This window comes from Tiliqua scincoides, chromosome 11, assembly GCF_035046505.1.
Source record: "Tiliqua scincoides isolate rTilSci1 chromosome 11, rTilSci1.hap2, whole genome shotgun sequence".
Taxonomy (NCBI): Eukaryota; Metazoa; Chordata; class Lepidosauria; order Squamata; family Scincidae; genus Tiliqua; species Tiliqua scincoides.
The window spans coordinates 24,756,255-24,824,701 of record NC_089831.1 but is presented as its reverse complement, the minus strand read 5'-3'; the positions used below and the strand labels follow the sequence as shown (position 1 = coordinate 24,824,701).

The following is a 68,447-nucleotide window of genomic DNA, read 5'->3' as shown; positions in this document are numbered from 1 at the left end:
GGAACAGCGTCTAGTGTGGCTGAAAAGGCCAATCTGGGAGTGACAATCCCTTCCACACCGGGAGCAAGTGCAGTCTGTCCCCGGTCTGTCTCCCTGGCTATGGGCCTTCCTTCTTTGCCTCTTTGCCTCAGACTGTTGGCAAAGTGTCTCTTCAAACTGGGAAAGACCATGCTGCACAGCCTGCCTCCAAGCGGGCCGCTCAGAGGCCAGGGTTTCCCACCTGTTGAGGTCCACTCCTAAGGCCTTCAGATCCCTCTTGCAGATGTCCTTGTATCGCAGCTGTGGTCTACCTGTAGGGCGCTTTCCTTGCACGAGTTCTCCATAGAGGAGATCCTTTGGGATCTGGAGAATGGACAGATACGCACACACAATTTACACCCAACTTCTTTCCCAGGTGCACCGTCTTATGACTGGGCTACTACTGCAGCCTCCAGCTCCTTTACATTGGCCCAGTGTACTTTCACAGGCAATGTTCTAAACTCCATTGTAGGGACAGTTGGAAAAATTAGGAGCAGAGCCAGGGCCAGGGAGAGGAATTTTAGCAAGGGGTACAAAGTTTCTTTTGGGGCCCTTTGCAAAGGGGGAGGGGTGAAACAGAACAGGGGAGGGTGGTGGTGAGCAAGCAGAATAGGGGCAAGGAGGGGCAAAACAGGGTGGAGGGGAGGTAGAGACAGCTGGAATAGTCTTTGGAGCCCAGGTCTACCAACCCATGTGGCATCAGTAGGGTCCCCAGCATTCCGAGCTGTGGTAGTGTCACCAGCACCGCATGCGGGTGACAAATCTGAGTAGATAGGAAGTTGTAAGACCCCAGGAAATTTCTGGGCCCCCTCTTTTGGCTCCTGGGCCCCCTTTTGGAGGTCTGGTCTGGGCAGGAGGTCTGGTCTAGAGGGTAGAGCCTCCGTTAGCCCGAAGATAAAATCAGAAGGCTGCCAGTTCAAGGACATCGAATGGCGAGACCTTGAAGCAGCTGACAAGCGGAGCTGAGTTATTCCACCTGCTCTTAGTGTGAGCAAGAAGCGACTTGGCTGCCCTCTATGTGAGAGATGGAGCTGCTTGCCAGCCTGCGTGGGAGAACTGGAGGCCAGAAGTGAGACCAAACCAGGAAGATCTATCTGAGATGTGGTTGGTTCTTGAAAGAGAGAACCTCTATGATTGTAAAAAATCCCCTTGAGGGATTTAGAAACGCCTGCCTATGTAAACCGCCTTGAATAAAGTCAGAGGAGTCATCCGATGACCAGAAAAGCTGTATATAAATACCTAGTTATTAGTTAGTTTTATTATTATTTTGACCCTGGGCCCGGGTACAAATTACCCCCTTTACCCCCCTCTCCCAGGCCCTGGTCAGAGCCTTCCTGGACTGTACCTCTTCTAAGCCTAACCTCACTTTCCTGGGAGTAAGTCCCATTGAACACAATAGGTCTTACTTCTGAGTGGACCTGGTTAGAATTGTGCCCTTAGGGGGCAAGGGGAGGGATTTGCATGTTGGAACATTCCCCTACACACCAGTTCCTGGTCTGTCGAAAGGTAGACCAGGTGCTCTCTCCTTGCAGCCCAAGAAGGCTTTAGCATAGCATAATATGTTGTGGGGAGGCAGAGAGGAAGGAATCCTCCCTTGCACATCTTACTGCCCTCATTCAGCCTGACCAGCAAGAATAAAGAGGAGGATCTTCTTGTACCAAAAAGCCAGGTGCCTACATGTGGGACCACCACCACTTGGATCATAGTCCTTGGGGAGGTCTCCCTCTTTTACACACCACTTTAGTGCCTCAGATTCCTCTAGACTAAAGGGGCTGAATCGTCTTGACCCCCAGGGCAGTTTCAGAGACTCCATGCAGTAATCGCACCCATCTTCATCATCACCAGCACACCCTCAATTGTGCTCTACTTCCCTGCACTTCGTGTCTCTTAGCTGCCCTGGTGGCTGGAGAGGGGCAGGGAGAAAAAACCTTGTTCCCCGCAAGGAGGCTTTGCCTGAGGAGGCCGGACTCACTCACTGGGTCCTGCTGCAGCTCCCACAGTGTCCCTCCAGCCATCTGGGGGTAATCGCCTCCATGAGACAGGAGATGTGCCAAGCTGAGTTGGCAGGGGGCCAGCCCCAAACAATTGTGATGTCTATTACATGGAAGCCCACAAGTTAGACTACTGTGTTGCACTGTGTGCAGGACTGCCCTTGGAGGCTGTTTGGGGGTTGCAGTTCTTGCAGATCACAGTGGCAAGGCAACAATGCAGGCCAGGTGACTGGATCATCTCTTGCCATTCAGAGTGCTGGTGCTTCTCTTTCAAGGACTACATAGACTAGGCTTGAGGATTCAAGGATCACAGCATGTCTTATTCCAAGATATCTGGTTCAGGGTGGAGGGCTTGGGTTTCTGCCTCTTACATGATGCTACCTGCGATCTGCAGTTTTCTAAGGGCTGAATTTAACAATAATTTTTAATGATGGGGAGGAGGAGCGCTATCTGATTAATTAGGGGTGATGAAAAAAGCATCTGATGGCTTCATTTAACCCATCAATTGACCTACAGTTACAGCCCTGTGTTAAATGCGTGTTGGGAGATCCACAAGTCCCTCAGACATCACTGCTAAGAACAGTAGTGGAGTGGGGAGAAAGACCCTTTTCAAACATGAACCACTGAAATGAAAAGTCACACACACACAATATCTGGAGACAACATTAGTTGGAAATAACCAAACTTTCTCCACTAGATGATGCTGTTTCTCTTTTGCAGCACGAGCTGTCAACATTGTGGTGGAACAGCAAATCAGGACTTCTGTTTCGTCCTTTTGTATTTTGCTTCTGGACTTAGCTCCTCAAAGCAGCCTTTCAGAGACACACACACAGGCACACACTCAGGCACTCTCTGCTGTGCCAGGAGATATCTGTCCGCTTGACAGGAGGCCGGTCAAATGAGAATGGGATCAAGGAGATTCCATCTCCTCCTCCTCCCCCTCCCCCCCAAAATCAGCCCACTCTGCTCCCATTTAGGATGCGTCAATCTGGGACAGAAGGGGATGGGGTGACACCCCAAATATAGGCAGAACCAACTTCCTACAGCATGAAGCAAATGGAATCACCTTCTACTGTTTGCAGAACAAAACTTAAAAGCACAGGAGCAGAGATCAGCAAAAAAGTTGGCACCCCCATTCCAGTGACTAGAGAAGTCCTGTTTCTGGGTTTAGCCAGTCAACTGTTACCCTGCACGTGCCTGATCTCGGAAGCTAAGCAGGGTCAGGCCTGGTTAGTACTTGGATGGGAGACCGCCTGGGAATACTGGGTGCTGTAGGCTTATACCATGATCTCGGAAGCTAAGCAGGGTCAGGCCTGGTTAGTACTTGGATGGGAGACCGCCTGGGAATACCGGGTGCTGTAGGCTTATACCATGATCTCGGAAGCTAAGCAGGGCCAGGCCTGGTTAGTACTTGGATGGGAGACCGCCTGGGAATACCGGGTGCTGTAGGCTTATACCATGATCTCGGAAGCTAAGCAGGGTCAGGCCTGGTTAGTACTTGGATGGGAGACCGCCTGGGAATACCGGGTGCTGTAGGCTTATACCATAGTCTTTCGAGACTGAAGGTTGCCAACCATTTGTTTCTCTAGCCCTTTGATGAGTGGCTCACTTCTAGAATGGGAGGTTCTGGAGCTTCCTTGAAGAGCCCTGCACTCCTCCTAGACTAGTAGTGTCTCTCACCGATGTGGGCCATGCACTCTGTGCCTGCTCAGAGACACACTTGCCTTGAATATATACATTTGGCCTTAGAATAGGCTCTAGAGCTGAGTTCCTGGGGAACCAGGCTCAGATTCAGCCCTGCCACCCAAAACACTCTGTTCTCTCTGGATCCCAGGACTGCAGGGGATCCCCAAGTGTTTCTTGGTTCAGCATTTGCTCCTTGCCCCCAAGTGCACGGCTATGTGGAGGTGGGAGAGCTTTGGTGTGCTCTTCCTGGGGTTGCCTATGCCTTGACAACAGGCTGATCACTGAAAGCCACACACACCTGGAACCTGTTGCCCTGTTGCTGGAGGAGCAGCAGTCTGTCTCCCAGCCAGGTAAAAGACACCTGTGCTCCTCAGACCTGGGGCTGAGGGGAACCCCAGGATCAGCTGGGGAAAATCCTGTCCTGGGTCTCGGATCTGGGGAGAGCATTTGTCCCCCTGGCAAAGTCGCTATCTACTTTGTTCTCAGACTCCCTGCCTGCCTCCCTCCCTTGGGCAAAGTTTCCTTGCTAGCAGCCAGCCACACTCACCAGCCTCCGGCACAGCAGCAGCGGTTGCCCATCTCGACCCTCCTTGGAGCAGCAGGACCCTGTTCTTTCTGGAGTGGCAGAGAACCTCACAGGACCGCAGCTCCCTGGCATTTCCTGGTTCCCTGTTCAGCCCCTGGCAGATCCAGTCCCAGGGAGTGTCTGGCCGTGTCAGGTTTCTCTCCGTCAAGAAAGGGGAGCCTATGTGTGCCATCTACTGGACAGAACTCCTCTTGAGACTGCTGCTGCTGCTGCTGTTCTGCTCCCTCTTGCCTTGGCCCTGCTGGAGCTTGGAGGCTGCTGGGTTGGGTTAGCTGCCCAGATGATGCCTGGGGGCCAGTGGCACCTCTCTCCTCTTGGGATCCATCTGGCCCATCACATCCAGGACAATCACCTCTCAATGTTACCAGCAAAATAAAGAGATTTTCATTTTGGATTTTGCATGCTTGTTGGAGCATGTGAAGCAGGGTGAGCCCCACCGCCCCACCCCCCCATGCCTCACATGCCAAAGAATGCCCCCTCACCCTGAGATGCCCCAGCTCCCATCTCTGGAGACTCTCTTTCTCCTTCTCCTGGATCCAAGGGCAGAAGAGGAAGTGTGGAGGAATGGTGAGCTACAGCAGTATTTCTTAAGTGGTACTCGTACCACTAGTGGTGCTTGAGGTGGGTTCTCATGGTACGTGCCAGACCCCAGAACCTGGACCCCCATCACCTGGCAGTGGGACCAGCAATGCAATGCAACAAGCAGCAGTAGGAGGCTTGGTTCAGTGGGCAGAGCTCCAGCGTGTGCTTTTTTTGTGCTCAAAAATCTTCCCATCTGCCCTGAGCCTCTTACCAGTGTTTGTTGCCTTGTGTCCCTCGCTGTGTCATCAGCCTTGCAATGACATCATCGCCATTTGCTTCCGGTGGTACTTCCAGTAGGTGGACCATGCAAAGTGGTATGGTGCACTAGCAACTCTGGCCTCTGTGCCACCCAGGGCAAGGACTGCAAAATGCCCCTCCCACTGAGGATCCTCAGAAGGCCTTCTGAGGCCTCCAGAAATCTTTGCTGCCTGGCACACTAACCCAGCCATTTTCAACCAATGTGGTCCACAGGTGTGCCACAGGAATTTGGGGGAAGGTCATTTATTAATACGGCCAATGGGGGATGTGAGTCCCCACTGGCAGCATGGTGTGCCTTGTCAATTGTCAAAAACCTGGTGGTGTGCCTTGACCATTTTAGTGCCTTGTCAGTGTGCCGTGAGATGGAAAAGGTTGAAAATCACTGCACTAACCTAACAGCCTCTGGATAAGCTGGCTCGGATCCAAAGACCGTGAACCAGGTTTGGACCCTGCACTCCACAAGGGCCAAACAAGTTGTGAGTGTGACATCCACAACCCCACACTGGCATTTCCAAAAGGCAAGAACAGGGCTGGAAAGCAGGGACCGTCCTTCAGAAACAGGCACTGCCCATGGGACAGTTTCTACTAGGCAGCCATAACTGGCACAGAGCCCCTGCCCAGTCAAAATGCAAGAGGCATGTTCACATTCAAACATTCCTATATTCTTGGCCACTAGCAGTGCCAACAGGACAGGAGAACAGCTCAGGCCCCTGAACAAGCTGCCAGGAAGGCACTGAAGGCCTGTGCTTCTGCGAACACAGCTCAGATGTGTTTTTGTTGCAGAGATCTCTCTGAGCCTCCTTTGCTCAAGGCTGAAAAGAAAATAAACTCTGAGCCTGCCAACCTGGTCCTTTAAGCCCCTCTCGGCACATGTGCCGGGTTCACTCATTTGGGGAAACAGAAAGGCACTGAAAACACAGTTCGTGCCAGCCAGTTTTTGGCTGCCAGTCCGCATTCCCGCTTAATAACGTGTCTGCAGGCACAAAAGAGAGTCTGGATCCCAGCACCCGGGCTTAGCGATGCAGCCGCCGTGTGGGGTTTTGTGCTTAGCTGGCAAAAGTCTGGGCTGCGCATGGAGCCCAAAACAGCTCCTGATTCCTTGGGAAATATAGATTTTTGGGGGGTGGGGTGGGGGGGAAATACAGATTTTTATTTAAAAAGTTTCATACTACAATAAATAATACAAAGGAAAGAAATCACATTTTACATTTTCAACTATAGTCACATTACATCAACTGTTTAACTAGAACACAGATACATCACGTTATAGGTGGATTCACCCCATCTAATCACTCCCACCATTTTTTCCACCTGTCTCTACCGGTTCTCACCCTTTCATAAGCCACGATGCCGTATACTCTGGAGACCACAAAGCGGACCCATCCCTGAGAGTTGGTGGACTTTTTCTCCTTTATTTCTTTGCCCCTTTGGATGCCCAGCGCAAAAAGGACATACAGATTTATCAATCTTACCGTAGACCACGGCACCTCCCACCTATCGTCTCCTCCCCTCCGTTGTCCCGCATTACTCGTCCTCTTGGGTCCCCTCATACCTCCCGCCGGCTCCTTCCCAGAGACGATAGTCTCCCAGGCCTGTTGGGCCAGTTCGGGCCACTTAAAGGCCCTCGCTACGCCCCTCCACAACTCCTTCGCCGGCATACACTCTTGGACGAAATGGGCTACCGTTTCTATCAGCGGTGGGGCACCTACCAATCTAGAGAGTCCCGACCCCAAAGTACATCTCCTCTGTCTCTTCCTCCTCTTGTGTCTGGAGTATCTGGAACCTGTTGGTCCCCACGGGTGCCTGGGACGGGGTTTCTTGGCACTGCGTTCTAGATCTCAGTTGAGATCCTCCACCGGGATAACAGTGGTTCTAAAGAACACTGTTAAGACCTTTATTTCTCCTGTGAAGAGTGGGATGACGTTGTACTCTTGCAGAAAGCTCGCGTTACACTTCGAAGCGGCTCTACAGAGCTCCCAGAAGTGCAGATAGGACCTTTCAGAGAAGAAACAAAGGTCTGTCTCCTTCATTCCTGGTGGGATGATAATGGCCAGGATTTCTTCTTTTAGGAAATTCAGATATCTTCCCAAGAAATCTATTTCTACATAATCCCTAGACAGTTTCTGCTCCACCTCCTGCCCTTTATATTGCATACGGACTACAAAACACTGCCGTGGGTCTTTTTCCTTGGCATGGATTCGTAAAAACTTTCCAAAAAAGTATCATCCTCAAACAATTCCATCTCAGGGACCCAGTGGGCCCCTGTTTGAGGCATTCCCACGTCCGGTGCCCATGCGTGCCCCTCCAGATGCAACCCTTGTGTAGGAAATACCTCCGGATGCGGCCTTCGCCTTTGGGTCTCTTGTGCTGGTCTGTTGTCTTTTCGAGGGGTTCTCTTCCCTCCCCGTCACCGGGGCCGGGAAGAGAACGATCCCCGATGTGTGGTGCGTCAGAGTTACTCACGGCGTCTCTCAGTCTGCTAGCAGAGGCTTCAGGGCAAGGTTGCTTTCTCCTGGCTCCGGGGTCCGTAGTCCGAGCTAACTTCCCTGCAGTCCCAGCTCCAACATTGTCCTTGTCCATAGCAGTTTGTCCACTCTCAGACGTGTGTGTTGGTCTCACCAATGGATCTCTGTCCTTCAATGTCTCTGAAACATCTTTCTGTGTCTCTGGAACGTGACTAAATTCCTCGGGTTTGCATCCTACTTCCTCGGAGGTTAAAGGTAAAACAGAGACAACCAAAATATGCTGCCCTTTGGATGTTTGGTTCAGCCTCTTTTCCATCTCCTCCACCCTTTCCACTACCTTCTTCCCTTCCTCCACTCTTTCCAGTTCCATCTCTTCCTTCTCCTTTTCCATTTCCGATTCCTTTCCCAGTTCCATCTCCTCTTCTTCCCTCATCTCACCCTCTGACGCCCAGTTGAGGGCCAGAGGGGGCAGGGACTCTGGATCTGAAGTTGCAGTGACACTACTCATTCTAGATTCTCCATCCCCTCCTCCCTTCTCCCACTGCAATATCATGTGAGAGCCGCTTTTGCCCCCCCTTCCCTTTGCCAGGGTCGATCGCTTTCCCTTACGACCTTCCTCACCCATTTGTGGCGATACCTCCGCAGACGCGGTCCCCTGGATGCCAAAAGGGCTCCTCCACTCATCTCCATCGCCATCATCTCCGTTGCTGTTGTCCATGTTCTCGTCGCCGGCCTTGCGTCTGGTCGCACCTCGAGATTTCCTCTTACCACCTGTCGATCTGGACCTGGTCTCCCGGTCCTGTCGTTCCTCCTCTTGTCTCAGTTTCCTCCTCTGTTTCAGGTACGTGATGAGCCTAGCCAACCAGTCCACGAAGTCATCGATTGGCATGAGAGAGCTCTCATCTGTGGCGTCCTTCCAGAAGGGTGGTGCTGGTAAGTTAGCAGCATCCCCCAATGAGGCTTGTGCCTTTTGTCCGTCCTCCCAGTGTCTCAAAACACCTTGGAACAGTTTGATGAGTCCATCTTCCTTCACTCACTCCGGGCACAGGGTTTTTGTCTTCTTAAGTCTACGCATCAACAAAATCTTCTCCGTCACGGCCAGAGTCATGGCCTTCATCCAGCTAGCGTCGGCAGGCAAGACGGGTGGCGATTCTCTCAGAACCCCCACCAGGAGATCCTTTGCTTTTGTGAGGAACTGGAAAGACTTTTGTTGTCCGTATTTGTTGAAGTCCTTAGTCCCGGGACCGGTTGGGCAGCTCAAATGGGCTACCACGTAGGCCCAGATCCTCACCAGGTCATTATCGTCAAACGATGGGTCAGCAGCCACCTGTGCACCTCTTCAAGCAGCCTTTGAGCTGATGCCTCCATCTGATCAGTCTCTCTTTGTCCCTGGGATTGGGTACGGCTTTGTCCGCCTGGTCTCGAAGTCTTCCGACTCCCCGTTGTCAGTGCGTTCCAGTTCGCTCGCAGGGGGTGTCTGTCAATAGGCACTGCCGGCTCAGGGGTATCTTGTGGTGCGCGTGGGGGTTCCAGCGGCTGTGAAAACTCGGCCAGTCTCACAGTATTCCTTTCCTCAGTTTCCCTTTTCTCCCCTTTCTTCCCTTGGTACATCTTGTGCCCTGGTAGAGGCTTTTCCTCCCTTGCCATTCCAGTTCGGGAGAGCTCATTTCTGAGCCTGCTTCTTTCAAAGGGGAGCAATCCCTGTTCTTTACCGGTGTTACCACCGGGGCCTTGTGCCTCCTGTTCCTCATGGCCATTTCGGAATCGCTATAGCCCTCGCGCTTGTGTAGGACAATTTTGGTTGTCTGGTTCCCTTCCTCCTTTCTAGCCGACTGTCTGTTTGGCAGGACGTGGAAGCCTCCTGCCACGCTTGGGCAGAGACTGCCGGCTCACACGGTCTTTCTTCTGCGATCGGGGGTCCCCCCGGTTGGTTCAGAAGTCGCTCCCCTGCCGTGCAACCCTGCAGAGCCACAGAAGCCTCTTCACCGTCGCTTTCTGTGTCGGGGCCTAGCGGATCCTCCCGAGCCTGGGCCTGGGGCCTTCCACAGTTCCCCCCTCCTGAGTGAACAGCTGCGGCAAAGACTGGGAGTCTCCTATAGCCGCAGAGTCACTTTCCTGGAAGCTCTCTGCACTGCTTTCCACTTTAAACAATTGTTGCCCAGTTCGGCCTGTAAAGGCCTGAGAAGCCTGGGACTTGCTTAGAGCATCCTCCCCATTGAGGCCTATGAGTTCAAAAGACACTTCTGGGGTTGCTTGGGGCTGGAGCTTTCAGAGTGGGCAAAGCTGAGAGGCTTGGGGGGGGGATAATTTGCTCTGTAAGAAAGGGAAAAAACAACAACAACATTGCAGAGTCTTGTGACCCGTTAATGACTAGCAGGTTTTGTGTGGCTGAAGCTTTCATAGATGGCATCTTGCTTTATTCCTTTGGCCTGTGTGTTTGTGCGCGCAGAGAACAAAACTGCAAGCAAAGAGCCACGGAATGGAAGCCAAGCAGCCTGTTCTATGCAAAGTCTAAAATTTGTATAAGATCAGCACAGCGATAAGCCCCAACACAGCCTCTGAAGTTGTAAGAAAGAAGAGCCCGGAGGAAGGGGCTGGTGCTCAGTATTGGAAGAACCTCATCCCAAGAAGGGGGGAACCCCAGCTAGTGGTGCAGCCCCTGCTTTTCAGACACATGAGAACAAGTCCCAGGTCCAATCCCTGGCAACAGCCCCATGTAGGGTCAAGAAAGACCCCTGGAGAGCTACTGCCGGTCAGTGGCGGTTACCGGAATTTCATTTGCGGCACCTGGGATCAAATCGTCCCCACTCAACAATCTTGGACCAGTCAGATGCTCCACCAGCCTAATTTGCTTCATGAGCTGTTGGGAAGATAAAAAAAAAAGGAAGGGGAGGCACCATGTAGAACACAAGTTGTAGACAAAGGGTAAGTAAGTTCTTTAGAAACTTGTGGGTAAGACCCAGTGAAAGCCTGAATGGTCCAGAGGTTAAATGGTTCGACTTGAGTTGCCCTTCGGCTAGGGACTCCTATGATGACCTTGGCCAAGTCACTCTCTCTGATCGTAGATCGTTGGGTGCATAGTAGGGGTGGCGGTGGTGTAGATAGAGGGGGTGCAAAGCACTCATTTTTACAGGGAGCCTCACCACAGCATGCAAGCGGCCCTTCCTACTCCCCTTCGGAGCCATTGTGGGCAGTGGGAACAAAAAGTGCCTCCATTTTGTTCCCACTGCCCAGAATTGCTGCAGAAAGGATTCCTCCCACTTCCTGGCCAGGCGGTGCAAGAGAACAGAGAAGGTCGACAAGCACTTGGAATGTTTTTTTTTTTTTTCAGAATGATTAAACATTAACATTAATACAAATAATTAAATCCTTTGGCAGGAAGCCCTCATCCCACGTATGTTTTTTAGCTACCTTTACCCCGTCTTCCTCCCCTCCCTTCCCTCCGTCTGTCCTCTCTTCTGTCAAAATGTAGGTTGTTAGCAGAGACTTTTTTATGTGTAATTCCTGAATGCACCATGTAGGCTGCTGGTGCTCTATTATGAGTTCATTGCAACACCCAGCTGTGGACATGCAAAACCCAGAAAAATGCTTGTTGCGGTATTTGTGTACACAGCTGTAGAGGTGCAGATGCGGAGGTCGGCCGTGTTCGCAGCAGTCGAAGACCAGCTATGATTGCAACACACCTGTCTGTGAAAGCAGGCCATTTCCAGGATTCTTTACTTTTGAAAACAAATTGATACAATAAAAGCAGGAAACTTGATCATTCAGAAAGTAGTGGAGTAAGAGGAGGGAAAGACCTATATTAAATGTGCAGGTATATACACAGCCAACATCATTTGAGTTCCTTTGCTTGCCGGGAATGTGGCAGAGGTTTAGAACATGACACTTTGCATGAAGACAGCATGCAGAGAGACATTTTTTTCCCCTCTCTCACCATACTAGGACTTGAGGGTCACCCAGTGGCATAGCTAAGGGAGGCTGGGTACCATGCCTTGAAGGGGTACCTTAGGTTCATATTGAACCTATGAAATTCGCTGGCACAAGTTGTGGTGAGGGCTCCTTGCTTAGGTGGTTCTGAAAAGGGGGTTAGACAAACTCACGGAGGAAGAGAGACGTAGCAATAAGTATAATAAGTCACAAAGGCTTTGTGGAACCTTCACGTTCAACGATGGTATAACTGAATACAGTACTAATCACTGAAGCGTTCCTAGGGCTTTTGAATAGCAAGAGATCAAGGTCAGGCAAGACAACTGATAGGGCAGCACAACTAGATTGTGGTTTGCCCCACAGCAGTGGTTTGAGGGGGAAGAGCAGGGTGGAGACCTTGGGGGCATATTCTTGCTACAGACTGAAAAAGAACAATCCTGACCTCTTCCTCGGGAATTCTTCTATTGTGTGTAAGGTAGGACTTTCTGGTATTCACGGCACCTGACCAAATTACGATTCCCTGGATTCTTTGTGGGAAGCCATACAATGGCTGTATATGTGTATGTGTCCCCCAAGCTGGCAGTTAACAGGAAATGACATCACTAGCATGCCTCTAGCATGCTTCTATTTTGATTCATCAACAGACAACGAAATGGCATCAAGTCATTAGATCTCAAATGCATGGAGGTCACCATGTTTAATAGCTTCAAGCTCAAAGGAAAGGTTGCAAGTATGGCAAGTGTGCTAGAAGTTGAAAAACATATACAAGCAGAGTGTGCTCGGAGGGGATATACATACACATCACATGTGCTACTAGTGCTGCTAACTGAAAAACATATGCAGTCAATAATTAAACTGATATGAACCCAAAGTAAGTTTTCAGTATAGACAAGGCCACCTAAGCTAAAGAAACTGTCATTCCCTTGGTGGACATGAAGAAGTGTCTCCAGACCTTCCTTCTCTGGCCCAGTTGTGGGGATCTGGGCACTGGGGGATCTTTTAGGGTTGTGAGTTCTCTGAACTTCCTTCTTTTCCTGCTGGCTGTTCCTGGTATGCGATTTTCACCTCATTGATTTTGGCCTTCACCTCCTTCCCCGTCCGTGGAGCCTCAATGCTCAGGATGCCATCATGGCTCAAGGTGGCCTTGACCAGGAGGGCATTGACATCCAGAGGGAGGATGTAGGTCCTGGTGAACTCCCGGGAGATGAAGCCATGGCGGTCAGCCTTCTGCGGGTGCTGAGCTGTCACCTCCAGGAGGTTGTCCACAGTGCGGACACTGATCTCGTCTGGCGTGAAATGGCAGACATCAAGGAACGCCTGGAACTTGTGCTCATTGAGGTTGACCTCTGAGGAACCGCGGTCCAGCTGCTTGTTAATTCGAGGCCTGATATAGTAGCCATGGTAGAGTGTAGGGGTGAGGATATCTCCAGGAGAAATGCCTGAAAGAGAGAAGGGAGGAGGAAGAGGTGATGATCCACAGGTGCCATCAAAGGTAGCTTACAGCCTCCCTGAGCCTCGGGACTCCTCCCTAGTCCCTCAAGACATGGTACCTGGGGCAATGTACCCCTATGTCCCCCTTAGCTACACCACTCTGTGAGCCCTGAGCTACCTTGGGTGACTTAAAGGCCTGTGGAAAGAAAGCAGTTTTTTCTGCCTCTCTCCTGAACCTCATACATCTACCCCACAGAAGCACGTCATACAACGCACAATTAACCTATTGAATTTGCTGCCTTTCGCCTGATCCAGTGGGGCTCTTCTTAGGTTCTTATCCCCACACCCTGCGGCAGTGACTTGCACAACCTAATTTGGTGTTGAGTAAAGGAGGACCTGCTTGTGACAGTCCTGAATTCACTGCTCATCAGTTGCTCTCCTAATGCCGCTGCTCTGCTGCCCCACCCCTGCTGCCATCACTCCCTGGTCTTGGCACTGGCAGGCTCCAGCCTAGTCTGGCTAGGCCCGGAGCGAGGAGGAGGATGGGGCAGTTGCCCAGCAATGGCTAGTTATGACCTGGCATGAAGAATGAGGGGCCTTTCATACAATGTGCTTCTCCCCAGAGGCTCTTTGCTATCCACGCTGCTCCAGAGGGGCTTGAAGCCTACTGAATGGGATCCCTGCTGCCTGCCACATTCGTCCCCCTCCTGCAGGGCTTTGTACAGGATGACCCACCAACTCAGCCTTTCAGTGCTTAGCCTCCCGGTGGTGGTAGCTTCTTGCCAGGGCCAACTCTCTTCCACAAACTGCCCTGGTTGGATCAGCAGGGAGGAAGAGAGAAGGGATCTCATTCCCCACAACTAGCAGCTTGAAAAGACCAGATCACACTCCAGTCAGCTTCCTTTTAGCTTCTTAAAAGAGAAATAAAACCAAGGGAGCCTCCAGTTCTCCTCTTCTACGAATTCTCTGAATGCCACGCCTGGACCCCTCTGTCATATGCTCCATTGACCATCCCTATTTATCAGGAACAGTCTTGCTTTTCTGGTAACTCCTCCTGGGCACTCACTGTCCTCTCGGCCTTTTGGGGATGCCTTGTTAAACATGTTGCTCATGTGAATTGCTGTTGCCATTCTCCAAGGTTCAGCACTGTCTCCCCAGGATCTCTGAAAGTTACACCTTCATCTCTCCTCCAATGCACATGAACAGACGTGCGTGCGGGTGAAGGCTACCTTGCCATGCACAGCTGGTCATTTAACATACTGCAGCCACTGAGGGATGAGCAAGATGGTGACAAAAGCTCCTTACAGTCAGTCCTGTTTTTCTAACACACCTTGGACCAAGAGAACAAGCGCCCTCTGGGCTGCTTGAATGGACAGAGGACCGGACCTTGTGCAGCGCACCAATACAGCATCCAGCAGATGGAGCAGAGCCTTCTTCAGCAATGTGCAACAGTGGAGGAGAGAAAAGTGTGCAGAGGGGGACCTGATTTGAGGAGGAGGAGAGGGGCCTGACCAGCATGAAATGCTGGAGGACCTGCTACCTGGTACTCGATTCTTTCTCTCCTTCAAGATCCTTCCTCCACATCCACCCCTTCCATAAAGGCTTTGACTTAACCAAAGGTTCTCAGTCTTGGTCTCTGTGATGAACCCTCTAAGGGGAGGCAGGACACCTGAAGGGAGAAATTTCAGAGATGGGGCAGGATCCTGAGGCAGTAGCTTCACTTTCTCCATCCAATCAGCAGTGAGATTGTGTAGATACTCCCTGGCAAGAGAATCTCACTGATATGCACCCCAGTGTCACCCCTCCCCTGCATCATCCCAACCTGATTTGAGAAGCTCTGGGAATGTTCTAGTTTTCTTCTCTTGATAGTTCCCTGTGTGTGATTTGAGGAAAGTGTCAGAGATCCAAGGCTGCAAGTTCCCAGGTGCTCTGCCGCATAAACAGCCTGATGGCACAAAGGCATCTCATTGAAGAAAGTTATCCAGAAGTGTGTCCTGTGGGGTAGCCTAAGGCTTATTTGGGGGTACATATGCAGCTCTCCCAGTTTCCCATTGTTAAGTGTGGCTGAAGGCAGCACATGTAATGTGCGGTGTACACACAACATCCCCTAAAGTGCAGAAAAAGTGCACTTCAGAGTGCATCAAAAATGTTGACAAGAACATGCAGCAGTCGTGCCCCTTTGTCCCATGAACCAAAGTTGCTTTTGCACCAAATGTGGCCACACCTAATTAAGACTATAACAGTTCCTCCATCCTCTCTTAAATAATTGCAAACTGCAGGCTTGAGTTTGCCAATAGGTCCAGCAACTGCTGTTCTCTCCCCCTCTGTTTTCATTTGTTTGGGCTTCTGGGATGATTGCACCCCTGTGGCCCCCTTCTTCTCCACACGTTTCCCTTAAACTCAGTATAAGGCCCAGTCAGAGAGATGGCAACAGCAGGGAGAAATGATGGCTTCTTCTCTCTCCACATATCTTTAATCCAGATTAACTACCAATTGCAGATTTGCAATCACAGAATCAGAACCTTTCGAATTTGTCTCCAACCCACAGCCGCCCTGCTTGTGCGAATGGAAAGGAAAAGGCAGCAAAGTCTGCCCACCTCTTTCTTACCTTCTCCAAAGTTCTGGTCGTAGATCTTGCTGGGGTTGGCAAACTCGTACTCCACGCTCATAGGGTGGGCGTGAGGGACCGTGCGCTCGGCCATGCTCTCTGTGGAGGAATGAACCTCTCGGAGTACCTATGTTGATGTCCCACAGCAAAGGCAGCAGCTGGATGGCCAACCTCGTCATCGTTGGGTGAATTCCACGGGGAGGAGCAAGTGATAAAATATCGACCAAAATAGACAGGCTGGCCCTGGAGCAGCGAGCCTCAGTGATGATCAAAATGCTCCTTGCTGCATTCCAGAAGAGGCGTCTTTTTGCTGTGTGGAGGAAAGAGGAGGCAGCCGCAGATGATGTGGTTGCAGCTGTTGGTCATGGCAGCAACACCATCCCCCAGGCTCGCAGCATCTTGAGACAACTGGACAATCAAATCAAGCCAGTGGTGTCACTATGGGGTTCCAAGGGGGTGCAGACCACACTGGGTGACACCCTTGGGTGGGTGGGGGGGGTCACATCACTAGTGGTCAAAATTTTGGAAAGCTACTGGAAATTTACATTTATGAATAATACCATCATGTTATATATCATTGTAAAGAATGCAGAATGCAATTTTTAAAAGCCCATGTTGAATTAGCTGTATTCTACCCAAGTGAATGACCAAATAACTTCAAAAGGAAAACACAACTGCCTTATGTAACAAATAGAGGATTTTTTAAACTCAAAACTGACCAATGAGACTGATTGTACCAAGAGCCAATGATGTGCTATTATGACTCGGCAAGGAACCAATAAGGTGTTGATATGAGTCAGTTCTTATTTCCATGCATCAGAGCTGATACTAGGACTCTTAGGGTGTAGTCCTAACCCACTTTCCAGCACTGACTTAAGGGCAATGCAGCTCCGAGGTAAGGGAATGTTTGTTCCCTTACCTTGAGGAGGCCTCTGTGACTGCCCCCAACTGCAGGATGCAGCACATGCCCCATTGGCAGAGCTATGCCCAAACTGGAAAGTTGGTTAGGATTTGGGCCTTAGGCTGCACTTTCTTACTTTCCTGAGAGTAAGCCCCATTGAGCAAAATAGGACTTACTTCTGAGTAGACCTGGTTAGGATTGGGCGCTTAGTTTGTGAGTGACATTAAGTTGTCCACTGTTTTTTGTTGTTGGTGGTGACTGATTTATTGGGTAACCCGTACTGTTGTAGATTAAAATAAATTAATCAATAAAGTGAACAGGGCAGCAACCCCAGTGATACCACTGTATTTTGGCTGTGCATATGATCTTGTAATTTATTCTGCGTGGTCTGGTATGGGAGGACGTCCACCTTGAAGCTGATGCAATGACACAAACCCTTGATCCCTCTGAATCAAGCAGATGGAATGGAAATCGTATGGCAGCCACAGTCCTTGCCCTCTCTTCCTGTCCTGTTGAGGTTTCCACAACTACTTCAGCTAATGCCCTCAGTAGCACCATCTAGTCTGCGCTCCATCTGCAGATACGAAGGACGAACAGAGATGAATGCTGAGTGGCTGCTCCACAGACGCCTGCCAACACCTGAGTATCTTTCTGAATAGGCGCCAGAAGCCGGGTAAAAAGCCAGTGCAGTCTGGTTTTTGATTGTATTTGCTGCAACCCTTATGTTCTCGGGTCTTATAATTGGGTTGGAATTGTTTGGTTTCAATTTATGATGTTTCAACCAGAGCTGCAAACTGCAATCAATTTTCATCTGCTGGATTACTCTGTAAAAATCCTTTTGAATCAACTAAAAAAAACCTTAAGTAATTGGACCGCATTTTTGGTCAGTTTATTAAAAATGTAAGTCCTGATAAGACTGTAAGACTGACAATCAGCCTGAAGAAAACACAGGTCATGGTTCAGGATGTGGACTCACCTCCCTGCATTACAATCTCTGAGCATGAACTGGAGGTTGTCCATGACTTTGTGTACCTTGGCTCAACAATCTCCGACACTCATTCTCTCGATACCGAGCTAAACAAGCGCATCGGTAAAGCAGCTACCACGTTTTCCAGACTCACAAAGGGAGTCTGGTCCAACAAGAAGCTGACGGAACATACCAAGATCCAGGTCTACAGAGCTTGCGTCCTGAGTACACTTCTGTACTGCAGCGAGTCATGGACTCTTCGCTCACAACAGGAGAGGAAACTGAGCGCTTTCCACATGCGCTGCCTCCGACGCATCCTCGGCATCACCTGGCAGGACAAAGTTCCAAACAATACAGTCCTGGAACGTGCTGGAATACCTAGCATGTATTCACTGCTGAAACAGAGACGCCTGCGTTGGCTTGGTCATGTCGTGAGAATGGATGATGGCCGGATCCCAAAGGATCTCCTCTATGGAGAACTCGTGCAAGGAAAGCGCCCTACAGGTAGACCACAGCTGCGATACAAGGACATCTGCAAGAGGGATCTGAAGGCCTTAGGGATGGACCTCAACAAGTGGGAAACCCTGGCCTCTGAGCGGCCCGCTTGGAGGCAGGCTGTGCAGCATGGCCTTTCCCAGTTTGAAGAGACACTTTGCCAACAGTCTGAGGCTAAGAGGCAAAGAAGGAAGGCCCATAGCCAAGGAGACAGACCAGGGACAGACTGCACTTGCTCCCGGTGTGGAAGGGATTGTCACTCCCGGATTGGCCTTTTCAGCCACACTAGACGCTGTGCCAGAACCACCTTTCAGAGTGCGATACCATAGTCTTTCGAGACTGAAGGTTGCCAATACAAGTCCTGATAGAAACTGTCAACAGCAGATATCAGCTTAGAAGAGGCATTCCTGTCTCTCCCATGGGAGAAGATGCCTCTTCGAAGATGACACCTACAACATCTCAAAACAAAGTGCTTTTTTTCCCTTCAAAATTATTGTTTGTCATTTGTAATTCTAATCAATCCAACTGGATTGTTGGGACCTGTCAGTACCCACTACTGAATGTGACCGGCATCCAGTAAGAATCTCTGGGCTGAATCTTCGATATGTGTGGCACACTTGTTATCACCACACTTTGCTGTGTAGACATAATGAATGGAGTGGAACAGAAGGGGGAAAGGGCTTCCCATCTTTGGCAGGATGTAAAAATATAGCACAGTCTACTATGCATATAGCACTATGCATATAGTCTACTAGCATATAGTCTACTATGCATATAGCACAGTCTACTAATATGCATATCTACTCAGAAGTAAGTTCCATTGCGTTCAATGGGGCTTACTCCTAGGATTGCAGCCGTAAAAAATTACATTGAAGGACTTCATAAACAGTCACTGATTCGTTTTCAAAGGTTCTCATGCGATGTAACCAGAGAGTCCTTGAATCTCCTCTGGGGCGGCAGGTGCAATGGCGCCTGGTCTGTCTTGCAGATGAAACTGGAGACGGGGGGCCACCCACCTCAGCCTTGGCCATGGCAGCCCTCCTTGTTCAGTGCCTCAGGCTACAAGGCAGAGGGCAGCCTCTCCCCCTTCCACAGCTCACAGTCACTCCATCCATCTTGCCTCTGTGGCATCTGATCTGTCCTTGCCATCAGTGATGGCTCACCGGAGAGCTCAGGCCCCATTCAAAGCACAAAGGACTTCTCCTTTCTCCATTGACAACCTGCAGCTCTCTTAATCTGAGATCAGAGGGCTGTGATCCACCAAGGAGTTTTCCTGCACAGCCCCCACCGGAACGACAAGGACCACCACAGTAGCACAGCTTTTACTGGAAAAGAAAAACAGGGGGGGGGGAGGAACGGGGGGGATGACACTGGGGGACAGGAGACTGTCTGGCAGGGTATGAATTCAGCTTCATCTGGCCAGTGCTCATTTATTTGGTCATCTATTGGGCTTCTGAGAGTTCATCAGGCACTGCCTTACCATCAAGCAATCAGAACCAATGAACCATAAGAACTAGAAACTTGGCTATAAAAAGAAGAAAACTGAGACTGTTGAATGTTGAACACTGTTCCTAGTACCAAATCCTGTGCTTTATTTCCTGGTATTTGCACAGAATTGCAGTGTGCCTTCCTCCCCCCCCCCCCCCAGCTGCCTTTGCCTTTGGTAACAGACTTTATTTAGGGGGCTGGCCTACCAGTAGCTGCTGTTACCCAGGGATCAGGAAAGGGAAGTGGAGCAGAACGGCAACCACTTGTGCTAGAGCTCTGATTCACCAGTTCTGCTGTGTGTGTGTTTGGTTAAGGTGTGCACGTTGGTCTGATGGCCCAGAGTCCCAGAAGCGCAGCTTTGAGACCTGTCAAGGGGAAATTTCCAGCTGCAGATGCCACCAACGCATTAAAGTGTTTACACCCTTGGAGAGATGGGGGTGAAAAGGAGCAGGGAAAGTGGAAACAGGTTGGGCAGCATTCATGCCATGCTTGGCTTGGGGTGCTGCTGCCTTGGCCCTGCTTCTGCCAATTCATTCTCATGCCCAGTGGCTTGGGTGAGTCAGTCCTACTTATTCTTAGCTGCCTTGCAAATCAGAAGGGAAAAGCAGTGGGGGCAAAAGCAGGGGGAGCAAGGGGATGGGAAGAAGTAAACATTCAAAAGCTTAACTCTAAATATGGCACAAACAACAACAGGAAAACAGGCATCTTTGCTTGAACATCCTTTTACCCTGTAAGTAAAGATGGAGTAACGAATGCACGAGGTGTCATCAAGTCCATCTTGGCCAGCATTGGCTTCCAACAGTAACCAGCTTAAGTCCAAGGACCTTAAACTATACCTAAAACTATGCCTGAGATGGATAGAATGGATAGAGGAATGTTCTTTTCCTTCTCACACAACACCAAAACCAGGGGACAGCCACTAAAATGGAGGGCTGGAAGAGTTAGAACAGACAAAAGAAAATATTTCTTCACCTACAGCCCAATCCTATCCACACTTTCCTGGGAGTAAGCCCCATTGACTCTGATGGGACTTACTTCTGAGTAGATATGCATAGGATTGGGCTGCTAATCATTAATTTGTGGAACTCTTTGCCACCGGAGGTGGTGATGGCATCTGACCGAGATGCCTCGAAAAGGGGATTGGACCGATTTCTGGAAGAAAATTCCTTCACAGGTTGCAAGCCATGATGGGCACATGCAACCTCCTAGTTTTAGAAGTAGGCTACCTCAGAATGCCAGGTACAAGCGAGTGGCAATAGGATGTAGGTAACTTGTTGTCTTGTATGGTCCCTGAGGCAGCTGGTGGGCCACTATGAGATACAGGAAGCTGGACTAGATGGACCTTTGGCTTGCCCCAGCAGGGCTCTTATGCCCTTATGGATATGAAGGTGAGGGTTATCCTCTATTTGTCTGCAGTATCTGGCATACAGAGATATACTGTCTGTGCACATGGAGGTTCTATGTTCAGTTATCCTAGTTGATACCTGTCAATGCACATCTCTTCTACAAATCTATCTATCAATGGCCATCCTCACCTCTTGTTGTTGGTGCCTTTCATAAGTGAGTTATACATCACAGGGGATAGTATTTCTTTTCATGAAACAGAGCACAAACCAACTTTGTCAGGTGGCCACAAGCTCTAGTTTTAGAAGAGATGGGAAAAAAGTGTTTCTGTTTTGCTTGAACTCAACGCAGCTCAAAGGATAGAGGTGGAAAAGGAGGAAGGCAGGCAGCATTGCACACTGGATTCCGAGCAATGGAGACAAAGGTTCCTTGTTTCTCTGTGGGAGAGACAAAGATAGTAACGGCTTGATTTCCACTGGCATCTGAAGTAGCTGGGAGTGAATGCCAGACTGGCCTGACTGGGCTTTTTTTGTTACAGAAAGGAGGGGCTGGGGCAGGAGGAGGAGGAGGGGGTTTCATGCTGACCAGCTCAAATTTAGCTCTGTTCTTTTCTTCCTCAGCAATGTGGGTGCAGAGCGGAGCGGAAAAAATCTCCAGCTAATCTGCCGGCCAGCATTGAATGGTGGAGACGGGGGAGCAGGGATAATGAAACTCCTGACATCACTCTTCCAGAGAGTTCCGCCAGGGCACGGCCTGGCACCGGGGGCTATATAAAACCCTGGCACTGGGCTGGCTGGAGCAGACTGCTGCGCACTGCTTCCTCCGGGACCAAACCAGATGGATATCCCTGTTCATCACCCCTTCTTCCGTAGGCCCCTGTTGTCTTCTTTCTTGCCGAGTCGCATCTTCAACCAGACTTTTGGAGAACACCTGGTGGAATCCGAGCTGTTCCCCAGTTCCTTGGCTCTCAGCTCTTTCTTCTTGAGACCCTCCATCCTAAGGACACCCGGCTGGTTAGAGAGCAGATTCTCGGAGGTAATATTTTGTTACACTCATTTTCATCCTCATAGTGACCCTTGACACAGGTGTGGGTGCACCTGTCCAACTGCACAGCCCTCTCCTTTGTGGGTTGATTTGTTGGTTGGATATTCATAGGAGGCTTCAGGTAATCACCGGAGAGAGGAGCATTAAATCATGACTATGACTCTGTATTAAATCAGAACTGAAACCATTTCAGAACCAAATCAGACAGCAGCATTAAATCAGAACCATGTGCAAGGCCAGCCATGAAAACTCACTAACCACACAGGCAGAGAGTCAGCCTTCCCTGGTCCACTAAAAGCAGCTGTTTTCTGGAGCAATGCTAGGAACACCTCAGAGGTGATTGGGCACCAACACAGGAGGGAGATTCAAAGAGAGGCCCCCTTTCCAAATTGAAATGTGGGTTCTACATATGAGTGATAGAGACAGGACATGGAAGAAGCAGAATTGGTTGTGAAATGACCTGTACTCAGGCACCTGGGACCTCTTCCTGTGCAACACGTCTGGAATGACTAGGAGACTGGCCAGAGAGAGAGACCATTTGCTCAGTGGCAGAGACAGTCCCAGGTTCAGCCCCAGGTGAAAGGATCAGGTAGAAGGTGGTGGAAAAGGCCTCTGTCCAAGTCCTTGGGGAGCAGTCACAGATCAGTGGTCTGACTCGAGGCCTATTGGAATGCTCCTCTCCACCACTGAGAAGATTCCAAGACGGTGCTGCCTTTGGAGGAGATCACAGGAGGCTTATGGTGTCTTTGTAATTTATAAATATGCAAGCTGAGCGCAGGTAAAGCCGAGAGACAGGTACGCTCCCATGAGCAGCAGTAGCTTGCACCTGATCTCCAGAGGGAGGCTCTCAGTTCTGGGCTCTCTTATTCAGCCTGCCTCCGTCTCCTCCAGAAGCTCTAAACTGCAGTTTCTCTACATTCACACATCGCAGCAGTCCCTCTCTTTAACTGGCAGGAAGTGTCACCACCCAGGCTCTGCGGGGCTACACACATTATTGCTGTTAAAAATATTTGAGTACCACTTTTCAAGAAAGATGTTTTGCAGAGAAAGTCAGACGAGACTCCAACCGTTTCTGCACATCTCTCAACCGTTAAACCCCCCCCCCCCCCGAAGGAACATCAACATCAGCACCCTGGCTGCACAGGAATAGCAAAGCAGCAGCCCTTGGCCGTGTTCTGGAGGACAGGAGGAGTTTTTCATGGATGGTGGCCACCACCTCTGATCGACAGCAAGGTCTAGGCTCCAGCCAAGTCCCACAGGCTGGGAAGGGCACCTGAATAACAGGGCTGTTGACAAAAATTTGGCAAGCCACAGAGTGATGACTGTGGGGGGCTGGATGTTTGGGAACAACTGGAACTCTTATGGTGTTCATGACTGATTTTTATTGTGTCTACTAGTCACTCTGTGTTTGAGCCTTTCTTCGGAATGGACTCTTGGTTTTTTGACACTTAGGGTAATTGCATATTATCCAAGGAAAGTTGATTGGGTGTGTGTGTGTGCGGGTGTGTGCGCGCGCGCGCGTGTGTGTGCGTGCGTGTGTGTTAGGAACACCCTGATGCATTTGTGTGTTGGATAATTTGGTCTTGCATCCCTTTGCACACCTGTAAACCTGGTTTTAAAGTGTTTGCTCACAGAAGTGGTAGTTAAGTGGTGGATCTTTTCAGTTCCTGTGCCACTGTAACACATTCCTACAGTTGTGGCACTGGGGTGGAGAATCTGTCACATAGAGGCTATTGCTCTCTCAGGACCAAATCCTAACCATCTTTCCAGCACTGGCATAGCTGTGCAAAGGGGACGTGTGCTGCATCCTGCAGTTGGGTGGCACTCACAGAGCCTTTTAAAGTAAGGGAAAGTTTGTTCCCTTATCTTGGAGCTGCATTGCCCTTATGCCGGTGCTGGGAAGTAGGTTAGGATTGCACCCACAGTGGCTAACCAGAAACCTGCAGAAAGCCCATAGGGGCTTGAAGGCCATCACATCCCCCCACTGCTTGCTTCCCCAGTAATCAGTACTCTGTGATAGACTGGCCCTGAACATGGAGGTTCTGTATCACTATCATGGCTATCCAGGTTTGTCCATGAGATTGTTCAACCCTCTTTTAAGCCATATAAGCTACTGATCATCACTATGTCTGGCAGGGAAATGCATTCTGCGTTGTGTGAAGGAATGTCTTTCACTTGCCATCATCCTTGAATGGCCTAGTATTATGAAACAGGAGGAAAACCTTTTCTCTATCCACTTTCTCAACATCATTAATAAATCTCCATCACATTTTCTCCTTCCCCATATTTGACTTTTTCTTTGCTGAAAAGCCCCAAGTCTCTCATTTTTCCTATTGCAGTTCCTTTTCCGCAGCTTTTCTAGCTACATGTGTTTGTGAAATTAGCAGATTAGCAGCCCCTCATTAGGGGGAAAGTGGAAAGCAAAGCAAGCAACATAATTTGTAAGCCTTCAGGCAAGGCCCATGTCTAATATATTGTTATATGCACAGCACCTAACACTGGAAAAATACAAAATATTAGTTTCACCGTGACCAGACTTTTTGCCCTCAGATGCGACTGGACAAGGACAAGTTCTCCGTCAACCTCGATGTGAAGCACTTCTCTCCTGAGGAGCTAAAAGTCAAGGTTTTGGGGGATGTGATTGAAGTTCAGGGGAAGCACGAGGAGCGCCAGGTTGGTATTGCTGGCCTGAGTGAGTTGGGTGGGGAGGTGGGAGGCAGAGCTAAAATGACGCTTTCTAAACAAGGGTGTATCAAGCATGGTGTAACACCGCCTAATTAGCTATTTTCTGTCACATGGAAGAGCCTCAAAGATGTCAGTGGGGGAAAAAAGAAGTAGATAGGCCCACCCTGTTGTACCTTATCTTTTACCCAGGACAAGAAAGTCACAGCTTAAATACATGGACCGTGATCCCCAGGCTCTGTATGACCCAGTCTACAGCTTGCATATGAGGCTGCCACTGATCTTTGGATCTTTGATCCAGCCAGTTCATCGTTGCTGATAATGACTGGCAGTAGCTCTCCCTGAGGTTGCAGGCTGGGGTCTTTCTCAGTCCTACTTGGAGATGCTGTCAAAGACTGAACTGGGAACCTTCTGCATGCCAAGGATGCGTTTTCACTCTCAAACTCAGGGCTCTCCCCATAACAAAGAGTCATAACAAGGCAGAGTGTTTGATCATGCTGTTTTGCTTTTCTCCCCCTCCCCCCCTTTTGGTAAGGACGAACACGGCTTCATTGCCAGGGAGTTCAGCAGGAAATACAGGATCCCGGCAGACGTGGACCCCCTCTCCATCACCTCCTCCCTCTCTTCGGATGGTGTCCTGACAGTGAACGGACCAAGGAAACCAACAGAAGTGCCAGAGCGCACCATCCCCATTGCCCGCGAAGAGAAACCTACCCTACCCCTGGGGCAGAGGAAGTAGAGGCTCCTTCAATCCTACCCTTTTACATTGAAGGCAACCTCTCCATTGGACGCGAGCAGCAGGGGAGGGTCACTGACTGGCTGTTCTTATTTATTTGTGTCAAGATAAGCCAATGAGCATCTTTACTAACCAATAAACCAAAGAGTATGCACCCATTGGTTTCTTCTGTCAGTCTTAGGGGCAGACATATTTTTGGCCTGGCCTCAGAATGCTTCTTCAGTGTTGCAGCTCAGTTCTAGAGTTATCAATGTGAATTGGCAAAGCGAGTGGCTCTGAGCATGTGTAGAGTTTTCTTCTGTTATCACTGAGCAACCATAACTATTTTTTTAAACAAAATCATGACTAGCTCTTTCATTGCTGGCTGCACACTTAAACATATTTAGTAGCCCGCAAGTCCAAATGCTGGACAGCTCCTCACATACTATGTCAAGAAAAAACAGAAGCACCCAGAACACACACAGAGATGTCAAGCCACAAGAATCAAGAATTTCATGGTCACTTTGGTGCACATTCATTTATTTACAGACATGGCTTGTGATGGGCCAGGCGGCAGCCTTGCTACTAAGAGTATCTGGAGAGAGGAGCGGGGCCATACTGACAGGGCCCTTCACGCTGCCCAGTTTGTCCTGAAGTGGAGGAGAGCCCCTCTCCAATCCTACTGCTTCACCTGTTCCCCTTCTGGTTCCTTGGGCTTTCCAGCAGCCAGCAGGCAAGGTCCACTGCTATATGGAGGTTCGTAGTCTATCATGTAGCATGATCGAGCTGTTCGCTTGACTGGAGGAGGCTCCAGCTCTGGCTGGTGTCCAGGGAACCAATGCGGTTCTCGTATAACTCCTACAAGCAGAGAGAGGACAAGTCTGAGGATGTAAAAGCCACACAGGAAGCAGAAGCAGGGCTTTTCCAGGCCAGCAAAGTAGTACATGTGCGTGCACCCCCACAACAATGAACTAACCAGTAGAACCCAAAGGCAAAGTTGGTAGCATCCCCCAAATCAAGAGGCTCCATGTAGCCTTCATGGCGACAGCTGATGACAAGGTCATTTTCCTCTGGGTTTTGTCTAATCCAGTGGTTCCCAAACATTTTAGAGACCCTAGGCTGCTGCCTGCTTTATAAATGCCAAGGGGTATAGCTATAATGGTGATTGGGCAGCAGTGCCCCCCCCCGCAAATAGCAACTTGTTTAACCCTTGATGGACATAGCCTAATCTGCCATATCAGTTTCACAACCCACCAAAAATTGAGTCCTGACCCACTAGTGGGTTCCAGACCCAAAATTTGGGAACCACTGGTCTACCCTTTTGAAGCCACCTAAACTAGTGGCCATTACCAGGCCCCATGATAGCAAATGACAACCATGAAAATAAAGGGAAAGCAGGGGAAACAGCACTGGCACCCATCCATTCAAACTGCTTATACAGCAGGGTGCATTTCATGTGTTTTAATCCTATGGATTAATTGGGTTTGATGCACCTTCCAGCCCTTTAAGGACCATTATTTCTAATTTTTTTCCTTTCTTATCGCATTTCTACTCTGCCCTTTAGGGACCCAACTCATGCCAGATTCTAGCCTGTTACCCAGATTGTGATCTCGCATTCTTCTCTTTGCAGAACCATTCTGCTGTTGAGGATTCAGCCCCATCCATCCTGCCACAGTCCTTAAGTTCCTGAACCCAGTTTTGTAAAAAAACAAAAACACCTTTTGTGGTGCAATCTGGTGTACCTACTTCTTGTACTGTGAGGCATTTCCTTGGTGTAGTCCGCCGAGTGAGTGGACTCAAAGTAGTGACCGTACTGAAAGGGAAAGCTGAGATTTAGTGTATGCTTGGCTGAGAAGCCCACTTAATTCAATCACGTAACACCCTTAATGGAAAGAACCTTATTGTCAGTTGTATAAATCCCTTTGCACACACCGACTCAGCTTGCCAGAAGGGTTGGGTACAATCAGCCAGTGGGAAAACATTAAATGGCTAGGAGTGAAAAAAAAAAGAGCTGCATCGAGACAAAGCAAACAGGAAGCACCACATACAGAAGAAGGCTGCCTAACATACATTCCTGTCCTGTTTCCTCCAAAGAGCTCTGAACAGCACACAAGTTCCAGTGACTTCTCTCCCAGGTCCTGGGCCAGCTCAGACCCAGGCCTGCTTACCTTCAATGATAAATTTCATTACAACAATTATTTTGTCTGTGAATTAAGTCATTTCTGCCCAATGTTGCATATATGCAACAGGGATCAAATGTATACACCTGTGGGCTAGGCAGAAATGGGTTAAATCTGTTTCGCACCCATCCTCCAAGATGCTCATAGTGATAGCTGCAGACCCTGCATTTCTCCCATGAACAAACCCATGAGACCAGCAATTTTCAGACTGTGTGCTACTGACATTCTTCGAATGATCTGTAGGTGTGCCACAGGAGTTTGGCGAAGGGCAATTACCACTGGGTGGTAGGACCACTGGGTGATGTGAGCCCTCTGCTGACAGTGCAGTGGTGCCCTGTCAATTGTAAACAACAACAAAATTTTTTAAAAAAACAACTGATGGTGTGCCCTGGAAATTTCAGTGCCTTGTCAGTGTGCTGAGACGAAAAACGTTGAAAATTGTTGGGCTAGACAGAGACAGAGTGCCGTGACCATGGTCATGTCATGAGCTTCATGGCTGGGCTGAGAGCTGAACTATGCACCTTTGTAGCCCAAGAATCATATCTACACAGCGTTTCTTCTCAAGGCTGGACTCAGACCAACCATTCAGCACACAGCAAAAGGAATAACTTGACCAGCTAACAGATGGGAGGTGATGCTCTGACCTGGGAGGGGAGAGGTCTGGGCTGCAGCACTTTCCGAACGTCGTAGCGTTCCTGGTTCCAGTTACCCAAGAGTGTTTTGTTGGAGTAAGAGTCCTCGTTGGTGGTGCACCTCCAACCGTACTGGAAGAACTTGGACGTGCTGTTCCAGTCAGCCCACACTTCCCCGTGGCCATTGGCTTGTAGCAGACAGCCGTGGTGAGGATTAAAGAAACAAGACAGGGACATGGCCTGGGAAGAGAAAGAAACAGGGGCTGAAGACAGGAACACATTCTGATCACAGAGGACAGAGCTATGGTGCGGCTTGTCCTGGTTCTATCTGAATGGTCATCTCTACCCACAAAGAATTATGTTTGGAGACGTACAGAGGGTCCTGTTAGAAGTCCCAAGCTGTCCCCTTGCAGAACTTCAATTCCCAGGTCACCTGAGAGGGAATACTGTAGCTCAGCCTATCAAACCCTAAGGGGTTAACTTCATGTTTGTCTAATACTGTTAGTCAAGATTTCATTAGTACCACAAAATGTCAGATGTTCTTCCACTGGCGTAAATACCTGCTATATATATAGATAGATTTCCAGTTCAACCCCTGCTCAGAAAAGCCTTGTGCCTGAAACCCTAGAAGTCTTTGCCAAGCAACAATCTGGGTTTTCAGGCAAGGGTCTTATAACAGCCTGCCCAGGGAAAAGACAATACCAACTTGAGGCAAGGCGGCTTCATATATTCCTATGAGAGTACTAAGTTTTCTGCAACCTAATCTTAGTCCACAAGTCCCACTATTCAGTGGGATTTACTTCCTCACAGGTATGCTCAAGATTCCTGCCCAAGACTGTTTTTACATGTTACAATTCAGACAGTAACTTCATGTTATTTTTCCTTTCTGTCACATATTTATGTTGCTCTAATTCTTCTCCAAAATTGGTTTTTGGACTACTAGGCATCTCCCATCCAAGATGCCAACCACGTTAACACTCAAAATATATTGCTTTAACCAAAAGGAGCATGAGATAGCACTGGCCAGCAGGAAAAACAGAAAGGCATTGGGGACTGTTGCGATGTGCACATCAAATGCAAGCCAAATACAATAGTTGTCCTGGGCATTGCAATAAAACTCATGCTCTTATTCCAAGGGAGAGGGACATCTGATCACACCCTACAATGGACTGGGTTGACATTTGGCACTGGAGATTAGCAAGGGAATACCTCCGATTCCGAAGTAGTATTTGTACTGTATGAACTAGTGCTGTCCTCAAAATTCCACATCTTCAATCTGCTTTGTCCTTAACTCTGGATTTTAGCCTCAGGGTCTCTGACAACATGGAGTCTCAGTGGGCTGCAAATGATGTTAAAAGGACCGGTGGCCCTGCCTGCTCTGAGAGATGGTAGGAGGAACTGGACTAGGCAACCAGAAAACAGATCACTTCTGTTTGTGATGTAATTTACTGATCATCAGCTAAGTCTGATGTCAAGGGCCTCAGATAATGCATGGGGGTGAGAGGTTTCTACCTGAATTGACTGAGGGCCCAATTCTAAAGTGGCCCAGTGCTAGCGCTGGGTGCCATAAACGTGCCATAAAGCACATTTACGACATCCTCAGAGTAGAGAGTGCCAGCGCTGAGCCTACACCAGTCAGGCGCTGGCAGAAAATGGGCTAAAAATGTGGGTCATTAACTTTCAAGGGAAAATGGGAGAAATTATGAACAAAGCACATGACATCATTTTTGCTATATTCTATTTTTCTGGCTTATTCTCAGGAAATACACAAAAAGGATTGTGTGAGTGAGGGGCAAGTGCTAGGAACACAACTCTTCCTTGTGATCAGCCTGTGTAAGGAAAATGGGGAGGTTCCCCCCCCCCCATGTCTGGTGCATGTCACCATACATGGTATCTTGGTGGTTTTTCACCACCAAAGACCTTGCTGCCAGGCTTGTCACTTCCCATTTCTACAGCTCTATTAATTGCACTTGTTGCAATGAATACTGCTGTTGTTTGAATCTATTTATTACTTGTAAGCTGCCCTGGAAATGCTTTACACTGAAAAGAAGGATGTTGAATTATAAAACAGACAGAGCAGTGTTTCTCAAACTGTGGGTTGGGACCCATTAGGTGGGTCGTGTGCCAATTTCAGGTGGGTTGTATAGCACCTAGTGCAGCCACCATTAAAAATACTGAAAATACACGGCAGAGCTGCTGGACAGGGCAGGCTCTGATTGCGGCTGAGGTTGGAAGCCTAAATCGATGACGTCACTTCAGGTTATGACATCACTTCCAGGTTAATGACATCACTTCTGGTGGGTCCCAACAGACTGTCATTCTAAAAAGTGGGTTCTGAAGATAGAAGGTTTGAGAATCACCGCTTGATAGAGAAGAACAGCCTCCCCTCCTGCCCCCAATTTCAATGCAGGTGTTGGCTACTCTCAAGAGAAAATGAAGCACACTCTGCGTATGTTCCAGAAGGTCTGCCTGTGCCCTGGAATGACTCCGAGGGGAGGGGCTGCTTGCATGCCGTGGTGAGGCACCGTGCAAACCTCAGTGCTTTGCTCCTCCTCTGGCTACGCCACTGTTCAGAGGTAGACTGCTCCCAGCCCTGGAGGCTCCACAAGGGTTGCTGTCATGTCCTGGCTGCTCCCCCCATTCCACTACTGGCATCCAGGTAGACTGCCCCCAGCCCTGGAGCCTCCACGAGGACTGCCGCCCACCGTCCCAGGCACACCCCCGCCGAGGGCGGCCCCTGGGGAGGCAGAGGCTGCTGCCCTCCGCGCCTGGGCTCCCGCGGGTAGACTGCCAGCGTCCATGGAGGCTCCACCTCGGCCCCCAGTGGGGCGGGCGCTGTGGGCGGCCACCTGCCCCGCTCGCCCCCCCCCCCGCTTGCCTTCTCTCCAGCCCGCCAGGTGCGCTGGTGCCGCGGAGGCGGAGCCAGCGGCGCCTCCGTCTCCATGGCAACAACCCAGGCGCCCGCACCGGAAGCGCAGGCCCATCGCGGGCGGAAGTGACGCAGGCGGAGGCGCGACACCGGCTTCTGTGGTGAGCGGGGGAGAGACGCGTCGTCGAGGCTTCGAGGCCCTCGATGGAGCCCGCGATGCGGCACCGGAGGGGTTAAGAGCGCAGGTCTTTGAAAGCAGGAGGGCGTGGCTAAAACAATGCCCCGCCCCTGTGGGTGGGGCAAGCGTGGCGAGGCTTCCCGCCCTTGGCTTTGCAGAAGGGGCGTGGCTAAAGTTAGGTCACGCCCTTTGGGTGCAGCGGACGTGGCAAGGCTTCCTGCCCCTCTGACCTTTGCAGAACGGGCGTGGCTAACGTTAGACCACGCCCCCTTTGGGTGGGGTGGAAGGCGTGGAAAGACTTCCGGTCAGTCTTTGCAGGAAGAGGCGTGGCTAAAGTTAAACCACACCCTTTTGGGAAACCCCCTCCCTTTCAACCTTTTCAGACCCAGGGCTTGCAGAAGCAGAAGGGGGAGTGGCTCAAATTATGCCACGCCCCTTTGGGGATTGGGGTAGACCAGGGGTCTCCAAACTTTTTGGCCAGAGGGCTGCATTAAATATCTGGCATGGTGCTGAGGGCCGGAAAAAAAATTTAAATATAAAATTAGAGATGGAATTAGAGATGGAACTTAGATGAGTGAATAAATGAACGAATGGGCTCATTCATTCAACCTCTCTGGCCCTCAGAACACCCTCCAGACACAACCAGAGCACAGCTTGGTCATGTAGAGTTGAGTGGGCCAGAGGCTTTCAGGGGACAAGAGGCTGGCTGCGGGCCAGATAGAGGCCTCATCTGGCCCCCGGGCCGGGGTTTGGAGACCCCTGGGGTAGATGGTGGGGGCCCTACCTGCCCTTTCAGCACATCAAGGACTATAACACCTATCTAACACCTATATAGCGCCTATTTAACACCTATCTAACACCTATATAGCACCTATCTAACACCTATGTAGCACCTATATAGCGCCTATCTAACACCTATAAACCGCCTATATAGCACCTATGTAACACCTATCTAGTGCGTATCTCGCACCTATCTACTATATAACGCCTATCTTGCACCTATCTAGCACCTATCCAACACCTTATCTAGCACCTATATAGCACCTATCTAGCACCTATCTAACACCTATATAGCACCTATCTAACACCTATTTAACAGCTCTATAGCACCTATCTATCACCTAACACCTCTATAGCACCTATCTAGCACGTAACACCTAATTAGCACCTATCTAGCACCTATATAGCGCCTATCTCGCACCTAACAGCTTTCCAGCACCTATATAGCACCTATCTAGTGCCTATTTAACACCTATCTAGCAGCTATATAGCGTCTAACCTATATAGCACCTATCTAGCACCTACCTATCTAGCACGTATATAGCGTCTATCTAGCACCTATATAACACCTATAAAGTGCCTATCTAGCACCTATATAACACCTAACACCTATCTAGCACCTATCTAACACCTATATAGCGCCTTAGTGCCTATTTAACACCTATTTAACGCCGATCTAACACCTATTTAGCACCTATCTAGCAATATAGTGCCTATCTTGCACCTATCTAACGCCTATATAGTGCCTAACACCTATATAGCGCCTGTCTAGTGCCTTTTTAACACCTATATACCACCTATATAGCACCTATATAGTGCCTATCTAACACCTAAATAGCACCTATCTAGCACCTATATACCACCTATCTAACATCTATATAGCGCCTGTCTAACATCTATATAGCACCTATCTAGCGCCTATATAGTGCCTATCTAGCACCTATATAACACCTATCACACCTATATAGCGCCTATCTAGTGCCTATTTAACACCTAACACCTATCTAGTACCTATATAGCGCCTATCTAACATCTATCCAACACCTATTTAGCACCTATCTAGCACCTACATAGCGCCTATCTCGCAACTATCTAGTCCCTATCTAGCACCTATCTAGCTCCTATTTAACTTGGAGCCCAGGTCTACCTCTTGGGTAGACCTGGGCTCCTGATTGAGCGTAAAGCCTCTGTGGCTGTTTGCTGGGTGGGTAGACCTGGGCTCCCGTTCTAGCCAATCTCCTTGACACCCTCCCAGTGGGTGTTCCCCTGACACCTGATTTTGCTCTCCATCCTGGCAGGCGCCCTTCCCTGCTGACAGGACAGTTGGGGGGGATATGTACCCATGGTCTCCCCCGATCTGCCCTGCTTAGACCCTTTCCCACACTTAAGTTCTTCGTTCTCTTTAGCTCAAATGCTTCCATGTTTCCTTCCACCAGAAAAGGGGTCTACCCACATCCCAAGCAGCAGCCATTAATTTTAAAAGTATATCTGAAAGGCAAGAACCTGCCCCCATGATTTCTCCAAACAGAAACATTTCTCCCTGACCCCCCACAGCAGTACCATTATAGTAATTAGCATGTTCCGCAGTAGAAGAAATAGCACCCTCCCTTCCCTCAGCCAGTACAAGTCGAAATCTCTCCCAACCTTCTTGTAGCTGCTCTTGACCAGCCCCGCTCTCCATGTGCTCTGGATGGGGGCAGGGTGACCAGAGGTCATAACTTCCAAGGAGCCCCCCCCCCCCCGGACACTGTTCTACTCACTCCACACAGATGCACTCTCTCTCTCCTCCCCAATCCTTGCCAGAAGCACTGAGCCGTCTTCCTGTGCACAAAAAATGTTGCAAAAAGGGCTTCAAATCACCCCCAACTGACGCCAGATTAGATAAAGAGGATGGGTTTGGAAAAATTGCTGGGGGGGGCAAACCGCTGGTTCGGGGGGGCAAAGCCCCCCGGCCCCCCTAGCTACCAGGAGTGGGGGGTGCATGGAACCTCCAGCTGCAGGTGCAGTATACCCCTGAGTGTCTGGGGGGTAGCAATAGGAATGGGTTGTGGCTCTCCTGCCCTGGTTGTGGCCTTCCAAGAGGCACCTGGTGCCCTTTCTGGGGAGCAGGAGGCTGGGCTGGACTGGCTGCATCTCTGGGCTGGTCTAGCAGGGTGCTCTTCTTAAATACAGGTGGCACCTCTGGATCCACTGATTTGGCATCCACTGATGCTGGGCTCCACCTTTACATGCCTTGCAGCCAGGGAAAAAGCATCAGAATCCCATTCCCCACCTTTGGGCTGTTAAATAATTATAACTTCATTCCATTAGATTCCATTATTCATCCCATCTAGTAGCTGAGTATGGTATAGCATCTTTACTAGTGGTTCTCAATCCGTGAGTTGTGAGCCCATTACAGGTGGGTCCCCATTCATTTCAATATTTAATTTTTAATCTATCATACTTGATGCTACCATGGTATGCGACTGCATTTGGGGAAATGTTACACATTCTGTACTTTGAACAGGCTACTATGTATAGGCTTTTCACAATGATAGTAAACAGTATACAGACAAAATCCAGCAAACTGCATGGCCCTAAGAAGGGCTCACAAGCTGGAAAGATGCAGAAGAATCACCAGCAAAGAGCCCCTGGAAAAAAAGACACTGTGGTGGAATGACGAGGGAGTTACTCTCCCCTTGCTTAAATATAAGATAAGCACCACTTGAAGAAAGCACCTCTTTGCCCATACACCAGGGGTTCTTTTCGTTTCTGGTCACTTTTGTATGGTGCTGTCCTGTTAGCCATGTCAGCCTCAGTGATATTGTCAAAACCTTTGCAGCCCTTTTGTAACGCTTCTTGAAAGAATTCTTCACCTCCTCTTTCTCTCCACTTAAAGCTGTGCTGCAACTATGAGGTCTGTGCATCATCCACACCACCTCCTCCTGATTGGGGAAGGAAACTTCTCCTTTGCCGCTGGTTTGTGCAAAGCGGCAGGCTGCGAGACCCACATCACTGCCACCTGCCTTGAGAGCGAAGACACTGTTTCCAGACAAGCACTTGCCAAAGACAACATACAGTATTTGAGGGATAGAGGTAATTATAGAAAATTCAGAATACTCTAAAAAGGCAGAGCTTTAGCAATGAAAATTGCTTGTCACGTCACTTCTGATTGCTGCATTGGAAAACTGGTAGATTTCAACTCTGTGATCCTGCATGTCTGTAAAGCTGCTGAAGAAATTATTATAGCTTATTCTACCGCAGTTCCTTCATTTATCCTTCAAGTTGGATTCCAGTTTTGCCCTAGAGCAGGGCAGATAAAGGCATTGGGGAAGAAGACAACCATATTATGTCCTGCTTCCTTGCCACTCTTCAAGGCATATAAAGGATTTCCAGGTTATGATCTGGTACCCTTACCTAGGCCTTGTTTTGCATTGCCTGTAGTATTTGGCTTGATCTGCTTCCTTCGGCTTCCTTCCAGCATTTTCCTTCAGAAATGTAACTGTATTCTGTTGGATCAGACTAAAGGCTGCCCATTAGGTGCTGAATCAAGACTGCTGTACTGATGTGGAAAATTTGTGGTTGAGGTGGTTGGAGGGATGCTTTGAGCCCTAAAAGATGACAGATTTGCTTCCAGTCTTCACTTTTTTAAGACTGTTAGGAATGCTTTGCCAGAGTCCTATCTCAAAAAGCTGAGTCAATCTTTATGCTTCTCAAGTGCTCTTATTATTATTATTATTAATAATATTTTACGTACCGCTTTTCAACAGGAGTAGTTCAAAAAGCGATTTACATAGTAAAATAAATCAGCAAATGAATGTGGTGCACCTGAATGAGCTTCCTTTGCTCTGGAGTCATTTGTCTTTTTCTACTTTCCAGGGGCTGAAGTTCGCTTTTGTGTTGACTGCGCAAAACTGAAAGAGCACTTTTGGCCAGCCGAGAGGAATTTTGATCGCATTTATTTCAACTTCCCCCATTGCGGGAGAAAAGCTGGAGTAAAACAGAACAGAGAGCTGCTTGCCAAGTTTTTCTGTAGGTGAGGAGGGCAAAAGAGAAGTAAGGCTTTGCGCTTGTTTATAGGGAATGGGTGTGCTGTTACATGAATAGCTGCTCCTACCCTGCAGCAAAAAATCCTCAGAATTCTGTATGAGCACGAACCAGTTCTGTCTAAAGTTCCCCCCCCCCCATAGACCTGATCAATCTGCATGCTCATTTGACCCTAATGCACCAGTTCTTTGGTGCAGTTGAAAGTTTTCTGCAAGAAGTGGTGTAATAGCAGACTGTATGGGCAGAGGGAATATTGCTGAGCAGTAGTGTAGCTGGGTGGGTGGGCGGGGCGGCAGCATGATATACTGCAGGTGCTGCAGTGCACCCTATAAGCCACATAACCTCTCTGAGTTTCCATCACTACCTGGAATGGCTCCAACAGCAAGTGGGAGAGGCCACTTACATGCCTTGCCGTGTCTGCAGTATTTATCGCACCGCCCTCCTGTCTGGCTACGCTATTGTTGCTGAGGCTTTCATGGGGAGAAATGAAGCAAGCATCTGGCAGAGAATATGAAGCTCTACTGCTTGGATTTGGTTCCTCTGGTTTGCAACTCTTCCAACATAACTTCCCACTTAGGGGCCCTGCAAGCCTGAAGCCTGATGAGTAGGCCATTGGTTAGTCTCTCTTTTTGATGTCTTTTAGTTTTCCTTTTGTTGAAATATGTTTTTGAGGATCATAATTCCATCACTGTAAGAGTAATCAGTCAGTCAGAAGCATCCAACTAGCTCCTCTAGTGCTATGTGACACTTGCATTCCTTCCCCATTGTGCAAACAACACAGCTAACAGGCTTTTTGGACTCCTCCCAAGAAACTGACACTTGCGAAAGCAGCTTTTGAGATTGTTACCCATCACCTGTCTGTTCTTGTTCCAGCTGCAGAGAGGTTCTGGCAGAGAAGGGAGAGGTCCACGTGGCGCTCTGTAAAGGGCAGGGTGGGACCCCTGCAGACCAACCAATGAGAGAGTGGCACAACAGCTGGCAAGTCGTGGCTGTGGCAGCAGAGGCAGGGTTTATCCTGAGCAGCATTCATCCATTTAACATTGGGGATGCTTGTCAATATAAGAGTACAGGCTACAGGTAAGCTGCAGGTACTGCACAGCTCTCAGTGGCATTCCAGATGCCAGCTCAAGTGTTGCCATAGTAACTAGCATAATGGTACCTGCACCTGCCTCTTAAGGTGCTTCCTGTGTTCCCTTGTCTTGAGAAATACATAAAACACGCCTCCATCTGTTACTTGGGTAGCATCACTGAAAATTGTAGCAATTTAAGATTCTTTTGCCTCTGGCAGTAAAATGCTATACTTTATACATAGCTTTGGCTCTCACTGAGAGAAGGCACAGATTTGACATCTCCATCCAACTCTTGCATACATTTGAATGAAAGAAGTGGGAGGGTTGGGTAGAGTTACAATTCTGCTAGCACCTGTCCTTCCTTTTTAAAGTCTCACTTGCTGCTTCAAGCAGTCAAACATTTGAGAATCATGGGCATTTAATCTCCTTGGTTAATTGAATTCACACAATTCGTCATGACTTGTTTGGTCTTTCGCTTGTACCGATCAGAAGTGTTGCTTAAAACCCCTTGCTGTATTTGTTTCTAGGAATCAGGATAAATCTTTTTGCACAGAGGGAGCTTTGAATCACATATTCACACGCAGCTTGCCTCTTCTTCACCTCAGACCTACAATCTGTCAGACAGAACTGGAAGGCAAATTAGTTTCCGTTGCAGTTCCAGAGATATTTGCAGATAAGATTAACAGGTATGGAGTCTGATTGTTAAAATCCTGTGAATTCAGCCATGTCTGGCATAAACATCCCATTGATGACTGCTCTTAAATGGAACATTCAAAGGCATGCTCTCATTGAAGACTTATGGCCCAGTCTTCTCCGTACTTGTTTGGATGTGAGCCCCTTTGATTTCAGTTGGAGCTACTTCCATTTCGGTTGGAGCTACATTTTTGGCAGTGGCATCACTAGGATTTGCGTCACCCAGTGTGGGATGCCAGCGCGTCACCCCCCATGCAGTGGGCGGGGCAATATCCCAGGTGGTGGGCGTGGTGATGTACCATCACTCCGCTCCCACTGGATTTTTGGCTGTACCAAAGATAGAACACATTCTGCATGAAATTACGCATTGATTGATATATATCATGATGGTATTATTCTTCCAGACTATGATTTTAATGATTTTGGTCACTTGTGGTGTCACCCCTCCCCAGGGTGTCAACTAACACCTGGGGTTACTAACACCTTATTGCAGCAATTCTCAAACTTTTAGCACTGGGGCCCACTTTTTAGAATGACAATCTGTCCAAGACCCACCAGAAGTGATGTCATGGTGGAAGTGATATCATCAGGCAAATTAAAATAAATAAGTATAAATAATTAAAGTAAAATAAATAATTAAATAAGCAGAAGCCAGCCCTGGTCTACCAAGTGAATCTCCTCTGTAGCCTGCCTGCAGTAACATGCCCCCCCTCCAAAACCAGTAAGGTTTTCAGCCCTACCCAGTGCCCAGTTCAATTGAAGAACTTCTGTTTAAACCAGGTCACTGTCAGGATCTACCTGGTTCTGCGAGTCTCAAAAAAGTTCACCTTATCTGCTGAAGCCTCTGTTTTGATCCTTTTTAGTGTGGGGGGGCTGCCTTCTGGAGCACTTGTATAGCTCCAGGTGCATAGGATCAGGACCATTCTGGTAACCTTGCACTCTCCTTCACCTGATCTTCCACACCAGCCAAGGCGCATTTGCCTACTTGAGGCTTAGTTTGGCTTTCCATAGGGCTCAATACATTCATCTGCTTGGAAGGAAGGACTTCCTTCTCAGGTGTTTTTGGGGGCTGCATTAATTGGATCAGGACCATTCAGGTGTCATTGGATTCCTCTCAGCCTGCCCTTTCCGATAGACTAAGGCACGTCCGCCTACTCGTGAGTAAACGCGCGATATGGCTCACATTCACTTTCCATAGGGATTCATGCATTTTTTGTTCTCCAAGATTTTGGCCACAACTTTTGATAGAAAGGAGATATTTCACTCTGGGTTTTTGCATTGCATTCCGCTCGAAATTCCGCATCTAACGGTATATAACATGATGGGGTTACTCCTAACCACTGCGATTTTAGCATGTTACCCCCCCCAGTGCGCGTCACCCCTCCTGTGCACGTCACCTGGTGCGGCTCGCACCCCCTTAGCGACGCCACTGATTTTTGGGATTGTAGTCCAATTTAAAGTGTTAGTACAGGAATGTGAAAGGCAGTTTGTTTATGGATCTCTGTTGGATCAAACTCTGGGAAGGTCTGCATTCAAATTGTGGTTGATTGCTCATCCTTGGTAACCTCAGACAAGCAAATATTTTAAATCTAAGTACATATTTCAAATAAACTATTCAGGGCATGCCCTCTTAGTGTTGCTGCTGGAAAGGTACTCCTCCAGGGCCCAGTCCTTTCCAACTTTTCAACTCCGATGTGGCTGCAGTGATGTAGCCCATGCCCTATTGGCACTGTTGGCTTGGCACTGGAAAGTTGGATAGAATTGAGCCCTTCCTGTGTTCCAACAGAAGACAAATAACCCAGCTCTCTTGGTTATCTGGAAGATGCATTTGCTACTTGAGAATTCTTCCTTTTTTCCTGTGAAATGGGAGTAATGACACCGAGTCAGCTGAGGATTATAAAGCACTTTGCGCATTTTATGCAACATGAACCATATGAGGCTTTTTATCTATATGATTTGCATGACTTGCCTAATAATAATTCTTTGTTTTGTATTTTACTGTTTCAAATAGGCGTTTCCTGGATGTGAATTCAGAGCATCCTGTAAGAACAATTAACAACAAGCTAATTGATGAACTGGGCAAATCTATTCCAGTCCAGAAAGTGAGGTGTTCACTTCCCTTAGTGTTTCGAACTGGCTGTCCTGCTTCTCCCCCTCTGGATGCCATTTGGATGGTTCGTGTGGTTGAAGGAAGTCCAGACCTCACGTCTTCTACTAACAAAATGTCACAAGATACAAAGGCATTTTCCTTTCCTTCTGGTCTTCCTGAGTGGTGCCGTACAGACCAGGATGACAACTGGGTCCCAGAACAGTGTTATCTGAGCCCTTCTCTTCTGGGTTCTCTTCATAGAGTCATACAAGAGATGGAGTTTCTTCCAGGGACTTTCCTGGTCCTCAGCGGACTCTCCTTTCAGAAATGCAAGATCTCTCCATATGCTTTGCCCATTTTTCAAGAGACAGTCTTTCTCTGTGTGGTTGATAAAGGCACGGAAGATTCATGTATTCAGCTCCTTATGAAAAACCTTGCAAGAGCTTTAAGCTCTTTGAGCCAAAGTTCAGGTTTTAATTTTGGCTGGACAATAGATAAGTCAGAAAAATCACACCTTGGTACCTCTGAGACTTCTGAACCTCAGCTCCTGAGGTCAAAATATTTTATTACTGTGCAGTGTGATGCTTCTGATCCTGACTCAAAGGGACTCTGTATAGGAACTGTCAGTACAGCTCCATGGCAACCAACAAGCACCAGTCAAGAAATTGTTTGTGCTTCCTTGAACCTTGATTTGCTAGCCATGCATGTATGTGAAATCCCTGACTGGCGACTGCTCTGGACCTCTGACGAGCGTTTCCTGAATCAGTTCTCGGGAGGGGTCTTGGGGCCTTTCAAACACTTTTCGCTGTATCCACCCTCCTACGTGCATGATGTCAGCTTTTGGGTTCCAGAAGCAGGAGAATTTGACGAGACCCATTTTCACACCATCGCCAGACGTGTGTCTAGTGAAACGGTTGTATCCGTCCAGCTGCTTGACAGCTTTCAGTGCCCAGGGGCAGCCCGAACCAGCCTCTGCTACAGGCTTAAATACCAGTCTTGTGACAGGGCACTGAGTCACAAACAGGTTGCTGCCATGCAGATGAAGCTTAGGCAGGAGATACAACGTTGTCTGCACGTGATACTGAGGTAGCTTGTCCTTGTTCTGTATGGCCAGGTTTTGCCAGAGCTCATAATTCAGGCTGCTGTGAGCAGTCTGGATATTATAGCATGGAAGCCTTCAACACACTATGTTATGTCAGGCCAAACATGAGTCTTTCATAAAGCCTTGCTTAATGTGCATGTGCTGGTGTACACGTTTTTCTACATTCTGCTGCTCAGGCAATAAAGTCTAGCTGTTTAATTGTTGCTCATCTATGTTGCACTATCCATAAGTGGTTGCATATGGTTGCAGAGGCTCTTTTCTGCCAGTTCTTATCATTAGTGCACCCCACCAGGGCTGGCACAGGACTTCCTGGTGCCTGCATTCATCAACCAAATGCTTCCCCTGCCTTCCCAGGTGATGCTGCAGCCTCTGCTCCCAGTGGAGGCAAGTGTGGAGGAACAGAGGTGGGTGACCCTGCCAGTTTGCTGCCTGAGGTGATTGTTTCAGTTGGCTTCATGGATGGACCAACTCTGCATCCCACCACTGTTCAAAAGCAGATAACTGCAGCCCATCAGAAGAGACCATACTGGGTTAGACTCTACCACTGGTCTGGCTCAGTACAAACTAGCTATGTTCTGTCTACCTTTTATTGAATGAAGCTTCACGATTTCTTTGCTAAACTGGTCAGCTTGCATGTTGAGGAATAATATTCCTAAAACACACTCCTTGCATTTGTCTTTAAAGGAAGCAATAGACAGATTTTTATTATTGTGTTTTTTTACCTACCCTTTCCTCTAAGGTCAGGCTTTCTCCCCTAGTGTCTTGCTCCTAACAATCTTGCAAGGTAGGTCAGGCAAGAGTGAGACAGCACCAAAGTCATCCAATAAACTTACTGGCTGAGTAGGGATTTGAATTAGAACCTGGGCCTCACTTGTCAAAGGCCCACATTGTCTGTGTGCCACATTGGTTCCTGGTAATCACTTTTACAAAGAAAGCACTTGTGAACTCAGTAATGCTTGCATGTGTAGGCACTGATAAAAGAGACAAAAATCCAGGGTCATTTACAGCTACAGATCTTGGAAAGACCCAAGCAGTATATGCCATCTCATCATTTTAATGGGCATTATAGAAGTTATTGCTATAACTGAGTAGGCTGAGAACCCAGTGCTGACGCAGCTGCACTAGTGGGGCATGTACTGTAGTGGGAAGGCAGTCATAGAGGCCTCCTCAAAGTAAGGAAACATTTGTTCCCTTATCTTGGGGCTACATTGCAGCTGCATTGATGCTGGAAAGTTGGATAGAATCGGGCCCTTACAGGATTGCAGTCTTGGAGTTGGAACTGGGGGACCCAATCTCATCCAGCTTTCCAGCACCAGTACAGCCCCGAGGCAAGGGAACAATGTTCACTTACCTTGTGGAGACCTCCATAACTACCTTCCCATAAGACGCAGCACACACCCCATTGGCACAACCGCACAGGGGCTGGAAAGTTGGATAGGATGTGGCCCTTAGGCTGCAATCCTGTCCACACTTTCCTGGGAGTAAGCCCCATTGACTACAGTGGAACTTACTTCCGAGTAGGCATGCATAGGCTGGGGCTCTGGGTCCCTTAACAGCCCTCGCTCCACTGCATGCAACAAGACCAGAGACTACTCTGCAAAAGCCACCAGGAGGAGCAGAGCCCAGTAAGAGATGCTGTTCTGGGAGGTACCACTTGGGGCTGCAGGAGGAGGGGGGTCTCCTTTCCAAGGCTGCAGGCCTTTTGCGTTGCATTTGCTCCAGAGGAAGCCTCTGCCCTCCCCCTCGTGCGCCTGTTTATGGAACCCAGAACTGTGCCTTCCATTCTAGTGCGGGTGGCTATTGAGCACTGCAAGGTGACTCCCCCCCCGCAGGGTGCGTTGGTACAGCCCGGCTGGCCAGGGATGCTGCTGCTGCCGCCCGTGCAGCCCGGCAGACACTGCGCATGCGCGCCCGCCTCTTGCCCTCACCCATCATGGCAGCCGCGGACTCAGCCCAGGCGCCGCCCGCCCGTGACTGAAGGGGAGGAGCGCGCTGGCGAGGCCGGACTTCTGCCCGCACTCGGCATGGCGGCCAGAGGGGCCCGGCAGCGGCCTCGAGGGGGTGCGGGCGGGGAGGCTGCTGCCGCCGCCGTTGCCCGGCAGCGGGAGGCGGTGCCCCCCCCGCCGGCCGCTGACGAGGCCAAAGCCGAGTAGGTGGCAGGGGCCGGGCCAGGGGGCGGGGGCTCGTCCGGTTAAGGGAGGGGCCCTCCAGGAGTTGGGGGGGCTGCCCTCTAGGAATGGGGGGCTGAGGAGCCCCTCGATTAGTTGGGGAGCTGTGGGGGGCCCTCGATTAGTTGGGGGGCTAAGGGTTGAGGGGGCCCTCTAGCAATGGGGGGCCAAAGGAGGGGGGTCCTCTAGGAACGGGAGGGCTAATGAGGGGGGCTTTCCAGAACTGAGGGGGGCTAAGGGAAGGGGCCCTCCAGGAATAGGGGAGCTTGGGCAGGAGGGGCAGCCCCCTTTCAAGTGGAGTTTCTCTGCTATCTTCAAATAGTGAGGCCTGATCTTAAAAAAAATGAAGTTTTTTGAAAAATTATCTGATTTATCCTGAGTTTTTTTTTCCTGACTTCCTGTGCAAGATATATTTACCCCTCCCTCCTGAACCAGGGGACATCCAGTGAAACTGAGTGTTGGGAGAGTTAGAATAGATAAAAGAAAATGTTTCTTTACCCAGCGTGTCATTAGTTGGTAGAACTCCTTGCCACAGGATGTGGTGATGGCACCTGAAGGCCTAGGCGCCTTTAACCCGTTTCTGCACAACTCGCATTTGATCCCTGTTGCATATATGAAACATTGAACTGAAATGACTTAAAAGGAAATTGGACAGATTGAGGGGAAAAGGCCATCACAGGCTACAAGCAGTCTTCTGGTTTTAAAAGTAGGCAGCTCAGAAGGCCAGATGCAAGGGAGGGCCCCAGGGTGCAGGTCTCTTGTTGTCTTGTGTGCTTCCTGAGGCATCTGATGGACCACTGTGAGATGCAGGACGCTGGGTTAAATGGGTCTTTGACCTGATCCAGCAGGGCTCTTATGTTCTTACTTATCTTTACCTTTTCAACCCAGTGGCTGTGAAAGGTTGTCGCAGCCCCATTGGGGTCCCGACCCACAGGTTGAATAGTGCTGATATAAGGCACCGGCACCAGCCAAGGCAGGCTTTACAAAGTTATAAAATAGATACAGGCTGCAATCCTATCCACGCTTACCTGGGCATAAGCCTCATTGACCATGATGGGACTTACTTCTGAGTAGACATGCATAGGCTTGGGATCACAGTAACTCTGTGTTACTTGTTCCATTTTCCCTCCAGCTTGGTTTCTCAAGTACCCTTGTTTTCTGTTAGCCTGTGATTCCTTGTCCCTTCTATCTAACCCCCCCACCACTACCTTATATCATTGTCTGACTGGGCTAATGCCTGTTTCTTTTAACTCCTGGCCAGGCTGCCTGGGAGCAAGGCAGGACACGTCTGGGCCCCTGAAGGATCGACTGCATTCAACTGTCTGATCTCAGCCCGGTTCTGTGCTGCACTGCTGAGCAACATCTCAGACTGTGATGAAACATTTAATTACTGGGAACCTGTGAGTGCCTTCCTTGCTTATGTTGAAATCTCTTTCTGGGGTGAGAATGGGCAAGGGTCTCCACCCAGCTGCTTTATTACTGCTGGACTGAAAAGTCATAGGATACCAAGAACCAGTTGTTCCAGTTGTGGTCTTGGGGATTGCGTGAAGCAAGCACATGTTTGCAGAGACTTATTTCCTAATGGCCAAGATGGCCATCGCAGACCCAGCAATCTTCTGCATGAGACTTTGCCCACAACTGGCCTCACACTCAGCATTACATGTTCACTGCCCTGTGTGTAGCCTAGCCTAGATGCCTTTAAAAAGGGATTGGACAAGTTTCTGGAGGAAAAATCCATTATGGGGTACAAGCCATGATGTGTATGCGGAACCTCCTGATTTTAGAAATGGGTTATGTCAGAATGCCAGATGCAGGGGAGGGCACCAGGATGAGGTCTCTTGTTATCTGGTGTGCTCCCTGGGGCATTTGGTGGGCCGCTGTGAGATACAGGAAGCTGGACTAGATGGGCCTCTGGCCTGATCCAGTGGGGCTGTTCTTATGTTCTTAACTACAATTCCCAGGAAGCCTTGCAGGTCCCTTGTTATCTGATGTGCTCCCTGGGGCATTTGGTGGGTCGCTGTGAGATACAGGAAGCTGGACTAGATGGGCCTATGGCCTGATCCAGTGGGGCTGTTCTTATGTTCTTATGTGTACTATCCAGGCTGCCACCTGACTTTCATTTTCCCGTTGGGTTCTATAGATGCACTACCTCGTTTACGGTAAAGGTTTCCAGACATGGGAATATTCACCAACCTATGCCATCCGTTCCTACGCATATCTGTGGCTCCATGCCTTACCAGCCTTGTTCCATGCCAGAGTTCTGCAGACAAACAAGGTTTGTTCCTTGCCAGCCTGAGGCTGCTTCACGCTTATAAATCTAAACAATAGTTTAGCCTAAATCTTTACATGCTGAGACTGACTATTTCACCAGGACGTGGGGAGAAACAGGTTTGACTCTATTTCTGAAAGCATGGTAACTAGAGTTGTTTGAAAACAGAGTTATTTTACTCATAAGTAAGCTCACTGCGTTCAGTAAGACTTAGGGTGTAATCCTATCTTACTCACCGGAAACACCTCTATAACAGTGATCTTCCCCCCCACAGGTTCTTATCTTCTATTTCTTGCGCTGTCTTTTGGCTTTCCTGAGCTGTGTCTGTGAACTTTACTTCTATAAGTAAGTATGGAACATGCTTCCCCTTCTACCAAAGTGAATAATGTGGCTATTGATACAGGTGATGTTGTGGCGAAAGCATTTCTTAATTCACCGGATCTGTGTCATGGGAAAAAAAGGGGGCAAGTTGACATCTATGAATTAGTGGTCTATACCTGCTAAATGAATACTTTATTTTGCAAGACACCAGTCCAGGATCTGATTCAGTTAAAAATCCTAAGAGTTGGAGCAGTTTTGAGGGTATAAAACCAGCTGTTGACTGAGCCGGCCTCATCACCAGAATGCGCTGCACAGCTCGAGGCTCACCGGACTCGGCAATAACAGGGCTAGGAGACCTTGGGAACAAAAGAGGGGCAAGGGAGCAGTGTTGATGGAATAGGGCTAAAGCTGTAGCAATGGGAGAAGTTCCTGTGGCTTGATAGCCACAGGAACATGGTGATATGGTGCCACCCACATTGATGTGTTTATAGCTGAAATGTCAAGGTAGAGGAAGCTAGAGGAAGCAGTTCTTATTAGCCACTCTTGCTTCCTGTCATGCCATCAGTTTGAAGACTGAGGTCCAAATCTTATCCAATTTTCCAGCACTGATGCAGCTGCAGTGGACCCCTGTGGTAAGGGAACAAACATTCCCTTACCTTGAGGAAGCCTCCATGACTGCCCTCCCCCAACAGCAGAATGCAGCACACATCTCATTGGCATGGCTGCATCAGTGCTGGAAGGTTGGATAAGATTGGCCCTGAGGTATGTAACATAAAGCTTCCCTGTGCTAAATCTGGACATTCTTAGAGACATATAGTCTCTAAGTTCTTTCCAATCCCTGTTCCCCAATCCTCTTTTAACTGGAGATGCCACAAATTGAATGTAGAACCTTGACGGGCTCTGTATCTGATCTCTGACCAAGCTTGGAATGAAGCTGCCTCATCCTAGATAGGCCACCGACCTGTTTATATTGCCTTCAGTGGTGTAGGCCAGGGGTGTCCATAGTTTTTGGCTGGAGGGCCACATCATCTCTCTGACACTGTTGGGGCCCGGGGGGGGGGGGAAGAATTAATTTACATTTAAAATTTGAATAAATTTACATAAATGAATTTATTAGAGATGCAACTTATATGAATGAATGAAGGTCTTGCAATAGTTCAAGGCCTATAAAAGGCCTTGCACAAAGCAAGGCTGGCCTTTCCTTTGCTGCTGCTACTGCATCACAAATGTGAAACAGCAAGCAGTGGAGGAAGCCCTCATCCCACAGCTCATGAAAGAGGTCAAACAGTCGCTCTTACGCTGAGAGCAGTTGCGTTGGGCCAGTGCGGGCTCCAACAAATCTCTGGAGGGCCAGAGGCTCGTTGGAGACTGGGGGCTCCCTAAGGGCCGCATTGAGAAGCCTCGAGGGCTGCATGTGGCCCCAGGGCCAGGGTTTGGGCACCCCTGGTGTAAGCCGTTGATTTCTCAGTGTGCTGGAACTGCGTCACCTTCTGACTCTTTCCTCTGCTTTCCCAGGGCAGTGTGCAAGAAATTTGGGCTGCACGTGAGCCGTCTCATGTTGGCTTTCTTGGTGCTGGGTACTGGGATGTTCTGCTCAGCAGCTGGTAAGTTAAGATGTGAATGGGTTGAAGATTGGGACCAATTTGACATTGAAAGTTTGAGTAAAGTGGTGTGCACATTTGGTAGGGATGATGGTCTCAGACTATGAGGAGGCAGGAGGTGCAGGGGCCAGTAGGAACTGGCAGGAAGTTGTTTGAGGGACAGAAATTGCACCTGCTACCTGAATGAATTTTGCCTGTCCTCTCCAGCTCTCTGTAGTTACTTTCAGAGATTCGGTTAATGCAACCTTTGCTTTACCGCAATGAGGGCTAGAAACTAACACACACATACACAAATCTGGAGACTTCCAGGATTCTGAATTGACTGTCTGGGACACAGTCAAAATATTCTGTTTGGATTTCAGGGCAACATGATTCTGCAGAAATAACTGGCAATAGCATGAGAGTGACTATTGAATTTAGTTTCTACACAGTGTGAAAGCCACCTACATTCTAACTGTGAGGGTCTCCACTGTTTGAGGAGAGGAGGAAGAGGGGAAATTAGCACAAATCTTAATTTCAACCAGTGTGCTGCAAGAGTTTGGAGCACAGCAGTTGAGAAATTGCTGAAAAGCTCTTCCAGGTTCTGTGGCTCTGCCTTTAGGGCAACTATCTGTAGTAATGAATTGTCTGTCCCTCTGCTGGTGGAGGAAGGACAGACTATTTGTTACTACAGACAGTTGCACTAGAAACAGAGCAGCAGAACCTGAAAGAGTCTCCTGGACGTGACATCACAGGATGCTATGATCATAGAGGCCAGTGTGCCTTGAGAAGAAAAATGCTGAAAAATCACTGTTCTGAGATGTAGTTGTAACCAGTTCCTGCCTTGTCCCCTGAGTCTTAAGACAAAACGTGGGGATCTGGTGTAGGTCTTCCCCGACCAAAACACTTCCAGTGGTCTGTGGGCACTGATCCAGGCACCTTTCGGAAGCAAAGCAGGTCTAGGCCTGGCCAGTGCCAGGGATCCCCCACACTGCCACCCTGAATTCTGCGATGGAAGGAAAGTGGTGAAGGAGGGCAGCCCACCAAATGGCAGGGGGTACTGAAAAAGACCTTTTCTGCGTGACAAATTCTAAGGGATATGCTGAACCCCTTCTGCCCCCCTCCCTCCCTTGTCTGCCTTGGGGCTTGTGCTGAGAGAATCTCCTTCACCCCCCAAGGAGACTTGATCTGGCATGTTGCCAGCTGGTGTGATCAGGAAGCTTGTGTGAATGCTTTCCCACTTGGCTCGCAGATCTTGACTCTGTGGCTTCTCTTGCTTTCAGCCTTCCTCCCCAGCAGCTTCTGCATGTACTGCACAGTGATAGCCATGACGGGGTGGTACATGGACAAGGTCTCCCTGGCGGTATTGGGCGTGGCTGCCGGAGCTATTGTGGGCTGGCCGTTCAGTGCGGCCCTTGGGTAAGCAAACATTGGAGTCATCATGGACCATATGCAACCCGCGTCCACTTGCCTGACCACCAAAAGTAAAATTTGTAACAATTGGAGATTTATTAAATATTCTTTATATAGAAAACTTGTTGGTTGCTGCTTCGGTTGCCACTGCGGGCAATTTGTTGTTCACTCTTTCTGGTGGCCCATGCTGGTAGTGATCAAAGGGGATCTTTTTTTTCCCCCTGAGACTGTACAGACCACTTCTCAGGGTCTCATGGACCACCTGCATACTGTGGGTTGAGAAACAGTGTGTTAGAGCAGTAGCCACCAAACCATGGTCCGTGGGCTGGATCCCGCGTAAGGAAAAAGCCGTCCTGCTGCCACGCTTTCCATTCTACACTGTAGCTTCTTATCTTTCTAGCTGATCTTCTCAGAAACTCGCACCAGGCAGCCACTTCCACCCGGAAGTTGGGGCACAGAGCCTGCTGGGGCAACAGACGGTAGAAACGGCTGCCCAGCATGAGCTGCCTTGGGCATGTGCTCCAACATGGGAAAGGGAGGAATATATAAATACATAACAAATAAAGATAAGAGGTTGCAGCATGGAACAGAAAGCGACGTGCACAGACGACTTTTTCCTGACATGGTGGTCTACAGTTTGAAACCTGTGTGACAGTGCAGTGGCAATGCAGTAAAAGGGAGCCATCAGTGGTTAGGGTGAAGCTGGGTGGGCTTATGCAATACTGCAACTAGAATTTTTCACACCATCGCCAGATTAGCATAATGCTGAGAGTGAACATGAAATACTGGAAGGGCAGGTTATGTCTTGAAGATTGCTTGGTGCCCATGGAGCAACTCCTTAAGTACTTCTAGCAGTAATATTTCCTGCCCATCTACACTCCAAAAAAAGATGAGGTAGAGATGTTCCAGGTACAACTATTCTCTACAATCCCTAACTGTCATTTCCTGCTGTTTGTCCTGTTCTAAAAAGGAAGTGAATGCTTTAAAGAGCCTTGCATGAGGGGAGATGACAAAAGGTGGGCTGGCTTGGGCAACAGTCTGCAGGTGGCTTAGGGAGGGGTCAGGGAGAGTTCTTTTCCCCCCCAAGAGCAACCACTCCAGCAAGGATTTGAATTGTAGCTGCTGCTTGGTTGAGAAGGGGAGAGTCATCCGAAAGTACTGGATTGGAAACATCTCCATCTTGTCTCTTTTGCTAGACTTCCCATTGCCTTTGACTTTCTGTTCCTGAAGAGAAAGTGGAAGAGCTTCCTGAAGTGGTGTCTTGTGGCCTTGATAGTGTTCTTGGTGAGTTTCTGGAACTGGTCATGTGGCATATTTCCTTGGCTTTTCCTTCTGTTGTCCTTAGTCTGCTGCAGTTCACTGCCTCTGTGAAAGCTTTGAAGAAACCTTACAGCAAGGAGGGTCAAGGTGGGCTGTGTTCTGCGGTGATGGGGAGGTGGGAGTGGCAGGGAGCCTAGCCAAGAGACAATGATTGGTGGGAAGGGGGACGACAACAAAATAGATGGGGTGGAAATGATGTATAGTGTTAACTGACTAGGAAAGAGTTCTTGGGGTAGTTTGTGCAGGATACCTCCATTAAAAAGTATAAACCAGTCTACAGGAGTAGTGAAAAAGGAGAACTGCATGTTCAGGATTGTTTAGGAAAGGGATTGAAAATAAAATTGGTCCATGGATTACGAATACTGTAATGCCCTTCTTCAACTTGTGGTTGGGACCACCTAAGAATATTATCCCCAGTTCTAAAATTATACTTTCTGTAGAGAAAGTGGGCAGTGATGAGGTTGAGGCCCATTTCTTGAGTACAGAAATCTGCCAACCGTGGCTCGGGAGGGGGGGCCAAGTGAGCGAACCGCTGGACAATGATGCACTTCTTGTTGAAGGTGCCCCTCGTGGCGGTTGACAGTTACCACTATGGGAAACTGGTGATTGCTCCTCTCAACATCATCTTGTATAACGTCTTCACACCGCATGGACCAGATCTTTATGGTGAGTTCGCCTGCAGCACATGTTGGGTGTGGGAGGGCTAACACGTTCAACATGGCTGCCTCAAGCAGTTGCACTCTGTGAGGGGTCCCAGAGCAGATCTCTGGGATTTCCTGGTGCTGGTTAGTCACAGGGCTAGTCCACCTGGCTGCATCCAAGGAGAAGCAAGGCAGCATGGCTTACCGGACTGCATCCTGTTATCATTTGGCTTCCCGCAACCAGAAGTGCCTCAACCATTGGCTGCTCCCCCCGTTCCCTATATTATGTGGATGTGTTGGTAGCCAAATGAGGCTGTCTTTTGTACATGGTAGGCTGGTAAGCAAATCAGTGTGCCTGACCACTGGATGTCTGCTCTCTAAGAAATGATGGCTGCTTTGATGGTACTTCTTGGCCTCGGAGGGCTTGCCGTGCTGAATCTATTGATTGTCTAAATCAGGGGTGTCCAAAGTTTTTGGCAGGAGGGCCACATCATCTCTCTGACACCGTGTTGGGGGCCGAATTAATACATTTCAAATTTGAATAAATTTACATAAATGAATATATTAAAGATGAACTTATATGAATGAATGAAGGTCTTGCAATAGCTCAAGGCCTATAAAAGGCCTTGCACAAAGCAAGGCTGGCCTTTCCTTTGCTGCTGCTGCTGCATCACAGATGTGAAACAGCAAGCAGTGGAGGGAGCCCCCATCCCACAGCTCACTCGAGACGCCAAACAGTTGCCCTCACGCTGAGAGCAGTTGCGTCGGGCCAGTGTGGGCTCCAACAAATCTCCGGAGGGCCAGAGGCTCATTGGAGACTAGGGGCTCCCTGAGGGCCGCATAGAGAGGCCTTGAGGGCCGCAAGTGGCCCTAGGGCCGGGGTTTGGGCACCCCTGGTCTAAATGACAATGGCTTGAGAATGAGCCCAGTTCAATCTGGGGCTTGCATGTTCCTTCTCTGTGCAAGCGAGGATGAGTGCGGAGGCTTCCACTGTCACTTTTTAATGTGATATTCTGGTTTGCAAATGCAGTAGTATGAGAGTGAACGCACCCTTCCAAGTTCACGTATGATGGGAAAACTTCAGTTTAGTCAACAGTGACAGTGGAAACTTTGGTCGTCATTCTCTGGCATGCAGAGGAGAGGAGGGGGAGCTTGAAAGCCTGAGCTGTCCAGGGCTTGTGAACAGTCACGTAAGCTGCGCTTCAGATGACAGTGAACTGGGCATCCACTGAGTCGGACCATGGATGTATCTAGCTCAGTAATAGTCATACTGAACTGACAGCAGCTCTCTCAGTTCTCGGTCAGAGGTCTCCCAGGCCCTCAGTAGAAGGCACTGATGCATGGAAGGCTGTTGGCTTCCTGAGGAGCTTGATCTTTTTCTTTCTGTGGTTCCCGCATCTTTGTAATTCCATCTAAATGCATTGCTGCCAGACCTCGGAGCCTCTTCCCTCTGCCACTGCATTCAGCCTGACCTTTCCACACTATGTGCATGAGCTCGCTCATCATGTCCTCCAGGGACCAGTGAATTCTGAAGTGTCTTATTCAGAATGACACTTACGTAACAGTGTCCTGCTGATGAGAGTGCTGTCTCTAGTGCTGTCTGGCTGGGAAAGTGCAGAAAGCCACGTCAGTTCAGTGTCTTGCTCTCAAAGACAGGGCGCTTTTATTTCGGGCCTTGAAATAGGTTGCTCTGGGCTCATGTCCCCTGTCTCTACTCAAGCATGGAATCGGGTGTGTTTTTTCAAAGGCAAGGTTCTAGTCCTCATGGCTGTGAAGAGACTAAGCACAGAGCAAAAGAGGGCTGCTGATGGTTGTGAAACAAATGTTCTAAACATGCTCTCACAGCAAAATCTGCCAGTGTGCTAAGATGCTCTTTGTGGGCACTTCTCCAAATCCTTGCACTGTTTGAGATGCAGAGGGCTGGGCCTGGCAGGAGGGCCTCTTCTGCGGTGTCTCCCTGTTTGTGCGACTGTCTTCCTAAAGAGACTTGCCAAAGCTTTGGTCTTTTCACCATTGGCTGAATTTTTTTGTTCTCCTGGGCCTCGTAAAGATTTCAATTTTAGCTGCTGAGTTTATTTGCTGGAATGTTTTTGTGACTGTAAATGAAGTGTGTTATTAAAATTATAAACCCCCTTGAGAATGTTTAAATGTAAAATGTTTCTAAATGCATCTATATCTATGCATTAATAGTTCGGTAACTCCTGCTCTGTGTTGGAGGATGCAACCTGCTCTACCAACCCCCAACCCCCCATTGCTCATGCTAGTTTGGGAAGGATCAAAGAACTCTCATGCCTTCCCTGGATTCAGCACCTCCTCCTTATGGCTGGAAGCCTTTCAGTGTCCTAGAGTCCAACCTGTAGGAAGAGCCTGGTGTGTGTGTGTGTGTGTGTGTGTGTGTGTGTGTTGGATTTTCAAGAAGGTGTCAACTGTTCAGAGCTGTGTGTCACCAGCTGTTGGGTACATCTTTCCAAAATGGGGCGGAGACGCGAGCACTTTTGTTCCTCTTGGGCCTTTTATAGCAGCGCATACGCAATGCAGCGCTACCCCAGAAGTATTCTAATCTCTAGAACATCCTGCACGCCTGCCAAGCTTGCTAAATTGGGAAAATGTCTTAGCTGAAAAAATTAAGGGGGAGGAAAAGCTGCAGTTATGTAACAGCAGGAATAACCATGTCAGTTACCATGCCATGGTGGGGGTGGGGAGCTGCTCAGAACCCTGTGAACATTGTACCTTCTGCACCAGGCCCCTTGACCAGGGCTTGCTGTTTGGTGGTTGTGGACACACTCCTCATCTCATGCAGGGTTGGGAGCAGGTGCCCAGGCCAGGCCTCTCTTCCATCATCCCACCACCCCTAGTTCAAACAGGAGTGACTGGGGCAAGACTGGCAGAAGGTGGTCAGTGCTGGGAAACTCCACCTCTCTCCAGTGACTATAATTGAGGTGGTGGATGTTACATCTAAGGGTCATTACACATATTGCACAGTGACAAACCTGGGTTTGCTGCTAGTATACAATCGGGAGGTGTGAAAGCCAAACCTGGCTCTCTGATGAGAGTTTCTGTCTGCCACGCTGTATGTTTTGATGTGAGCACTTAAAAGAAATCTTAAGTGCTTTACATTTTTTTTTTTTAAAAAGGCCTATCTGAAAAGTTTCTCAAAGACTTGCTGGTCCTGCACAGTTGATGGACTCTACTTTTTGCTTTTGCCCTGGAGACCGTTTCCTTTGTTACGGCCCCTGCTTCTAGGTTTGGAGAAGCACATCCTAGCTCTGTATGGGGACATTGTCGGCTCTTCTTCAGCAGCCCGTGTGGAAGAGACATTCACCAAATATTTTTGTATCCTTTCCTCTTCTTTTTTGTTCCCTTGCAGGCACAGAGCCCTGGTCGTTCTACTTTGTCAATGGCTTCTTGAACTTCAATGTGGCTTTCGCCTTGGCACTCCTGGCCTTGCCGTTGACCTTCCTCATGGAAAGTCTCCTACAGAAGTTTCACGGTGAGCGCTGCATGTTTGGGGAGGAGGACAAAAAGGAGCACATTCAGTTGGAGGCAAAGGCCACCCCCCAGCCTGTTCACAAACACAGCCACAGTTACCAGAATGGTCAAATCTGTCTCCAAGGTTCTTGAATGCTGTGTGCATTCAGAGGACACCTAGAACAGGCGTGGAAGCGAAGGAAACTGGTGCAGAATGTGGTATGTTGGGAAGCTGAGCGCTAACTCTTTTTCTTCAAGTAGTCAGTTTCTCTTTTATGAATGCAAGATGAGCATTAGAACTTCTGGTGAAGCCTGAGTGGGGGGTTGTCCAAGTACGACCTGTCAGTGGGGAAAGGGCCCTGAGCCCCCACAGACACCTGTGGAGAGTGACAGAAGAATCAGGTGCAGGTTTGAGAGATCAATAAGCAGTCTGCCTCACCCCTGCAACCCACCTCTCAGTGGCCTCCTGGCTTTCCCCTCCTGTGAGAATGTTGGAAAGCCAGCAAGCAATCCCCCCTTGCCTCCCCCTCGCACCTAAATCCTGCAGTGCTTTGGCTTCTCAGGAGTATTTATTTGAATTTTTTTTTTTAACGATCCATTTCCTTGCTAGCTTGCACTCAGCCAGCCCTGACTACAAAATGCAAAGCCGGAACTAGCTGTGCCCCAGGGGAGATGTGCAGGTTCCTCTCTTGTGTGGTACTGCTTTTTTAGAAAGAGAGAATAGAAGATCTGTGCATGAGTCTTCAGGATGGCCACTGAGAGGTGCGGTGGCGGCTTCTGCCTCGCATGGGTTTGCTAGCGGTTTGGCTAGAATCCCTACAGAGCTCGCTCGCTCTCTCTCTCTCTCTGTGTGTGTGTGTGTGTGTGTGTGTGTTACATTTTGCAAAGTAAGAATGCTGAAATTCTTATAATGGGGGCAGAACAAATCCTTGTTTGGTGCTCCTGAGCCTCTGCAGTTTCTCAAGGAAACAGGGAAGGCTGTGCTGCATCCAGCGAAGGCCCAGTCTAGTTCCCCGTCCCTTGCAGGATCCAGTCACTAGCAGGTATTGGGTGGTCCTCCAGAAATTGACCAATGGTGGTCTTTTGCCCTCCCCAGTTGAATAAAGAGTAGCCTGCACCTCCAGGTTCATCCACTAGAGTGCAGCAAGACCCATGTGTTCTGCCTGAGCATGGCATGCCCTTTTTTTTTGCCAGTGGAGCCCAGGGCCAGAGGTGGCGGCAGTCATCCTTTTTTAAAATAACAATAACAAACAATAACAACAACAACTTTATTTTTACCCCGCTTTTCTCCCTGAAGGGACTCAAGGCAACTTACAACAGGTTAAAACAGATTAAAAACATAGTTTAAAACAAATAAAAACATATTAACACATATCATAAAAACACCAGTCAGATAAAAAATAGTCAGGTAAAAAGAGCATAGAGCAGCAAATCATAAAAGAATCAGGCCTGTAAAAAATATTAAAAGATGTTGAAAAGATGTTAAAAAGGCTGAGAACTCAGAAGGCTTGTTTAAACAGAAGGGTCTTCAGGCTTCGCCAAAAAAGTCTCAAGAGAGGGAGCCATTCTTAAGTCAAGGGGAAGGAAGTTCCATAGCGTTGGTGCCACTACTGAGAAGGCCCGTCCTAAGAGGACAATCCAGATTGTACGGGAGTAGGCGATCTCTAAGATATCCTGACCCAGAGCATATAGGGCTTTAAAGGCCAAAACCAGCACCTTGAATTGGGCCCGGAAACGAATGGGCAGCCGATGCAGCTGCCGGAGAAGCGGACTGACAGTCGAACCGCCTACCTCCAGTAACTACACGGGCCGCCGCATTCTGCACCAAGTGCAGTTTCCGAACTGTCTTCAAGGGCAGCCCCACATAGAGCGCATTACAATAATCTAACCTCGATGTCACCATGGCATGGATCACCGTGGCCAGGTCTGCACGATCCAAGTACGGCCGCAGCTGGCGCACCAGCCGAAGCTGAGCGAAGGCCCCCCTAGCCACAGCCGCCACCTGGGAATCCAGGAGCAGCTGCGAGTCCAGGTGGACCCCCAAGCTGCGGACCTGCTCCTTCAGGGGGAGTGCAACCCCATTCAGCGCAAGCCGATAGTCCAGCACCTGCATCGAGGATTTCTGAACCAGGAGAGCCTCTGTCTTATCTGGATTTAATTTCAGCTTGTTAGCCCCCATCCAGATCCTCACTGCCTCCAGACAGCGCTCCAGGCCCTCAACCGGCACCCTGGAGTCTGGAGGAAAGGAGAGATAGAGCTGGGTGTCATCGGCATATTGATGGGACCCCACTCCAAACCTCCGGTTGACCTCTCCCAGCGGTTTCATGTAGATATTAAATAGCATGGGGGACAGAATTGAACCCTGCGGCACCCCGCACCTCAAGGGCCAGGGTGTCGAACAGGCATCCCCCAGCACCACCATCTGGGACCTACCCTCCAAGTAGGAGCGGAACCACCGCAAAACAGTGCCTCCAGCTCCCAACTCAGCCAATCGGCCCAGAAGGATACTATGGTCGATGGTATCGAAAGCCGCCGAGAGGTCCAGCAGGACCAGCAGGGACGCACTCCCCCTGTCCAGCCCCCGGTGTAGCTCATCCACCAAGGCAGTTTCCGTCCCAAAGCCCGGCCTGAAACCAGATTGAAGAGGATCCAGATAATCCGCTTCATCCAAGACCCTCTGGAGTTGGGACGCCACCACCCACTCAATTACCTTGCCCAGAAACGGGCTGTTGGAGACTGGCCAGTAGTTGTCTAACACAGTGGAATCCAGGGAGGGCCTCGTCAGGAGGGGGCGAACCACCGCCTGTTTCAAAGCACATGGCAACGTCCCCTCCATCAAGAAAGAGTTGACCACCTTTTAATGCCTTTTCTGCTTAGCAGATCATGTACCCGGGTGGCAGCAGGCATCCCTTTGATCGGCACGCCTTGTTCTCAGGGGTCTGTGAAATGCTGCACGATCTTGATTTGTTTTAACACTCAAGCTTTCCCATTTGGGGGCAGTTCACTTTTGACATGCATTGAGTGGCCTCCGCAGCCTGAGTAATTGCTGTTATTTTCAAATGAAAATGACTTCCTGCTTGATTTGGGATGGGGGCGTGTGAAGAGAAGGGAGCGTTTCTTTTTATTCCCAAGAGATCTGTGCTTGAGAGCACTTGGCTCACAGGCTGCTGTTTCGGTTGTAAAGCAGTACAGGTTTTGGAAATTCCTATCCCAAAACAAGCCTTGTTGTCTCCAGTATCTTAAAAGCTCTGCAGAGATATTTTCTTTTGGATGAGCTTATCTAACACGTTGTTGGGGACTGGCCTGCCCGAAGAGTACAGTGGGCCCTCGATATCTGCAAGCCCAGCACCTGCAGATTCTACTGTCTGCAGATGCTGGGTCTGTGCTGGAAGCCAATTCTGGTCATGCCTGGGAGACTGGGGAAGACCCATGGAGTGGGAACGCCGGAAGCTGTGTCCTCGAACAAACAGGAAGTGGCTTCCGGTTGTATTGAAGAGTTCTGAGGAGGTGGGGAGGCCCATGGAGTACGCTGTGGGCCTGGTACAGCCTCAGGAGTGCCCACTGCAGCCCCAAGATGAGTGAGTGACATTGCAACTCTGCCCTCCTGTGGACTCCAGCATCTGTGGGTTTCGGTATCTGCAGGGGGTCCTGGAATGGATCCCCCACAGGTACCAAGGGCTCACGGTATTGTAGTGTGTGTGTGTGTGTGTGTGTGTGTGTGTGTTTTCTACTACGAGGCTCTTTATGGAACTTGAAGAGGATTCAGGCCAATAAATTACGTTTTTGCAAGAAATCCAATGGCCTTGCAGCACCCACTGAGCTCCAGTGTGCACCTGAAGTTCCATGTGTTCGGAGATTTCTTGACAGGAACAGGAAAAGCCCCTGTTTGCAAGGAACTCCAAGTCCACATAAGACCATTATGTAGGTCGGGTTAGGCCTAAAGAGAAGAAAGCAGAGAGATGCCTGACTGAACCAGGTCACGTATCTCATAGCCAGGTGCCTCTGGGAAGTGCGCAAGTGTCACGTCCATGGCGGGCGGTGGACCCTTCCCTGGGGAGGTAGGTGAGCGCGAGGGGCTTACCCGGTCCTTGGACGACAGTCGGCGGCGCGCTAACAGACGGGAGGCAGGTGCAGATGTTTGGTACAGCCGGTTTAATAGGGTCAGTCGCTTTACATTCATCAGGGCTGTTTCTTCACAGCCTTACATGCATTATGCTGACTGGTGCCGTCGGCGCTGAATGGTCCCTGGAACCGGCCCCTCCCGTCCCTGGAGGTTCTCCGTACAAGCCTTCAGTTCTGGTTCCTGTGGCCCTAGGTCTGGGCTCTTGGGGAATACCCCCCTGCTGGCCTGGGTCAGGTTGTCTGACCTTGGGAGGGCCCCTGCTGGCTCTGGGCTGGTTCCCCAGCCAGCTGGTCCCCACTGATTGTGGTCCGCTTCAATCCCCCCTTTCCACGGTCCTGTTTCTCCAGAGGTCGCTCGCGGGGTCCAAGAGGGCCCTGGGCCAGGGAGGCTTTCCCTCCAACTTCCTCTGGTCAGGGTGGACCCCCGTCCCCTGCCTCTGGGGGGTCTCCAGCCTTGCCCCTAGACTGGGAGGCTGTTTGCCCTCTAGTTGTCCATGGGCCTTGCTCCCCTCTGGAGAGGAGCCCCCTCTCTCCTTCCCTTCCAGGCTCCTTATGAGGCCTTTTCCCTCTTGGGCTGGCCCCACCCTTCCGGCCCACGTGCCTGCCAGGTGTTCCCAGCGGGCCCTCATTCCCTCTCCTGGGTAGGTGCTCGGTGCTGGACCCCAGTCCTGCGCGCACTCTGGTTTTACTCTCGAGGAGGTCTCTACCCCAGAGGAGACCCCTACTCCTGGGAAGTTCCCAGCCACCTGGGCTGGATCCAGGTGACAGCAAGCAAAGTGACTTCCTTCCCTTATGGATTGTCCCAGCAACCTGTTCTTCATCGTGCACAGCCTCCATCCATTAAACCTGTGCCAGGCTCCCCTGCCAACAGCCCTACAGACAGTCACCCCAAACAAACACAGAGGAGAAGCATTCCTAGGTGGATGCCCACTGGGGTCCACACACAAATGCTGGCCGTCCTTGAGCTTGTCTCCTCCTGCACCCTGCCTCACTCCACCCTTTGTTTCTTCCAGTTCAGAATCTGGGCCGCCCGTACTGGCTGACGCTGTCTCCCATGTACATCTGGATCCTGATCTTCTTCAGCCAACCTCACAAAGAAGAGAGGTTCCTGTATCCCATCTATCCCCTCATTTGTCTCTGTGGAGCTGTGGGGCTTTCTGCCCTTCAGGTGTGTTTCATAGGGGCATGAAATGCAGGGTGTGTGGGGGGTGGTGTGTGGGTGTATATCCATACACATTATTCATGCGATCTCTGCACCCACGGAAAGAGCACATCCACACTGGGTGTGCAGGCGCCTCTTTTTTCCTACGACTTTGGTGCCCCAGTTCTGGACCTGAGCCTTTCACTGGCCTGTGCATAATCAATGAGAACTAGAAACATTTTGATGAAAACAAATGTTATTTGCAACCATTTGTGCTAAGCGCCAGATTCTAGACAAGCGCTTGCACTGAGAAGTCCCACCATCCCTCTGATGTGCAGCCTGGCTTTTTTGGCTTTCTTTGGTGCATGGCTTATTTGGCCAGACAGTGTGTTTTTTCTTTGAGTGTTAGCTGGACTGAGCTACGTGAACAGTAGCTGTGTTGCAGTCCTAGTGGCTAATTTCAGCAAGCAGGAAGGGGAGGGGGGTCTGGAGAGACCAGCAGTTTCCTCCTCGTGCCAGGCAGAGCTGCAGAAAAATACCCTGGGGGGTGTTTTTTGCCCAGCCCCTTTTAACAACTCTCACCCTTGTTGTAACCACTCCTGCCAGGTGCGCTGTGCATCTTTTTCTCCCCCTTCCTTCCTGTGGTCTCAGCTGTGCACTACAGTGCTGACCTGGGAGTGCCACAAAGTTCGTGTGAAACTGTATGTGGCTTTTGGGTGAAGATGAGCTGCTGGCACCAAGGAAAGGAAGCACAGTCAGCCTCCAGTGATGTTCAAGTGCATTTTTCAAAACCTGCCACATATCTTCCCGCTTGGGATTTCATGTGGCTTCAGACAAAACCAATGAGGCGGCAAGGCCCTCAGCCGATGACTTATTGCAGTCAAGTGGCTATACCTCAAGATTTCTTGGGAGTCCCTCGCACATGATTCTTTACTAATGTGGGCATTGTGGGAATGAGGAACATGCACCACCCCATTTGAAGATTGGTTTGGTTTTTGTCTTGCCACAATTACATGTGTCTGGAAGCTGCTGTGCCTTCCAAATATGCCCAGCGCTGGCAAAGCAACTTGTCTGACTTTTTCTGTTGCCACACATGACTGCGTGCATGTTCCCTGAATCGCTCTAGGAATAGCGTCGTGTGTGGAGCAATCAGGAGAGGCGGCTTCCGAGATTACATCCGCTGCCTCCAGAGGCTTCAAGTCTCCCTTGGTATGAGTCTAAAAGAGAGACTTACTGTTGCTTTTCTGTGTCCTCCCCCCCTTCCAGAAATGTTACCACTTCCTGTTTCAACGGTATCGTCTGGAGCACTACACAGTCTCTTCCAACTGGCTGGCGCTGGGGACCATCTCTGTCTTTGGGCTGCTGTCCTTGTCGCGCTCGGTGGCTCTGTTCAGAGGTTGGTGTTGGAGATGTTGCTGCCCTCCTTTTGATTGGGCTGATCTCAACATGCTTCAGGCTGTTTTCCCCTCCCCCATTTACAGTGGGCCCTTGATACATGCAGGAGATGCATTCCATGATTCTCCCCCCCCCATGGATGCCAATTTTTGCAGATATTGGGGTCCGCGAAAGGGCCTCAAGGACCTCCCAGACTTCTGGTCCCACCTGGGAGGTCCTTGAGACCCTCCAGACATAGGCTTGGCACCTGCGTTGAGTCAAATCCACAGGTGCTGACCCTGTTGGCATGGAGGGCCAATCGTATTTTATTTTAAAACCAGTTTTTCCCAGCTTTCCGTCCAACAGTGGGATGCCCAAGGTATCTTTATCCCCTCCAGTGGTCTCCTGGGTGCTAGTCAGCTTTGCACCGAGTTGCAACTGTGGACCAAAAATGTACAAAAAGCCGAGATGTGTGCTGAACTCCATGTTTGGATAGCCAGTGGAAATAATAGACCATTTAGCAAAACACTCTCTCTCTGTACCTGCAGGAACTTGATGTAAGAGGTGCAAATCTTGTATCATGTTTTGGGGTGCCCTGAGCTTGGTTCTACTTCAACGGGACCCAGTTCTGCTTCAACAGGACCCAACTGTCTCTCCTAGAAGAGGGCAGGAGGCTGTTCTTATGGAATTCGATGCGCTAGGATGTGCTCAGGGGAACTTGTGCTGGCTCCTCAGGCGTGGGTTTCTAACCCTCCCGCTCCAAGCAGTGCACATCCCTGCCTTTATCTTCACAGCAACTCCATGAGCAAAAGGAAGCTGAGAAATAGTGGCAGATCCCAACCACAGCACAAAATTAGCTTCAGGATTGAATGAAGATTTGGAGCCAGCCTTCCCCAAGTGTCATGCAACACACTCTCCACTACGTCACACTGACTGTGTGCCTTCCTTTGCAGGTTACCATGGACCACTTGACCTGTACCCAGAATTCCATAGAATTGCCACTGATCCAACCATCCACCTGGTTCCTGAGGGGAGGCAGGTTCATGTGTGTGTTGGGAAGGAGTGGCATCGCTTTCCCAGCAGCTTCCTCCTGCCAGACAAGTGAGGTTTTTGTTCAAATGCAAAGATGTCTGTTCTGTGAAGCTGCAGGTATTGCACCTGCCATGGGGTAAAGGCTTGGCACAGTGCCATTTGGGGGATCTGAATGTTCTGAAGTCTGTGAAAATGTGCTGCCGCAGGGAGTTCGTCTGGGTGGGCTCTGCCCTTCCTGTAACAGACAGCTTCAGAAGGAGACTTGCTGGCGAGCTTTCAGTTGCCTATATGGGTGAAATGTACATTTAAAGGGCCAACAGTAGCCTGTTCCTTAGCCCTCTCCCTAAAAGTGGTGCTTTTGTTCTCTTACTTTGTACATGTTCTCTTACCGGTTGCTGCTAAAGTGTTTCATTTACCTGTTGTTGCATTTGCTACCTTCTGATATATGGGAGAGGCACCCAGAGTTGAGTGCTATAAAGAGCTTTTAATATGTGGGATATTTACTGATTCAGAAATGGACCCCCAGTTGCCCATTAAGGCTGCCTCTTTACAGTGTAAGGAAATCCCTTGCCTTGCTGGATTGCTGCCTTGTATCTGATTTCACGTCACAAGCACTCAAGGCCCCCAAAGTTTCAATGCCCATTTTTCTCTCTCCTCTGCCTCCTGCAGTTGGCAGCTTCAGTTCATTCCGTCAGAATTCAGGGGCCAGTTGCCAAAACCGTTTGCCAAGGGGCCAAAGGCCACACGCATCATTCCGACAGACATGAATGACCAAAACCGAGAAGAGCCCTCCAGATATGTAAGCAGCTCCTCTCTCTTGGACTCCCTGGGGGCGATGCACACATCCCTCAAAGCTGGAACGATTCTTTTGCGGGTCTTTACAGGGACTGTGGTGACTGTGGCTGGTTAGAAAATTTCCTTGGAAATGATGGTGGTTCTGTATGATAAGTGCCTTGACTCTTGCTCATGTGTCTAACAAATGCAGCCTCCATCACCAAGTTGCTCTGGGATGCAGATGAGGGGAGGAGAAGAGCCCTTTAGAGAGGAGGCTAGTGAAACTGACACAAGCGGCTCATGGGGGCCACATGTGGGTGCCATGCATCCCTGTTTGGTTCCCCTTTTATTCTTGCAGCCACCCTGAGAAGTAGGAGAGCTTGACCCTGTAAGTGACACGGCCGTGTAATGATTTGAACCTAGATCTCTACGTATAAGACCAGGCCAGCTGTCTGCTTTAACCATTCAGAATTTATCTTAGCCCAACGGCATTGATCAGGTGAAACAAGTACTCTAACACTAAATCCAGGCCTGGAAATTGGTTCCATTGGAGCCCAGTCTGTGGGGTCTCTTGCATGTTACTGTGTGTGGGTCTGAAAAGAGAGTATGTGAAAGATTGTGGAAATGTACAAAAGAGCCCCAAGAGTTTCTCTTGTATTGGGCGATGCACCTGAGGTTGCCCTGTGCCTGCAAAGCAAGAACCCAGATGCTGCACCCTGCAACCCCGTCAGGGAGAGAACCTGCTCCAAACTACCCCTTCTCTCTCCCTCTGCAGTTCGACATTTCCAAATGTCATTACCTTGTGGACTTGGACACGGCAACAGAAGCTCCGCGGGAGCCGAGATACGCTGCAAACAAAGACGGGTGGTTCAGCGTCGCCTACAAGCCTTTCCTGGACAGCTCAAGGTAGGAGACGGAGGCATTTGGAGGGAAAGGGAGCCGGTGGAGAGGATGATGGGGCTGAGGGGTCTCTGCAAGACTCGCAGAGGGACCCTGCATTCCCTGGGAGGAGAAGCCTGCCCTTTGGCACCTGAGAAGGACCTCCTTGAAATGGCTACCATGGGCAGGTCCTTGCATGCCTGAGCTTGTGTTGCCTCTTGGATGGTACCATATTTCTGCTGGGGGTGGGGTGGGGGCTGACACTATCCTGACAAGTTCTTTTTGGGGAAAAACTTGGTGCAGGTTCTGAGTCATGTCTCAGTTGGGTTTTCAGGTCAAGAAGGAACCTACCTCCCCCCCCCCCAACTCCTCCCCAGTTTGTAGGTGGCTACAAACATGAATAGGGAGTGAGGTTAGGAAGTTGAATCATCTTCCCTCGCTTCTGAATGTCACACTCTCCCCCCCCCCCCCATTGCTTAGCAATGATTCTGCTGGTTGCAGCTCTGCTGTGAGTCAGAGATGCCTCTTTTCTGGAGATATCTGCTGATTCTGAGCAGTCTGGAGTGGGCAAGGTGGAGGGTGGTTCTGAGAGCCTCCCCCTCCCCCCCCGGTGCAGCCCATTTCCTTTTCCCTCCAAGGTTGGCAGCAGCCTGTCTGTCTCGCCAGGGGTGTGTTCACCGCCTGCCTGCCTGGCTTCCCCGGAACTCCCCACGCTTCTCTCTTGATTAAAAAAGGAAGAGCGTGATCAAGAATTGTTACCTTTTATGAAAAGAGCCCGATGAGTGGGTGGATGGGAAGCAGGCGCTGTGAGAATTTCCCCGAGGAGCACAGCAGTGGGAGAGGTGTGATTAGGTTACCAGCTTGCCTGGGGAGCTCAGTTGTCGGCTGCAGGGAGGTGGGGTGAGGGCGACCTGACCATGCTGGCAGCAAAACAGGTAGTGTCTGCTGAGGCCACATCCAGCTAGCAGTGCCACCAGCCAAAGACATCAGAGACTGTGGGAATATGTGGCATTTTGTCTGTGGCCTGCGAGCAGCATTTTGACTTTCTGACCTGGGCAACGGCTGTTGGTTTTTCACCTGGAGTGGCCTTTGAGCAGGCATTTGTAAAAGCTAGGTGGAGATGTTCAGTGCTTTCCTTTCTGAAAAGGGAGGGGCAAGAGGTTCAACCCCCCCCTTGGGACAATCCTTCCCTAGTTCTAGATTTCCTAGTTGTTCTTCCTTAGTGGGAGCAGCACTCTTCACATGCTCAGCAGAATTCTTGCCTTCAGCTTTCCATCCATCTGCGAGGGGCAAGGTGTGCCGCTGAAAAGTGGCCCTGGTATTAATTCTTGTCCTTAAATGCTCCCAGACCAGCAAACATAATGAGACCTTCTGCTTCCTTCTTCTTCTCCCCCATACTTGCATCCCTTTCTTTTACAAGAGCCTGTTCCTGGCGGAGAGCTGGCTATTGTCTTGCCCACAGCAGAACCAGCTGGCTGCTGTTTTCTGTGCTCCAAGTTCAGATGGAGAGAGAGCGAGAGAGAGCTGTGGGACATGCTGAAGTTTGGCAGCCTCTGGGTTTTGGCAGCTGTTCCACTGATCCAAACATAGGGCTTGCAAAAAGGCGGGGTGTGTGGGGTGTGGAGAGAACTGGAACTGTTAATAGCTATTGGCTATTTTCAGAGTATGGATGGAGGAGATGGCAAATTGGGGGAGGTCATTGGCCGCTCACAAGTGAACCCAAAAATCTCAGGTTGGCTGCCCCCTCTCTCGGCCAGGCTGACTTCCACTGTGGCACAGCCAGCTGCCTCACTTCTAAATCCTCAGAGGGGGGTGATACCTGCTTACAGCCTACACCTCTGACCCCCCTGCAGTCTCCTGGCACCCTGTTAATCATGAAATCACCAGACTGGCTGTTGCCGCTCAGGCTGCCTTGCACGCTCCCAGCGCATCTGTCCATTGGTGGCCCTCTGAGCGGCAGGGCTGCACGCCGTCCTCTGGGGAGCAGTGGCTTGTTCTTGAAGTGGATGGTGTGTGCGTTTTCAAACCTGGGTTTTGAATCATGTTTTGGGGTTTCTTCTTGTCACTCAGTTGTTGGAGGGAATGAATTGCACTGCCAGGGGGTAGAGAGCTGTGAAATTGCACTGGTACTTGTGTGTGTATGTGGGGGGGGGGGGGAGAACACACACCCCTGCCCAGGCTGTCTTCTTCCTGCAGCTGCTTCTCCGATTCTCTGGGAAGCTAATGACCTGGTTGCTCGACTCATGCTTGCTGCAGCAGAGGCTTCTGGGACGCAGAGTCCCCCATTGACGTCAGCAAGAGCCGCTGTGACTCTCACTTGGCTCTGATAAATGGTGCAGCTAATTGAATTAGAGAGCAGCACTTGGAGCCACAGACTAATTATGCTACTCAAGCAGCAGCTTTGTCCGGGACCATTTAATTCTGCCTTGGCTCAGTGCTCCAGTTCTGGCTGAGGAAGGGGCAGGGTGGATTAGGGCTCCCTGCTGAGATGGAACACCTGGGGGTCCTCCTCCTCCTGAGGGGCTCCCCCCATTTGCCCTGCTCCCTCTGCTCTTTCTTAGTCAGTTGGATGCCAGTCGTTGAATTCTCCAGTGAGCAACGCAGCCCAGGGCTTTGGAGCAGGAGGGGGCTCTTTCCCCCTCCCCATTTGAAATCAAAGGCATGCTTCTGTACTCAGAAAGGTTTGCTTTTGGAGTAAACCAAGGGGTTTAGAGCTGGAGCATGGCTGCCTTTGGGCTCAAAGAAGACCTGGAAAATGCTTGCCGCTTTGAGAATTACCCCCCATGGGATGAAACTGCCAGTTCAGCTACCAAACAGTAATGTCTGCTTGCGTGCTATTGTATGCCGCTTACCTTTTGTCCAGACCTTTGTAGCCTGCCTTTGAAGAGCTCCCCCACCCCACCCAAGGCTATTTACAACCCTTTGCTGCCTTGCATTGAAGTGCCCTGTTGATGGGCTCATGATCCCCCCTCCCCACCCCAGGTCTCCTCATGTGGCCTGTACGGTTGAGCTAACGTTGTTGTCATTTAAGTGCTTTTAAACTCTCTTAAGATGCTTTCAGGTGATTTGATTCTGCAAGCAGCTTTGCTCGGGTTCCGCAGCCAGGAAGTGGACTGCAAATGTCCAAAAGTAGGCTGGGCTCCCTGGCAGCACTCTACAAAACACCCCTGTTGCTTTTCCAGGTCTTCCAAGTTGTTCCGGGCCTTCTACCTCCCCTTCTTATCCGACCAGCATGTCACATACGTGAACTACACCATCCTGAAGCCACGGCGCATGAAGCCAGCCAGGAAGAAAATGGGGGGATAAAGCCTCTTCTGGGTCCCCAAAGAGCCTTGCCTGGGAGGCGCCAGCAACACACTTCAGGTTGTGAACCCCACCTGCCCACCCCCCTTTTCAGAAGTGCAGCATAGAGGGTGGTGAGGAAAAGAGCTCTTGTGCAGGCTTCCTGTTTTGACTGGCTATTCCGCAAGATGGGAAGGAGAGAGGACCTGCCTGTGTTTGGGATTCTGGGCTTTTGCTGAAGATGCTGCCAGGAGCATCGCAGCAGAGCCTTCTCTCGTTGTCGATCGACGGGAAGTTCTAGCAAGTTCCAGCTGTGGCTTGGCTGCACCTCTAGTGCTTGTGGGGTCTCTCGGCAGTTCACCTCCATCACATACCCTCCTCTCTGCCCTGCAAGGAGGCTCTTCCCTTTCCCGTTTTTTTTTTCCTGAGGCCTTCTGAAGAGAAGCAAGCCTTGTCTGCAGGGATGCAGAAACTGGTGGGTCTACCTTGACAGTGGCCCTCTCTCGACTCAGCAGGAATAACCTGCACTTCCGCAAGTGATGACTTGATTCCATAATGGAATGGAACGTGACTGTTGTGCCAGTGGAGTTTTTCTTTTTGTAAAAAAGCCTCCATTGTCTGATCAGACACTGCTGAAATACAGGTTCTCGGAAGTTTGCCTTTGTTTTTTTTTTTTACCCTCTCCACATTCTGTTTTTTTGTGGAAACATCGGACTTTGTGTAATGTGTTAATGTTCACCGCAATGTGAAGAGGCCCCTCCTGTGCTATGAAATAGAGCTGTGTCTGTGCTGTGCAGCAGCGTCTTTAGTGCTGATTAAAAACCAGGCACAACTTGAGGTGGAGAAGGAGGAAGGGGTCTGGCTTGTGTTCCTCCCCAGTGCCAGGCTGTGCTCTGGTGATGAATGGGGCTGCTGCGTTGCCACAGCAGGAACAGGAGGGGATGTTCTTGGGCCTGGGGGTGGGGAAGGGGAGTCCCTGTGAGAAAAGTCGGTCTGTTCCTGGCAGTTTGTCATCTGTAGAGTTCAGCTTGGTCACATCCTGGCAACCGCAAAGGCTGCCTGGCAGGCCTATGGAATGCAGGCTTGATTCAAGCCCAGGCTTTGCAATGCTCTTTGCTCAAGGAAAAGAGCATTTTGGAGCTGGAAAAGAAGGGCTCCCTGCCTTTCACTGCTTCAGGATGGCTCCAAAGCCAGCTCTGGCCCAGCAGGGTTTCAAACTAGAATCTGCTGCCAGACCAGTTTTAGTTGGTGGTATACTTCCCTCCCCACATCTCCTGCATGCTCAGGTCATGTGGCCACCTGTGCCTGTGCCTTGCGGGTGTTCTGCAAGTCCCTGTCGTCGCGACCCCTGTGCTTTTGTCATTCTGCTGGTTTATGCAACGCAGCATGACTCACACCACCAGCAAGCTCTGGGCCTATTATTAGATTAGGAAACTGCTTCCTCAGATGAGATTTGCTTAAAAATATCAGTTATATTTTGCCACAGCTCTTCACTGGGGGCCTGTTGACATCAACACAGAAAACAGGATCTTTGCTGCTTAGGAACAAGGCTGCAGCCACTACTGTGCTTCTGCTAACTTTCCACCCAGGGCAGAACCTAGTCAAGGTTACGATCCACTATACGGGGCATAGAGAACTGGCACCAGCAGGGTTGAGGAGATCTTCTCCCACAATCGCCTCCCCTGCCCAGGCCTGCTTCTGCAGCAGTGCCTTCCTTCACACCAAGCAATTACCCCAACAGCCTGTTCTACTTGCTAATTCCAGCAAGGAAAATTAGATGACTCGGGACCCTCCCAAAGGCTGCAATGAGGACAGCTGGAGTACCGTTGAGGACAGGTGCGCACAGCCTCACAGCT

General features: G+C 49.7%; 6 protein-coding genes across 6 annotated transcripts in view; 3 read left to right on the top strand and 3 right to left on the bottom strand.

The window, feature by feature from the left end:
- Nucleotides 1–4,383, bottom strand: part of C11H11orf52 (chromosome 11 C11orf52 homolog) — a 17,737-nt gene extending 13,354 nt beyond the window's left edge. The window contains exon 1 of the mRNA XM_066639794.1: nt 4,243–4,383. Coding sequence (XP_066495891.1) covers nt 4,243–4,274 — 32 coding nt within the window. The 5' untranslated portion in view covers nt 4,275–4,383. The remainder of the gene's footprint in view (nt 1–4,242) is intronic.
- A 7,803-nt stretch (nt 4,384–12,186) lies between these two features.
- HSPB2 (heat shock protein family B (small) member 2) lies at nt 12,187–15,716 on the bottom strand. The gene is made up of 2 exons (XM_066639534.1): nt 15,553–15,716; nt 12,187–12,952 (listed from the first exon to the last, which is right to left on the bottom strand). Exons 1-2 carry the CDS (start codon nt 15,644–15,646, stop codon nt 12,513–12,515), a joined length of 534 nt encoding a protein of 177 aa, XP_066495631.1. The 5' UTR covers nt 15,647–15,716; the 3' UTR covers nt 12,187–12,512.
- Nucleotides 15,717–21,348: 5,632 nt separating this feature from the next.
- Nucleotides 21,349–25,363, top strand: CRYAB (crystallin alpha B). The gene is made up of 3 exons (XM_066639333.1): nt 21,349–21,782; nt 24,342–24,464; nt 25,009–25,363. Exons 1-3 carry the CDS (start codon nt 21,585–21,587, stop codon nt 25,210–25,212), a joined length of 525 nt encoding a protein of 174 aa, XP_066495430.1. The 5' UTR covers nt 21,349–21,584; the 3' UTR covers nt 25,213–25,363.
- A 349-nt stretch (nt 25,364–25,712) lies between these two features.
- CFAP68 (cilia and flagella associated protein 68) lies at nt 25,713–31,254 on the bottom strand. Its single transcript, XM_066639384.1, has 4 exons — nt 30,879–31,254; nt 28,013–28,240; nt 26,935–27,001; nt 25,713–26,046 (listed from the first exon to the last, which is right to left on the bottom strand). Exons 1-4 carry the CDS (start codon nt 30,942–30,944, stop codon nt 25,868–25,870), a joined length of 540 nt encoding a protein of 179 aa, XP_066495481.1. The 5' UTR covers nt 30,945–31,254; the 3' UTR covers nt 25,713–25,867.
- On the top strand, nt 31,018–40,969 carry FDXACB1 (ferredoxin-fold anticodon binding domain containing 1). Its single transcript, XM_066639382.1, has 6 exons — nt 31,018–31,114; nt 34,706–34,902; nt 35,686–35,842; nt 36,727–36,930; nt 37,451–37,609; nt 39,628–40,969. Exons 2-6 carry the CDS (start codon nt 34,719–34,721, stop codon nt 40,793–40,795), a joined length of 1,872 nt encoding a protein of 623 aa, XP_066495479.1. The 5' UTR covers nt 31,018–31,114; nt 34,706–34,718; the 3' UTR covers nt 40,796–40,969.
- Nucleotides 40,970–42,818: 1,849 nt separating this feature from the next.
- Nucleotides 42,819–67,385, top strand: ALG9 (ALG9 alpha-1,2-mannosyltransferase). Its single transcript, XM_066639383.1, has 15 exons — nt 42,819–42,956; nt 44,237–44,375; nt 45,116–45,250; nt 45,519–45,589; nt 47,081–47,169; nt 48,429–48,564; nt 49,755–49,842; nt 50,439–50,544; nt 53,887–54,009; nt 59,123–59,277; nt 60,517–60,646; nt 61,578–61,725; nt 62,326–62,455; nt 63,206–63,336; nt 66,492–67,385. Exons 1-15 carry the CDS (start codon nt 42,832–42,834, stop codon nt 66,613–66,615), a joined length of 1,830 nt encoding a protein of 609 aa, XP_066495480.1. The 5' UTR covers nt 42,819–42,831; the 3' UTR covers nt 66,616–67,385.
- The last annotated feature ends 1,062 nt before the right edge of the window (nt 67,386–68,447 follow it).

Excerpts from the sequence above, each read along its gene's own strand:
- CRYAB (XM_066639333.1), top strand. The coding sequence starts at position 21,585 with ATGGATATCCCTGTTCATCACCCCTTCTTCCGTAGGCCCCTGTTGTCT. Across the intron at positions 21,783-24,341 it reads TAGAGAGCAGATTCTCGGAG|ATGCGACTGGACAAGGACAA; the intron begins GTAATATTTTGT and ends TTTTGCCCTCAG. Across the intron at positions 24,465-25,008 it reads GGAAGCACGAGGAGCGCCAG|GACGAACACGGCTTCATTGC; the intron begins GTTGGTATTGCT and ends CCTTTTGGTAAG.
- ALG9 (XM_066639383.1), top strand. The coding sequence starts at position 42,832 with ATGGCGGCCAGAGGGGCCCGGCAGCGGCCTCGAGGGGGTGCGGGCGGG. Across the intron at positions 50,545-53,886 it reads GCATGGACCAGATCTTTATG|GCACAGAGCCCTGGTCGTTC; the intron begins GTGAGTTCGCCT and ends GTTCCCTTGCAG. Across the intron at positions 54,010-59,122 it reads TCTCCTACAGAAGTTTCACG|TTCAGAATCTGGGCCGCCCG; the intron begins GTGAGCGCTGCA and ends TGTTTCTTCCAG.
- CFAP68 (XM_066639384.1), bottom strand. The coding sequence starts at position 30,944 with ATGGAGACGGAGGCGCCGCTGGCTCCGCCTCCGCGGCACCAGCGCACC. Across the intron at positions 28,241-30,878 it reads CCTGGCGGGCTGGAGAGAAG|GCCATGTCCCTGTCTTGTTT; the intron begins GCAAGCGGGGGG and ends TTCTCTTCCCAG. Across the intron at positions 27,002-28,012 it reads CCAGACCTCTCCCCTCCCAG|TACGGTCACTACTTTGAGTC; the intron begins GTCAGAGCATCA and ends TTTCCCTTTCAG.
- HSPB2 (XM_066639534.1), bottom strand. The coding sequence starts at position 15,646 with ATGGCCGAGCGCACGGTCCCTCACGCCCACCCTATGAGCGTGGAGTAC. Across the intron at positions 12,953-15,552 it reads CGACCAGAACTTTGGAGAAG|GCATTTCTCCTGGAGATATC; the intron begins GTAAGAAAGAGG and ends TCTCTCTTTCAG.
- FDXACB1 (XM_066639382.1), top strand. The coding sequence starts at position 34,719 with ATGAGGTCTGTGCATCATCCACACCACCTCCTCCTGATTGGGGAAGGA. Across the intron at positions 35,843-36,726 it reads CTTGCCAAGTTTTTCTGTAG|CTGCAGAGAGGTTCTGGCAG; the intron begins GTGAGGAGGGCA and ends TTCTTGTTCCAG. Across the intron at positions 36,931-37,450 it reads TATAAGAGTACAGGCTACAG|GAATCAGGATAAATCTTTTT; the intron begins GTAAGCTGCAGG and ends ATTTGTTTCTAG.